The following is a 71,694-nucleotide window of genomic DNA, read 5'->3' on the forward strand; positions in this document are numbered from 1 at the left end:
ACTACTGAAGACAAAGTTAGAACTGAACAGTGTTGCCTGGGTAGAACCTGGGTAGAGCCATATGCTCACATATGTTAAGAGTTTGCTGATCAGAAATCCCCAGTTAGTCTGTCTTCAAAAGTACTTCACAGAAAACACACCTATAGATACCAATCATCGAGGAGCTGCACCATCACTACAAAACTACAGTGATCAGGACAGTGCACGACTGGCATAGACATCAACACAGGGATCAGTGGGACACAACTGAGGTCCAGAAACACTTTCACAAACACAATCAGCTGCTGTGCCACAAAGGTGCCAAGACAATTCAGGAGAAACCACAGGCTTTTCAACAAAAGAAGCAGGGACGACAGGCAGGGCAGCCACGTGTGCAACAGAATGAAGTTGGACCCCTACCTCACACCACATTCAAAAATTAACTCAAAATGGATCAAAAACCTAAACATAAAAGCTAAAACCATAAAACTCTTAGAAAAAACGTAGATGTAAACCTTTGGACCTTTTCTTAGATATGTCACCGAAAGCTACAACAAAAGATGAATTGGACTTCATCAAAATTAAAAGCTTTTGTGTCTCAAAGGACACCACGAGGTGAAAATACAACCCACACAGAATGGGAGATAAAATTCACAAACCATGTATCTTATAAGGGACTTGTATCTAGTATGTAAGGAACTCTTGACAACTCAGTAATAAAGATACACAACCTAATTTAAAAATGAGCAAAGGACCCGGAAGAACACTTCTCCAAAGAAGATATACAAGTGGCCAACACGCAAGTGAAGATGCTCAGCATCGCTGGGCCTCAGGGAAACGCAAATCAAACCCACAGTGAGACCCCAGCTCACGCCCACTAGAATGGCTGTCACCAAACGCAGATAATAAGGGTTAATGAGGATGTGGAGAAACTGGAACTCTGATACATTGCAAAATGGTGCTGCCACTTTGGAAAACAGTTTGCTGGTTCCTCAAAAGGCTAAACACAGTTACCGTATGACCCAGCAATTCAACTGCTAGGTATACATCCAGAAAGAAATTAACGTCCACGCAAAACCTCGTGCACAGAAGTTCAAGAAGCAACATGACTCATAAAATAGCCAATAGTGCAAACAACCCAAATACCAATCAACTGATGAGTGTATAAATAAAAGGTGGTACAGCCATACAATCAAAGGTTACTCAGCAGTGAAAGGGAATGAAGTACTGATACTCGCAACAGGAACGAACCTTGAAAACATGAGGCTAAGTGAAAGACGCCAGCCACCAAAGACCACATGTCGCATGGTTCCATTTCTGGGAATGTCCAGAACAGGCAATTCTAGAGACAGAAGGTACGCTGGCAGTTGTCTACGTGCTGGGGAAGTGGAGGAAGGGTGGTATTAGGAGGAAAGGAACTGTGTGCTAACAGGTACAGGCTTGCTTTCTGGGGTGATGCCCCCTAAAATCCATTGTGGGGCCACCTGCACAACTTTGTCAGTTCACTAAAAACCATTGCATTGTACACTTTAAATAGATGGCTTATATGGTTTACAAACTGCATCTCAATGAACCTGCTGTTAAAAAAAAAAAAAAAAAGAGCTAGGCCAGGACAAATAGCTACCGGATGAATGCTGCTATTGGTATGTACCTTTAAAAGGGTGACATTAAAATTCCAAACCCTTGAACAAGCTTAAAAGTACTGAAATGCTTCTTACACACTATGTATTAGTTTCTTGTCAGCTCCTATTTTAACCCATCATTTTAGAGCAATCAGTACAAATCAAAGAATTTCTGAAAGAATCCATCTTTTATTCAAATAGAATCACATTTGGAAATCAAGATCATATGGTTTAAAACCATCTGACCTGGGTTTTGGATTCAGACCAACGAGAAGGATAGTCTGTTGTCAGCATCCGTTAAAACACTACTCCTGCTCCAGGACCAGATGAAAACAAGGGACACAAACTATTTGTTTTCGCTGACTTTATAAGTACATTAAATTTTATCAAATAATGTATCTTTTACAATTCTGTAAATGAAACAAACTGGATTTTAAAAGGTGGTGAGTCTGAGAGCTGCTCCACAATCCACCCTGTCACTATGCTGAACGTTCCTGTTTTCGTATCATTAAATGAAGCTGAGCTCTGGCCTCACCCGGTGCTGCAATCACTTGATGAGCCCCAAACTCTCCTGGTCCACCTCACCCTGCAAGCAGAGATCCTACTTCTGAAAGTATCACCTTTTCTTTCCATTACTGTGGTTCAAGGATACTACGCCTTCACAAGGTTGTCCAGTATTCATAGATTTTATAGAATCCTTTGACTAAGCCTTTCCTTAAAGAAAGAAAATGAAGACAGCCGGTTCTTTTTCACGCCACTTCAGCCAACCTTGCCTTTCCCCTGCTCCCCTAACCTTTTTAAACCGAGGTACGTGAGTGAAGTCAGGGCAGGGATCTAACGCACTGGGATTAGACGCCCACCACGCAGCCACCCTGGACTTACCTTCCCGTCTTCTCCCCACCACTCAGTCCGCCACCTCACCCTCCAGGGGGAACCGTCTACACACTGCTCTCCAGATGTGGCTCCAGCTTTCCCTCCATCATGTCGTCACTCACATCACAAGCACTGCTTCCCTTTCACCCCCATTAAGTCCTTCCTCGTTTCCGACTTACTTCTCTTTCGAAACTCAGCGGAAAAGCTCGACTCTTCATGGACTCTTTCCTGACGCTCCCCTGCCTTCAGGAAGTCTTGTAAACTCGGTGACACGGCACAGCCAGAGCGGCCTGCTCTCGTTATGGCACTGAGAGCAAACACAGAGGACACAGGGCTTCCCCTGGTGGAATCTGAGATCTGTCTGGGTAAGGCCTGGAAGGTCTTAAGAAGTTACCGTAACCACTTATTAAACATATTCATCTGCTTCTGAGTTAAATAAACCACTTTAATGCAAACACTCAATAGGGCATCTTGCCCATTGCTTGCAAGATTATGTCTCTCTCTGCTGCTGTAGGCATAGACGGCTTCACTCCATCCCGTCTTCTCTGGATCATGATAGAATTCTGTGTGTATGTGCAAAAAAGAAAAACCAAAATCAGTCAAGTACTAAATGCGAATCAGTTACCAGTAATCTGCTATTGTGGTCTTCAGAAAGGAAACGTAAAAAACCGAGTTTAAAAAAAACAACAAAGAATGCATTCTAGGACTCCAGATACTGTTTTCAGACGATTCTCAATTAAACAGAAGTGATTGTTCCCACAGGAATATGTTAACTGTAACTGGGGTGGGGACACACTTTGTAACTTCAGGCCCATCGAGAGGAGCTACGGAGTAACGGCCAAATGAAACCAACAGGTAAGCTAGCAGAGGGACAGGAAGCAGCTGGATCCAGAGCTCAGAGAAACAGAAATTATATGGCAACGTCCGCCAAAAATGGGACCACGGGTGATGGCGGGAGAGGAAGAAGAGAAAAGGAAGCCTGATGCGTGTTGTGACGGGGCGAGCCACCTATTCCGCTCACCTCCAGAAAACTCCAATTGTTAACAAGGCTATCGCTTTAGGGCCGCAGGCACTTATGCACGTAGGAAGACACACCTCTATCAGAGCTGCGTCCTTACACGTGGGCAGAGGGTGAGGCAGCTAACGAGAGCGCCCAAGGATCCTTTAGGGCACACGGAGGATAAAGTCAAAAAGGTAAGTTTCCGACAGCCATCACTAAGGAAGGATTGTGGGTGCTGACAAACTTCAGGCTTCAGTTTCAAGCTGAGCAGATGAGTTTCAACATAAAGGTAACCAAACTAGGCTTACCCAGAACTTCCGGCAGTTTTTGTACTTCAAGAAGTGAGCGGAACACCTTTCTTTGTCATAGTTATATTCATCCATACATCTGGTAGAAGCATCAGATTCCTTAAATATGTAAGATAGGTATCATTTAAGAGGTGGAATGGCATCTAAAAAAAAACAAACTTCTGAAGCTGCTTCCCCCCCAGAGCAGGTAATGTGAAATAGTTCCTTTTTGTTCATTTGAACGAACAGATAATGAACAGGAACAGAATTATCTTTCCAACTATCCCAGCATTCGTTCTGCTCAAAGCAGACATCTTCCTTTTCACAGTGGCGTCAGTTTTCTGAACACCTGATCACAGGAATTTGAGTCGAAGCACTGACTGAGATCACTTAACCCAGTAACCGGTCAATGAACAGGCCGAGGCAAGGTGCAACATGCTCAAGATCACGGTGCAAGGAGTTCCCTGGCGGCTCAGTGGTTAGGCCTCGGTGCTTCCGCTGCCGGGGCCTGGGTTCAATCCCTGGTCTCGAAACTAAGATCCCACAAGCCACACGAGGCGGGCTGGCGCAGGGAGGGAATCACTGCTGTACGTGGAAGCAAAACTCAGTCTCCCGACTCAGAGGGCAGCTCTCCCCCCCTCCAAGTTCTCGCTTGGCCTTGAATGTTTGAGTTAAGGTGGTTTCGAGAACCTAAGTAAGTTGCTAATGACTGGTCTGCAAGGTAACTTAACGACATTCATCTCAACGTGTGTTCGGCTATCATTTGCTCCATTACGCAAGTAAGTACACAATTATGCAAGCAATTTTAATAGGTTATCATTAATATCACTTCAAAACCACAAGGAGCAACACAGGGCTAAGAGTTCAAAGGAGGGTAGCTGCCATTTGGGAGTTAAATTTCAGCTGTCTGAACTGGAAGTAGATTGGAGAACAAACTTCAAAGTGAAAGGCATGATTCCGAGAGTCCAGCTAAAGGGAAGCTTTAAATAAAGGGGAAGGTAACTTCCTTCACAGATCTAAGAAACATGGTCTAGCTAAAGAGACTTAGTAAAGCCGTTAAACAGATGTCATATATGTAGCAAAGCTAATCTTCTAAGCCAAATATTTAATGAATGTGTATATTTGGAAAATGCATATAGGATCGGGAATATAATTTTCATAGCACCAGTCCAACGACTGCATTATTCAAGGGTGACAATGCCACAAGTAAGAACCGCTAAATCTTACCAAATAAATGCCAATAAAGCTTTACCATTACAACGAAATGTTTTGTTTACATGATACCTTTGTGAAAACCTTCAGGCTTTAAATAGCCTAATTCAGTTCTCAACCCTCATCCTCAGCAGGTTGTCTCAGGGACATGATGAAGGCGTTGCTATCAAAACATAAATTTCAGGGACGATTTAAAAATACCTACTTTCCATCTTTGCATGTTTGGACTCAAGAATTTGCTCTGTGTTACACATGCTTGTCTAGTATAACAGTGATGTTACACAAATTAGGGAAACTTAAAAGAGATGAATCCTTGTTAGCTAGATTATGAATATCTAAAAATGCTCTAGTGAAATAAGGATACACAGGCCAGGAATATTTCTCGTACAGAAATAACTTTATTTAAGAACTGCAGAAAACTGACGCCCACAAAATCAGAAGAAGCCTGTTTTTCCAACTCGATACTCACGACAATTAAAAGCGATCTGGCTTACCAACAAGCAAGGATTTATGTCAGGATCTCTCAGCCTTCCAGCTACCACGGGCATCCTACCTGTCTTCTTCCTGCAGGCAGATGTTGGGGAAGAGTTACACAGTGGATGACAATATAAGCTAGTAAATCTCATCAGCTCCACAAGTACTTGAAAAGTTAATTCTGCCATAATGATTATCCAGTGAGGAACTCATATAACCTCTGTATTTTCAGAGTAAAGACTTGGATGTGATTCTCCTTTGCACTGACTTGTGCCTCAGCACAAAGGCCTTATTTAAATTCCTAAAGTGCATCTACTGAAATTTGATTACAATGTCCAGAACAAAAGATAGTTCAGCTAAAATTTGGTTTTCGTTTACTCCTATTTCTAAAGGTTAAGCAATTAAATGTATTAATGAAACCTAAGAATACCGCATGCACTCTATTACTTCCTTATTATATATGGATTAGCACACAAAATAAGGGTGGAATACTTTAGTACAACCCAACTTTAGCAAAAACATTTGTTAACTAAAGTACATGAATGTCTACTCCATGGCCAGCCCTGGGATGGCCGATATACCAAAAACAAAAACAAAACGAAGTTATTACTTAGTTGACATTCTGAAAAGTTAAAAAAAGAAAATCTGAAACTTAACTTCCAGGGGCATCTTCTATTTAGCTGATACTTCCCAGGGTTGAAGGAAGTCAGGGAATGCTACTGTAGAGCATTCATCTTCCAACTAAAGCCGTATACAGAGATACAGCTCTGAAGAAGCCTTTATCCATTAAAGATGACCACAGTTCTCTAAGGGCCAATTAGTGATTCCAAGTCAAGCTGTATACTCATATAACAAGTATGTCGACTCTATCCCAGGACAACTACTCTCTATAATGAAGTTAATTGAAATTGGTATACTATTATCTTCAAAGACATGTCATAGAAATGAACTAAAAGGGAAAACTAAAAAAAAATAATCAACTGACTGTTAATTACTAAAAGGTAATTTTTTGTTTATTTCAACGTATTAGCATACTATCGATTAAGCCACCCACAAATATTTTTAAATGCTCTGCACTAAGTTTAAGGAACTTACTCCTGAATGGTGTTCTAGCTTAACTGTCTTTTACCTAGAGGTCTAAGAAGAAGCCAGCAAATAATGCAGTATGACTTACCAAAAACACCACTGAATAAAAACTGCATCAGTATAACCAGACAGAGCTCAGAATTTTTGTACAAAGTGGTTTCTACTTTCCTTGCCCAAGATGGGACCATCAAAACATATCAGTCATGTTAAAAGAAATAAAGTACATTCAGGAAAAACAATCAAACCCCACCAGCTCCTGAAAAGTGAAGGTATTCTGAATCTTGAGTCAACTAGTTCCGTTTCTCTATTAAGAGAAAGATCACGATGTCCAGGCTAAAGGAGATAACCTCTGCAAAGAAGGATGGAAAAAAGTCTAATCGTTCGGGGGTCTTTTCAGTACCCACTAAGTAATCCTTCTATTTTATCATCTTCACTGACCAATACATGAGTATACCTAGCTAGCAGAAACATCTTAGCAAAAAGGAAATTCAAGATGCTGTTCAACTATATGTAGAAGCTTCTTCCTCTCCTGAATACAATTCCTTTGCAGCCTTCACTTCTTATGAGAGGTGAGGGCACTAAGTAAATTCACAGCCTTCCTTTCTACATCTGTCCTATGCTGTGAGAGCAAAGAACTCTGCTTAGTTGTTCATATGCCTTGGATATAATCTCAACAACGATCAGACGCAGACAGAACTCAGGTTGCCTGCCTCCTGTGAAAGTGTTCTGGTTCGCATTTTATCATTGTCATGGGTCAGGAATTCTTTACAAATAACACCGAGGTAACATCACATATACCGAATCAGGTCTGCTGTAGGAGTTTATCCACCTTTCATTTCCTCTCCCTTCCGGATTCTAAATACAAGTCAATCTAAGTTTGGATTTCCGACTGTCACCTTCTTTGCATGAATCCTCATGTATCAACTGGAAATGAAGAGGAAATGTCAGTTTACAGTGAGGAGCGGGGCTGAAGTCAAGTTCGAGTGTTCCGCCAGCGAGGCCTTATCTACTTAGTTTCTGAAGGTACCAAACAAACGTGACGAAGCTCTACTTGCAGGGGACAGTCAGAAAGAAACCAACGATTTGAGAGAGGGGCCGCAAAAGCACGGCACGTTTGAGGAATAGCCCTAAAATCTTTTCCAAAGGGCAAACTGCTTTAAAAAGTATTTCTTGATTTCCCACCCAGTGGTTCAGGTCGCCACTCCGAGCAGCTCTGCAAAGGAAGGGGGACGCGAACGCTGCTGACCCGTCCAGCCCACCCCTCCCGTGCTGGTCCTTACCCAGGCAGGGGTTGCGGCCCTCCCACACCGCAGGGCAACCGTCGGGAAGCTGAAACACGTCCTGCGAGGCCCTCAAGCCTTCAACCCACGGCTGGGTGCAGGCAGGCAGGGTCAGGAAGTAGCGGTGGCCCTGCGGAGGGGGCGGGGAAGGCGAACGGAGACTCTGGAGCCAGGCGAGCCCCAGGCCCCGCTACCTCCAACGAGCTGCCCGGCCCCCCGACGGCGGCCGCAGGTGAACCCACCTTGCCCCGACCTTCACCTTCGACGGCGCCCAGAAGAGCAGGGGGAGAGGAAAACGCAGGGAACTGGGGGCAGGGCTAGGCATTTACGCTCCAAAGGCTGGGAAAAAGGGTGAAGGAAGGGTGAAGGAAGGGCCGGGGGTGCCCAGGCAGGGGGCAACTTCCTCGTCCCCGGCCCGAGAAGACCCGTGTTGCGGGGAGGATGTGACGGGAAGGGGCCCGCGCCCAGGCGAGGCCTGGTGGAAGCGGCGTCACGCCGGAAAAGCGGATGCGGGCCCCGCGGCGGCCCAGGCGCGCCAGTCTCTTCCCGAAGCCCGGCAGCCGCCGCAGAGGGAAGGGCGGGGAACTACTCACCTCGGGCTGCCGCTTCACCAGCGCCCAGGCCGTCTCCAGCTCCAAACACGTCAATGGCTCACGCAGCGGGACCTTAAGTAGCGCGCATCCCAACGTGCTGCCCCCGCTCCCCGGCGGCCGCCGGCCCAATCGGGGCGCGCCGCCGCCTGACTGACAGCTGAGCGGGGCCTGGCGCGGCGGGGGCGGACGGGCCTCGCCCCGCCCCCGGCCGGCGGGAGGAGGGCCGAGGCGGGAGGAGTGGGCGGGGCGGCGCGCGCGGCCCCGCCCCGCGCGACCCCCCCCGCGCCGCGGCCCGCCTCTTAACACTTCGGCTTGACGGGCGGCGTGGAAGGCCAATCGGCGGGCCCAGCTGCGGCGGCGGCGGCGTCCAGTGGTCGACCCCGGGGCGGAGCTTGCGGGGGGGGCGGGCACAGCGGCGGGCGGGGGCAGGGGGCGGGCCGGCGGGAGGCGGGGGCGGCGGCCGAGCGGGCCGGGGGAGGCAGCGGTGGGCGCGACGTCGGCGGCGGCGGCGGCGGCGGCGGCGGCAGCTGCAAGTTGGGCTGCAGGGGCAGCGCATACACTACAATGGCTGCTGGAAAGAGGCGTAAGGAAACAATTTCCAGGCCCGCCGCGTCCAGCCCGAAATATGAGAAAAAAATTATTAGAAATTCCGCGGGCGGTGTAAAGGCGGCGGACGGGCCGGAGGGAGGATGTTAAAGCCCCGCGGTGAGTTCTCCCGGGGTCCGGGGCGGCGGAGAGGCGTTTAGCGGGAGAAATATCAGGGTTATTTAAATTATGGGACTCGCCGAGGGGGCAGAGGAGCCGCGGCGGCGGCAGGAGGAGGAAAAGTTTGTGCTACTCTCAGCCCCTGCTCAGGACCCCAGAGAGAAAAATAATAATAAAAAATAAAATAAAATCATTCAGCGGGGGTGCGAGGACTCCCGGAGTCGCTGCTGACAGGGCAGGGGGCGATGCGGCTGGAGACCCGAAGGTGAGGTCGGTGGGAAAAAAAAAAAACCCTTTCTTCAGGGTCTGGAAAGTTTGAAAAGTTTTCCTCCTCCTCCTCCGCTCTGGTGCTGTGAATATTGTGACAGCGGCAGCGGCAGCAGCGAGAGCGGAAGACATTAGAGACCCGAAAAATAAGGGAAAAATTAATATAAATTCAGTTTTACGAGTAAACTCTCCGCATTTTCCACCAAAACATCCCGGGGGAAGGTCGCTTCCCAAAGGGCCTGGCGGAAACCCGCAGTCGGCAATATTTGGGGGGCACTTTGAGTGACTTGGGGGAACTTTGCCCCTTTTTCAAAAGAGGTTTTTCTTTTTTGGAGAAACGGATTTGTTTTTGCCCTTTCCTCAGGTGGGCGAGTCGGGGTCGGGGTGCGGGGTCTACGGGGAGGTGTGAGCCCGGGGTGTGTGCCTGCGGGAGGAGGGGTGGTAAATGAAAGCAGGAGATCTGCACAGAGCAGGGACAGCTTGTTGTCAGTATCATAAACAACCAAAATGGAGGGAGAACTCAGGCATATAACCAAATAAAAATTTTTTAAAAATCGCAAAAAAATCCCAAAAAATCCGGGATGCTCCCCCTTTTCTCGCTCAAGGTAGAAGGATGAACCGCCTTTCCCCTGAAGCCCATTTTGACTTTGCAGGGACCAAGGAGTTAATATTTATTTATTTTTTAAAACTTTCGAAGGGCAAAAGCCTTTTATAACTCAACCGACAATGAGAAAACGTGAAAATCCGATGCTCGAGAAGGAGGGGGAGGGAGGGGGGGAGGTGGTAGTGCAGAAACTGCTAAACTTATTGGTAATGTGGACTGATCTGAGATAAGATAAACACTATATTTGCTATTTTATAACTCTCTTTTAATGATCGTTGCGGGGTTTCCCCCCCCCCTCCGTTGGAAAAAAAAGTGATGCCATTTTCTTAATAGAGTTAATATGTGTGATTGGAAGAATAAACCTTTCCGGCTTTAGATGGCATTTTCGTCGCATTTATGCTTCAGGTTTTGTTGGTGGCTCCCTCGTTTCTTCAAACTAGGCTCTACAGAGGAGGGGTAGAGAGGTGATGCTGCACACAGAGGCTGGTGTGCAAGACTGGAGCACCTTTTGGGGTGGGGTGGGCAGTTGCTGGGTTTATCCCTTCCTGACACGTTTGCTTCACGTGCTCATCCTCAGGAAGGAATGTTCAGCTGAGGTTTTCTGGTTTTACGTATAGAAAAGGATGGTGCCTCTTGCATCACATTGAAGTTAATGGGAAAGTGCTGCTGATGTTGGTTCCACGTGGGATATGGGACAGAGCAGGGCATTTTAAAGGGACAGCTTCTCTTTTCTGATGATTTTCATCACCTACACAGAATCCCTGCGTGAGGACCAGAAGCAGAGGTTCTGGGAGGGTGTGGTGATGGAAGAGTCTCCTCTTTCCATTACTCAAATGCACCCACCTTTAGCAGTGATGGAGGGAAAGGAGGGATAAGCAAGCCCAACAGAAGATGGATATTGTGAAGATCAGTTTGTATCCAAGCTGTTCTTTTGTGTAACAAGCCCTCCCAGGAACTTTGCATGTTACATTGCTTTGCTTTGGAAGCTGATTTTGGAAGGAATTGTGGAAAAATGGGAATAGTTTAAGGTGTGTGGTGTAATGGTATAGCATTATTGAACAGCTATGAATTCTGTGCAGTGAGATCAAAGAGCTGTGTATGCCCATAATGTGAATTTTACAGCCATTTTGTAAAAGCTGTAAAATACCTAATATTCAGTTTGGCTTAAGGTACATTGAGGACTTCTGGTTGAAAACTCCAGACAGAGTGGTGGAGATTCTTTTACACTGTAAGCAGGAGACATTTCTTTAAGGGAAAAAAAGCACATACACCAACACCATGGAAAAGTTTATGCATACCCATTTTAAAACCCCATCCTATACATGTGCTGTAACTCTGCGCCTTTGAAATGGAAAGGTTTTAAAGTCCTGTGACCTACCAGTTTGCATCTTTTAGGTTGAATTTATTTGTGTTATTTAACAGGAAATGTTTACTGATCATAAACTACTATTGAGTCTAATGGCTTAGATTTTCACAGTATTTCCAAAATTTAAAATGTGTAGGTTGTTTGCTGTCCTCTATTGGAGATTAAGGTTAATCTCGAATAGAATTTACTTGTGTTCCGTTTTCCACAGGTATATGAAGTTTCTGGAATAGATGCCTATTTTCCCTTGTTTTTATGATTTATAGAAATGGATTAAAATTAGGGCTGGAGTTTTAGACTTCTTATACAGAATATTTTGTCTTGCCATACTGTACAAATTATTATTTTGAAGTCTAGTGTGTGTTAACCTGTGTTCACCTCTGAGCTCTTATCTGCACCTTTCTGTAAACATCTCCATGACAGCATTACATTGGTGTAGTGTGGTTTCTGATTTTGGAAGCAATTGCAACTTTCTAAGAACTCATTAAAAAATTAATCCCATGAACCACTGTTAAATCAAAATTGATTGGAAAGTGATTAAACTGTCAAAGGAGAAGAGAAACTCCCCCCACCCAAATAATCTTTCCAGAGGTTTTGGAATGCCATTAATACTTATAAAACCTTTGAAATTTATCGTACATTTTCATTGTTATTTTGGCTCAAGACAGTTACATTGACTATAAATGGTCAGAATTCGGTTATGTGTTTAAAATAAGTGGGACTTTTAGATCTTGAATAGTTGCCACTTTCACAAATCAGATACTAATATCAATAAATTCAGTTTCTGTAAAAGTGAAGGAAAAGTATTTCTTCCAGTTACATTAGACCATTGAGTTATTGAGGTTGTTTGGACACTTCAAGTTGTGATTAGTTTACTGTCAACCTAAATAAAAGTGCTGGTATTGTGATTTTTTTTTTTTTCTCTCTCACAAAGAATGGTATGAAACTTACTTCATGTTTGGGTTTTACACAACTAGTTACTTTTCTGAATCAGAAAATGCACTCAGAGCGCACAAGTATAAACCTGTAATTCCTCAGAGAGCCTTATTTAGATAGAGCAGAGCATGATTGCTACTTTGAATTGACTGTACTGAGCTTTTTTAATGCCTGAGAAATACTACCTGTTGAACATCTTTTTTCTGAAGCTACCATTAAATTGTACCAATTTACAGAAATAAGCTAAAGTTATTGTATACTCAAAATCTTTATTTCAGTTAAAATTAGAGAAACCTCATAGGCTGAGATTCTTATTTGAAATTTATATGCCTAATTTTGCTATTCGAAATTCTATAAGGTATTTAGCTGCTTTGGAAGATGATTTATAAATGTGGGCTAATTCTGATAAAATTCAATACCTGCATATTTATTATAACCTAAATATTTTAATAAACAGACATCTTACAGCTAAATAAATTAATGAATATGTTTTTATCAACATAGTTTCCCAATTTTAAGGATACTCTCTGTTTTAATATCATACAAAGGTGTTCTTTTTCTTTCCTTTGTTTTTAACATAATCCTGGTTGTCACTGTATACATTTTGGTTTGGTATTCTGGAAATTTTCCTTTGTAAGGATTAAATTGTTATTTGCTGAATGAAATACAATGCTCCTGTCTTTGAGATTTGAAAAGCCTGAGAACTGAAACATGTATCTATAGCGATCTTTGAAGTTTTGTTTTGATAATCATTTGCCCCTTAAGCTGTGTAATCAAAATATTGGTTCCTTCCAGGAATGTTTTAATGTTTTTTATTTAGAATCTTGTTCTTTGGGAAAATAATATATATAAAAAATTACCTGTTACACACACGTGCACACACACACACACACATGCACACACACACCCAAGAAAAAAAGAAAAAAGTTCTACTGAATAACTTTACTTACACAACCTGGAATACTTGTTCTTTTTGATGTGTTTCCAAATGTATAGGAAATAAATAACAAATTGTCCTCTTTATGTTGATAATGTCTTAGATTCTTAAGTTATTTGAGTAGGGAAGAGTTTCAGAAGAAGGAAGGAACAACTGAATCTGTTCAACACAACCCAATATAATGAATATGTTAAAGGTAAAAGGGCTAAAAATTGTCCCTTGAGCCATTTTCTAAATGCTTTAAGAACCTGATAAACACCTTATCTGAAACATCAAATACTTTAAAAATATATCAGACACTGCAAAAGAACAAAAATGGACCTTTGATTTCTTTAATTTTAACAGGAATTAATGTAGGCAGCATATTTAACCAATTAGTAACTGTTTAGGTAGCCTTGGAAAAGTATTTACAAATAAGTTAAATGTGAGGGCAGGGTACACTGGATTGATGAACAGTTAAGTTAACTATGATTTTAGAATCCATGCAGGGGAATTCTTTCCCATTGTACAATAAGACCACTTTAGAGGCAACTAATTTTTACTTTTGTATGTATTTCAGTCCCTAATTTTTTTTGAAAAGCTTGAACCTGACATCTACTGTGTTACTACTTTTCATTTATACAGGGCAATTTTTATATCTCATTAGCAAATTTAATTTTTAAATTTAATTTGAGAAATTAAATGCAAAATTTGAGACCATAACATTTTATGAAAGTATTGGTGTGTACTTCACATTTGAAGCTATGAGAAATATACATGTGTGAAAACCTGGCAGAAATGATTGCAGGGCCATGATTTGATTTTTACTTTTAAATCACTTGGCCTACTGCCCAGTCATTTGCATTCTAGTCTGGGTGCCCACCTGTCTCCACCTTTTCCACCAAGGGTGGTATTGACAAGGGTATGGGTGGTGAGGAACTGCCAAAGGTGCTTTGGTATTTTTGTTTTCTGATTTTGTGTATGTACTGGTATTTGTTGTTGTTAAAGTGTTAAGGTTTTTGCTCTTTTTTTTTTAATGCTTATCAGAAAACAAAGTCACAATTTCAGAAAACAAATAATATCTCATTTTTAAAAAGTGAAGTGATGTGATACTGCATTAAAATTGTTAGTGTTTATAAGTCCCTGGATGTCTTGTAAACAGAGTTACTGCAGGGTCATGGTATTAAAACTAACCACAGTGGTGTGTGTGGGGGGGGATTTGAGATGGCAACCTAAGAAATGGGTATGCCTGCACAGAATGAATGAATTCAGGCAGTTATGTCCTAGCTTAATAGGAGGAGCAACTGGCTTGAAATGTTTCCCTGTATTTTTTTTTAAGTGAAAACTTTTCCTAATCTAAATACATAGAAAACCTAGAAATATGAATGTGTTAGAAAGCAAAAGTGTTCTTTTTTGATGTCTTAAAAAAAATGAGTTTTCAGTAATGAAAGTGTATTACAAGAACATAAGTATGGACTAAAATGTCCAAAATTAATGGGGAAGAACTAGTGGATGAGAATATCAGATTAAATAATAATCATGGTAAATTTAAAATTTGACTTCTGTGAATAAAGAATAACTAAATACAAAGCAAATAATAATAAATTTACCCCCCCAAAATGAGAGTGATAATTGGGGGATCTATAAGAGAGTATTTGTAATACAAATTGCTGGTTTTATAACCTTTTAAAAATAGTTTCCCCAAAAGTTTTCCCTCCATATCTTTAGACTTGTATTAAACTAAATTAAATTTAAGAATAATATGTAGTGGTTATTTGGAATTCTTTATTTTTAAATAAGGAAAAACGATTTTTTGTTTTTTTTTTTAAAGATTAAAGATTATTTTAAATGTGTACCTAAGTGAAGTGTTCTGAAAAATCTTAGAAACTGTTGAAAATTATTTTCTTCATTCTTCATCAGAAAGTTTAAAACTTTCCGTTAAGTTAGTGAAATAAATTTTAAAACCTTAGTATAAGAACAGTGTACTTTGTGGACTTTTTTAGGGCAATTTAAATCATTTCTTACAGACTTCATAACATTTAAAAAGCTTCTCACAAGGTAAAGATAAGAACATTCACAAACTTCTTAATTTCTGGAATGTTTTTAGGTGTAGGCTGACAATTAAAGGAATTTTCCTTCCCATTTACTAATTAGCAATTGATTTTCTGAAGGAGAATCTAGACCTATTACAGTATTATGTTCGGGAGTGGGCTTTTCCTTCAATATCAGAAAATACTTTGAGGGTAGAGGAGGCATCTTTTCTTCATGGGTCTCTACAGATTGTGATGATCTGTCATTGCAGAGTCTTGAGCGCTACCTTTTTTTTGAGAGTGAGAGACTCATTTGAGGCTTTCAGATATTAAATGTTTGAATTATTTTCTCAAACCAGTATTGGAATTGCACATGTGTTTATTGATTATTTATGATATCCTATCTTTTAGTTTCTGAATATGGGAATGTTAATTCTCAGATGAAATGCTACAACTAAAGGGCTGCCACTTGACTTTTAAAAAAATTGTCTTTTTAATCAATAGTTTGACCTTAGAGCCTTTAATTTTGAGATACATTTTTGGAGACTGTTAAACTAGAAATTAGAGAACGAGGAATTTAGTCCCTTTGTCTAATAGGCAAAATTAGAAAAATGTTTTAGTCAGTTTTGTTCATTTGAAGATACTTTAGCAAAAAGTTGATTCACTTGTTCTTGATCAGAAGAATTTTAAGAAATTGAACCTGAAAGCTTGAGGTAGTTCAAATGTGCAGGTTCAAAATAGCACCAGTTGAATTTTAGCCTGCTAGATTTTCTCAATAACTTGATTTTATTTTCTTGTAGTGTCTTAATGCTGGAATTACACAGAGCCCGCATCACTTTTCATTATACTCCAAAAGAGTTATAGTAAAAGGTTTTATTTTTATCAAGTTTAGGCAATGAAATGAAAATACTGTTTTATATAAGAGAGCATTACCTTTTTTAAGCTACTTTGTGCAAATTCCCAAACAGTTTCTATAACTGTTCCATTCCAAAGAAGAGAAATTAGCTCCTTTACCTTAAAACTAAATTTGCTCTAAATTTACAGTTTATGGGAGGGTTGTCACTTTATATATTTGGGTAAGATCTATTATAACCTAAAAAATAAATATTAATATGATCATCATATCTGATTATAAGCTACCTCTCAAACATGAATTTGCTTCCCTTGTACTTCTAAAATTATCTTCTAAATAAAACTGAGAAAATGTTTTTCATGTGTTTTTCTAATTTGTTATTGTCTGAAGTAATTTAATTGGGTAAAATTTCAGTTTCAATTATGTTTCTCTTCTAATATTAATAGAATTTTACTTGAAAATTACTGTTCAAATGCACAGTGTTTCAGCACTAAAATAGCATTAGATATATAATAAAATAGGTATGTTGATTATACCAAGAGTGGTGGAAGCAGCCCTAGTAATTCTTATTTGGAATAGTTTAAAATGTTTCCAGCAAAATGCCTGTGAGTGTAAGGCACACCTCTAACAGCAGTTAGTGATATTTTATGCTTTTCTTTTTCTGCTTCATAAAATTTGAGCATCCTCAGAGCTGCTGCCATGCAAACAAATAACTGATTTAACTATGCCCTGTGTAAAGTACACATATCAGGTTTAGCTTCTCATGTAATTTGCTTTAGCTTTCTTATAAGAAAATTGTATAAGACAGGTATTCCTTAGTAATAATTCGGTATACATCACATCTTAAAATATATTACAGGTAAAATATATCATCATAATCGTTTACCCAAATCAAAATGGAAGTAAACTATCCAGTAATCGTTTTAATTAGACATAGAACGAAGGTTTTAAGTATTTAACAGGATAACTTGATGTACTGCTGAAATACAGGGAATTGTAGTTGAAAGTTGTTTCTGTACCCGAATCGATTTTTGTGTGCCTCAAAGTTTGTAAACAAAAGTGAACACATATAAAATCTGGCAGTTTACAGAAGTTCCTAAACATCTATCCTTTGACAGTTAATGAAAATGTACTTTTCAAATACATGGGCAAAATTACTTCAAAAATCATAACATATTCAATTATTATAGTTAGTTTTCAAAGAAAAATGGAGATGAATGGTTTAGTATTGCTTTTATCTACATCAATTGAATATTCATTGTAGTTGAATTTTTTAATCATTAAAGCATTTAATACTCTTAGGTATATTTTTGGGTTTTGTTTTGTTTTTTTAAGTAGTGTAACTGTTTTCCTTAAAACCCTGTCTTTTTTGGACATTATAACCTAATTAAGATAGTTATTTCAAAACTTTAACTGCTTTTATTTAATAAGAGAATTCCTGTTCCCTAGATCATATTATTCTTAAAAGAAGTTCCTACCTTGAAGCACTCTTAATCTAGCTCAGGTTATCTTTTTAAATCTATACTACATAGAAACTTTTCTTCTTCTAGAGTTAGGCATTTATCGCTATGATCTTACCTCTTAGAACTGCTTTTGCTGCATCACATCAATTTTAGTATGTTACCTTTCCATTTTCATTTGTCTCAAGGTTTTTTTTTTTAATTTCTCTTTTGATTTCTTCCTTGATCCATTGGTTGCTCAGTAGCATTTTGTTTAATCTACATATCTGTGAATTTTCTGGTTTTCTTCATGTAATTATCTTCTAGTTTCATACCATTGTGGTCAGAAAAGATGCTTGATATGATTTCAGTTCTCTTAAATTTATTGGAACTTGTTTTGTGGCCTAACATACGATCTGTCTTGAAAAATGTTTCATATGTGCTTGAGAAGAATGTGTATTCTGTTGCTTTTGGATGGAATGTTCTGCAAATACCTGTTAACTCTATCTGGTCTAATATATCATTTAAGGCCAGTGTTTCCTTATTGATTTTCTGTCTGGGTGATCAGTCCATTGATGTAAGTTGAGTATTAAAGTTCCCTTCTATTATTGTATTGCTGTCTATTTCTCCCTTTAGGGCCATTAATATTTGCTTTATATATTTAGGTGCTCCTATGTTGGGTATGTAAATATTTATAGATGTTATATCTTCTTGTTCAAATAAGCAACCTAACTTTTAGGGATATTTTAGGAACTAGAAAAAGAGCTCAGGGAACTAGAAAAAGAAAGGAAGGAAACATAAAAGATTACAGAAAAAATGAAATAGAGACTACAAAGATAATAGAAAAGATCAATGAAACTAAGAGCTGGTTCTTTGAAAAGATAAATAAAATTGACAACCTTTAGCTAGACTCACCCCGCCCAGAAAAGAGGACTAAGATAAATAAAATAAGAAATGAAAGAGTTGGCACAACTAATACCACAGGAATATGAAGCATCATAAGAGACTACTATGAGAGAATGGACTTGAGGACATGGGGAGGGGGAAGGGTAAGCTGGGACGAAGTGAGAGAGTGGCATGGACATATATACACCACCAAATGTAAAATAGGTAGCTAGTGGGAAGCAGCCACATAGCACAGGGAGATCAGCTCTGTGCTTTGTGACCACCTAGAGGGGCGGGATAGGGAGGGTGGGAGGGAGACGCAAGAGGGAGGGGATGGGGGATACATGTATACGTATAGCTGATCCACTTTGTAATACAGACAGTTATACAGCAACAAATGGACAACCTAGAAATGGATAAATTTCTAGAAACATACAATCTACCAAGACTGAATCATGACAAAATAGAAAATCTGAACAGATGGATTACTGGTAAGGAGATTGAATCAGTAATCAAAACCTCCCAACAATCAGAAGTCCAGGATCAACCAGACACCTTCACTGGTGAATTCTACCGAACATTCAAAGAAGAATTACAGGCATGCCTCTTTTTATTGTGCTTTACAGATATTGTGTTTCTTACAAATTAAAGGTTTGTGGCAACCTGCATCAAGCAAGTCTATTGGTGTCATTTTCCCAACAGTATTCACTTCTGTGTCACATTTTGGTAATTTTCACAATATTTCAAACTTTTTCATTATTATTATATTTGTTATGGTGATCCATCATCAGTGATCTTTGATGTTACTATTGCAAAAAGATTACAACTCATTGAAGGCTCAGATGATGATTAGCATTGTTTAGCAATAAAGTATTCTTTAATCACATTGTTTATTAAGACACGATTCTATTGCACCCTTAATAGACTACAGTATAGTGTAAACATAATTTTTAAATGCACTGGGAAAACAACAAAAAAAATCATGTGACTTGCTTTTTGCAATATTTGCTGTATTGCAGTGGTCTGGAACCAGCCCTGCAATATCTCCGAGGTATGCCTGCAATTCCAGTCCTTCTCAAACTCTTCCAAAAAGTAGAAAAGGAGGGAACTCTTCCAAACTCATTTTACAAGGCCAGCATTACCCTGATACCAAAGCCAGACAAGACTGCCATAAGTAAAGAAAATTATAGGCCAACCAATATCTTTGATGAACATAGACGCACAAATCCTCAAAAAAATATTAGCAGACTGAATTCAATAACACTTTAAAAGGACCACATGCCATGAGTAAGTGGTATTTATCCCAGGGATGCAAGGATGGTTCAACATCCACAAATCAGTATGATACATCACGTTAACAAAGTGAAGGACAGAAATTATTTGATCATCTCGATAGATACAGAAAACGCATTTAACAAAATTCAATATTCATTTATGGTTAAAAAAGAAAAAACTTTTAACAAATCAGGTATAGAGGAACTATACCTGAACATAATAATGACCATATATGACAAGCTCAGCACTAACATCCTACTCAGTGGTGAAAACCTTTTCCTCTATGATCAGGAAAAAACAAGGATACCCACTCTCGCCACTTTTATTCAACATAGTATTGGAAGTCCTGCCAGGTCAGTTAGGCAGGAAAAAGACAATTGGCAAGGAAGAAATAAAATTGTCACTACTTGCAGATGACATGATAACTTTATATAGAAAACCCTAAAGACTCCCCCCAAAAACTATTAGAACTAATAAATGAATTCAGTAAAGTTGCAGGATACAAAATCATTACAAAAAATATCTATACATTGCATTTCTATATACTAATAATGAAGTATCAGAAAGAGAAATTAAGAAAACAATCCCCCTTAAAATTGCATTAAAAAAATACCTAGGAATAAATTTAACTAAGGGGGTGAAAGACCTGTGTGCTGAAAACTATTAAGACACTGATGAAAGAAATTGAAGAAGGCACAAATAAATGGAAAGATATCCCATGCTCATGGATTGGAAGAATTAATATCGTTAAATGTCCATATTTCTTTGTAGATTATAAAGCAACCTACAGATTCACTGCAATCCCTTTCAAAATTCCAAAGGCATTTCTCAGAGAAATAGAACAAATGGTTTGTTTGTTGACGCCATAAAAGACCTGGAATACCCAATGGAATCTTGAGCATGAAGAACAAAGCTGGAGGCCTCACACTTCCTGATTTCAAACTATACAAAAAGCTATAATAAGAGAACAGTATGGTATTGGAATAAAAACAGACACATAGATCCATGAAACAGAACAGAGAGCCCAGAAATAAACCCACGCCTTGATGATCAATTAATACATGACAGAGGAGCCAAGAATACACAGTGGGGAAAGCACAGTCTCTCCAATAACTCGTGTTGAGAAAACTGGATAGCCATTTGCAAAAGAATGAACTGGATGACTGTTTTACACTACACACAAAAATTAACTCAATGGATTAAAGACTTAAACGTAAGGCCTGAAATCATAAAACTCCTAGAAGAAAACCTAGGCAGTAAGCTCCTTGGCATGGGTCTTGGCAATGATTATTTTAATCTGACACCAAAGGCAAAAGCAACAAAAGCAAAAATGAAGCAGTGGCATTACATCAAAATAAAATCTTCTGCATCAAAGGAAATCATCAACAGAATTAATAGACAACCTACTGAATGGGAGAAAATATTTACACATCATATATCTGATAAGGGACTAATATTCAAACTATATAAAGAAGTCATACAACTCAAAAGCAAAGAAAACAGTCCAATTAAAAATGGGCAAAAGACATTTTTCCCAAGAAGACATACAGATGGCCAACAGGCTCACGAAAAGATGCTCAGCATCATTAATTGTCAGGGAAATGCAAATCAAAACTGCAATGAGATATCACCTCACAGCTGTTAGAATGGCTATTCTCAAAAAAATAACTAGAAGTAGCAGGTGCTGGTGAGGATATGGAGAAAGGGAGCCTTTGTGCACCCTTGGTGGCGTGAACTGGTGTAGCCACTGTGGAAAACAGTATGGAGGTTCCTCACAAAATTAAAAATAGAAATGTCATATGATGCAACAATTCTACGTCTGGGTGTTTATCCAAAGAAAACAAAAACACTAACTCAAAAAGATATATGCACCCGCATATTCATTGCAGCATTATTCACGATAGCCAAGATACAGAAACAATTTGTGTCCATCAGTGGATGAATGGATAAAGAAGATGTGGTGGGTGTGTGGGTGTGTGGTGCATATGTATATGAATATTATTCAACCATAAAAAAGAACGAAATCTTGCCATTTGCACCAACATGGATGGACCTCGAGGGTGTTAATGCTAAGGGAAAGAAGTCAGACAGAAGAAGATGTATACCACATGATCTCGCTCATATGTGGAATCTAATAAATAAATTAATTTTTTTAAAACCCCAAGTTTATAGATACATAGAGCAGGTTGGTGGTTGCCAGAGGCAAGGGGTAGGGGGTAGGAGAAATGGATGAACTGTTTTTGGTTTTGTTTTAGTTTCAATGGGAAACAAAAACAAAACAAAAAAACATACTAGAGATCCAGTAGCTCTACTTAAACCTTGGGTCTGCTGTGACGCTTAAATTTCATCATACCCATTTCACCTTTTATCAGCCAGTGAAGGAAGAGGACGAGAAAGCAATTTGTTTTGAGAGAAATGCAATCGATCATATTCAGAGGCTGACTCACAAGAGCTTTTCTAAAATGCATGATACCTCTGCCAGCATTAAAAGGAATTTCTTAATTAAAACCATAATACCCGTGTGTCTCAGAAGTGTTTTCATAATCAGATTGCAGGCACTTGTATGCCTGCGCTGGCCATTCCAAGTGTTCTGCTGTTTGCACGTATTGTGCACTCAGTGCTGCCACCCTGTGTATGGCAGTGCCTCGGTACTGTCTGCACTAATTTTCTGTGGGCTTTTTTTTTTTTTTTTTTTATTAAGCGATAACGTCCAAAACTACTTCTGGAAAATAAGCATGCATATTACAATAAATTTTAAAGATATTTTAGTATACTGTGCTCTGTGTTGAACGCTGTACTAAACCTAGATTTTTAAAGGTTACACAATTCAGAAGTATGGTGTTCAACTGCCAAAAACAAAATTTGGGCATTTTTACAGATAACTACCTTTATCTGTTTCATCTGTCACTTCACTAAAGGCGGAATTGGACTAGTATTCTAAATACAGCTTGAAATTAATCAAATATGAAAGCAGAGGGTTTGATCCTTTAAAGATGAGAAATATTATAAGATCTTTTCTTTTAGCCAAGTTTTAGTTAAAAGTTCTTCCTAGTAAAAGCAAAACCAAAAATGAGCACAAAAGAGACTGTTTCTGTTTAAAAGAAAAAGAAACTAAACTTGATTGGTTAAATTATCCCCCGAATCATTAGCCAACATGACTTTTAAATTATATCACCCCAAATATTTTGAGTATTAATACTGTGCGGCAGCCATAAAATACTTCGGCTGGATAGCAATCTCTGTTTTCACCTATATTATCTCACTTAATTTTTACAGCAATCTTGTGAGATAGGAAGTGCAGGCATAATGTGTATGCAAGGAGCAGTAATGATTTCAGAAACTGGAATTCTGTTGCTTTTTATGAGTAAGTCTTTAGACTGGACAAGCCATAGGAGCTAAATACATTAATTTGCTAGAGTAAACCTAAATTATCTCCATATTGAAGTTTAAATATTTATTTTAAAAATGGATTTGTTGTAAAAATAAAAATTTCAGTCATAAAGTTGACACTGAGTAACTCAAGTTAGAAAGTGCTTGCATGTCCACTTAATTTTTAAAAGTTTTAGATAAGGGGGATAGTTTTTATGAATTTACTAAGTTAAGGAGATTTTTAAAGATATAAACCTAAGCTTCCTTTTTTTTTTAAACATAGTAGACTATCTTTTATTTATTTTATTTTATTTATTTATTTTCTTTCTGGCTGCGCTGCCCGGCACGTGGGATCTTAGTTCCCTGACCAGGGATCGAACTTGCGGCCCCTGCATTGGAAGTGCGGAGTGTTAACCACTGGACCACCAGGGAAGTCCCTAAACTTTTCTTTTTTGACGATCTTAAATAGGTACAGTTTTACTAATTTTTGCTTTCAAACACATTTACAGCAAAGCCTTCTGATTTCAGAATGAGCCTCTCTTTTTGCATTTTTGAATAGTTTCCGTTCAATAAATAATGTAATTCTATATCATGACAACTGAAAATATTGACAGTAAAAATTGCAGGTCTTCAAGGGAGGGGGAGAGGTGGCACTTGAGGTAGGCTTTGAACAAGGCGTGAGTCAGGAATAGGCGGGAAGGAGGGCAGACACGCCAGTGAAGGGAGTGGTCTCAGCAGGGGTTAGGAGGCAGCAGTGTGCTTTTGTCAGCAGTCTCCAAGAAGACCAGTCCGACTGCAGAGGATGGTTTGCTAGGGGGCAGCGCGACGTGGGACTGGAAAGGTGCGCTGCGGCCTGACTGCGAGCCACCTCACCTGCCAGCCTGAGGCATCTGCGCTCTGGGCCTTAGGAGGCGCTGCAGCGTTTGGAGCAGGGGCGGGTGTTCGGAAAACTAAGTCGATTCAGAATCCAGAGTGAATCGAGGCCATGGGTGTGAGACTAGTGTTACAAAAACATTAGTATAATCCAGGCTTGAAGTGGTGGTCCACTGCTGGGAGGGTGACTCAGATCTCTCTCACTAAGCCCATTCTCACTAGCAAGTTCCAGACCTTGATTTTCAGGGGCCTCTTGGACATAACCACCAGGCATGGACGATTGACATCTCAAACTCAGCATCCCTACTACTGGCAACTCAGACTTCAGTCCTTTTGTGAACGGCCCTACCGTTCTTTCAGGCCCCTGGTCAGGAAACCATCCTTTCCACGTTGACTTGGAACTTCCATTGTAGGCTTAGTACTTCTGTCGTAGAGACACAAAACGAAGTGGACACGTAGGGGAAGGAGGAGTTACCGCCAGTGGGAGGATCCAGTTGGCACAGACGTGGTCCTGGCGCAGGGAGTCGGGTTGCCTGTGGTGGGGGACAACCAAGAAGGAGGGGACGATGAGGGTGCCGGCCTGCAGCGCATGCTGGGCGCTCCCCTGTGACGGGGGCCCAGCGTGTCGTGAGTGAAAAGAACGCTGGCAGATGAGGTGGAAAGGGAAGCTGGGGTCAGGGTGGACCAGATCTCCGCTGTTGAGAGATCGACCCCTGAGGCTCAGAGCCGGGTCTGTGGTGATAAGCCATCACGTCACATCTCTTCGCTGGGCCTCCGTTCTTACCCTTCACTCAGCCCTCTCATCCCCGATTCCCGGCACCCAACGTTCTCCTGTGCTCCCCTCATACGTCTCCCCAGGTCGCAGAGGAGCTCCCCGCCCGGGGCCTCATTAACTCCGGCTCTGAACTGGTGGCCTTCGGCCTGGCCTGGGGAGAGTCGGCCTAGCGGGGAGCTGGGCCCCTCACCTCGTTCCTGCCCCCGCCTCTCCCATCCTGGGGTTTCCACCTACACGGTGCGTTCAACCCTTCCTCCCCAGGCAGAAACAGAATATCCTAGAAGCGCTCTGCCGTCTCACACCCCCTCCTGCGTCGTCCTTCCGTCGCTGCCAGGCTCCCTGGAAGCGTGGCCTCCGCTCTCCGTTCCCTTCACCGCTTCCTCCTTGAGCTGCCCTGCCCCGCCCATTGGAGGCTGTGTTTAGAGGGAGCATCCATCAGTAGCCCCCAGGTACCACAGCCAGTGGCACCTTTTCCTTTTTGTTCCCCCTCGGCCCTCCTGCAGCAGGAGACGCGTCGTGCTCCCCTCCCCTCCGCGCTCCTCCGGCAGCTTGCACGGGGCCCCCTCTAACCCGCCCGGCCCAAGTCGCCGGCGTTTCCGCAGGCCCTGGGCTCCCCTGGGCCCCCTCTCCTCCCTCCGTGCCCACTTCTCCGCACCAGCGTCCGCTCCTGGGACATGTCCACGTCCACGCCCGTGTACGAGATGCTTTGCCCCGTCTCCTCCTGAGTCAGCAGATTGGCAGGCCAGGTACCGTGCCAGACTCTGAGCCAGGTGCCCCCCCCCCCGCGCCTGGGCCCTTCCGGCGCGTACACACAGACCCCCTGTCTGCCACCAGCAGGCCAGCTTTGTAGTGGGTCTGCAGAGACAAGTGCACGTACCCCCGAGAAGGACAGACGACAGACTGGGGGGAGGATGCACACACACACCCGGAACTGGGGGAGACCCAGAATCCCAGAGAGAGGCACACACACAGAGCCACAAGGGTCAGGGGGAGACGCGTACACCGGGGCTGCTGTATCTCTCTGTCTATAAATTATTGTTTGTACTTCTGGAGAGACGGAGGGAGGAGAGAGCACACCAGCTCAGGCCCAGGGAGGGGACAGACGCACAGCAGGGAGAGATCCGTGCTCCCACGGGGTGGTCTGGGGGGAGACTGGTGATGCAGTGACACGCATCCAGAAGGTGGAAGGTGGGGGAGAGAGACACCCAGAAAGGGGGGTCAGTAGACAGATCAGGAAGGGGTGGGTCGCTCACCTTGGGGGGATGAAAGGGAGACACACGCACACAGGCAGGAGGTGGCAGAGTTACACTCACACCAGGATGTGAAGGGAGACTCACCCTCGTACACAGGAGGAGCTGGACACCCACAGAGGCACCCGGAGCCTGGGAGAGACACGCGTACACACACCCTGCAGGAGACAGACAGACGCCCAGAGAGGAGAGCGGGACACACACGTACCCAGAGCGGGAGAGACATGTCTACGCCCCCAGTTGGGAAAGCAAGACAGATTCGAAAGGGAGCTGGCACGTGGCGCACGTGCATACACGTGCGTGCACACGTAGAGATGGTGTGCGGAGAGGCGCACAGACACCCGCTGAGGAAGAGCACGTGCGCGCGCACAGAGCCCCCCGAGTCACGGAGACACGCAACTCACCTGCGCCTCCCGTGGCTGCGCTCGCACCCGGGGCCCCGGGTCGGGGGTGACGTGTTCTGACGCCTCCTGGGTTTTCCCGGAGAGAATCTCTGAGCGGACGTTATCACTTGACCTCTGTGCGGAGCTCACACGCCAGGCCGCCCTCAGGTCACAGCTGCACACGGAATGCCAGACTTCAGTGCCCTTAACCTCAGTAAAGGACTGAACGCTGCCGTACGTTCCCATCCAAGTTGCATTTCTCCGAGGGTAACGTGCGTGTCATTGCAACCGTCTCCCGGGTCCGGGAGTAGGATCGCCATGGCTGTGGCCGGGACTCTGCTCGCTACCGGCTTCCGGCCCTGGTGCACAGCTGGCTGGGACTTGCAGTGGTGGGTGGCCTTGTTGCCCATTCGTGGAACTGGGTCTTGCTTGTCATGAAATTGCCCCTCACCTCTGCCCAGCGAGCGCACGGGAAACCTCGGGAGATGCCAGCTCCTGGGCTGAAACAGTCGAAGCGGAGTCTCAGGTCGCGGCTTCCCACCCACCCATCGCTCCTCGGGACCGCCCCTCCCGGCTTGGCTCCTGTCCCCACCGCGAGCCAGGCCTCCCTCACCTCCCCAGCGGGCCTCGCCCGCCACCTGCCTCCCTCGCCACCTGCCTCCCTGTGCTGCTCCCATCTCATCACGGGGTCCAGGGAGCCTGGAAGCTTCTGTGGGAGCCCCGTGGAGAGCCAGGTGGGGAACTCGGAACAGCAGCGATCACCTGGCGTTACCAGGCGCTTCCTCCGCGCTTCCAGACAGCGCGCTCACACCGGGCCACTCCTTCCAGGCTCATCACAAGGCCGTAGATGGGTGCTGAGCTCCTCGAGTTCCAGGAGGGAGAAAAGGAGGCTCAGAGGAGTAGCCAAGTACAAGTAGTAAAAGAGAGGATGCACGGAAAAGACTCAGCATAGGACCTGGTTCAGATACGTGCTCAGACGGTTCTCATTGTCTATCAGCCCTGTCGACTCAGTTCTGCGAAATTCTACCTGACAATGGTAACAGCGATAATAGTTCCTCTAATAGAACTAGGACCTCTAAGAGTCCAATGGTCTAGTAATAGACAAGTATTAATTTATTGCATGATTCATGTTTTCCTTTTATTTATATCCTACTGTAATATTTGATAGAATAGGAATATCTATTATTTTATGTTCTAATTAATACTAACCTATTAATAGCTAATAGTCTAATAGAGAGCTAATTAGAATTTATAATAGACATTAGGTAACTCTGTCCAGGTTCACTGAGAAGATTGAGTCTCTCAGGCTTGCCTGTCAGCAGCCTGTTCCCTGACCACCAACCCCATCTCTGCCCCCTCATCCCCTCTTTTCTTGGCTGCCGAGCAGCTGTGCTCTCCTGCCCAAGGCTCACCATCTCATGTCCCATTGAGCATGGAAATGTGTTCACCCCACTGGCTCTTTTTCTCTGGCCAGTGGAGATGTTCAAGATTCTCCAGACCAAGCAGGTGGCAGCTGGACTCTGCCACCTCCATCCATCCCGCCGTCCTTTCTCCTGCAGACCTTCGTGCCTTCACCTCCTTTCCCAGACCTCGCCACGTGGGGCTTCCACGTGCGTGAGCATGTCTGTGCATACGCACCACACACACACCCCATCGCCAAGCCCGGCAGGTGCTCCCCTGTGCTGTGACTCGGGGCCCTTCCCCTGTGGGGCGCCTGCTGCCTTCGGGCCACTGTGTCCAGCCCCCTCCCAGCCCGACACAGTTCTCAGATCTTGCTAGACTGATTTGTCCTCTACCCTCATTACAGTTAAAAATGACCCAGTCATTGTATGCTAAATGATTGCTTGAAAGCCTGAACGTTGAAAACCCTCTCCCAGAATATTTATTTCTAGAAAATAATTTACATAGTTGAAAGGCCATGACTAATAAAGGTATTTGTTCCTGTTACTTTTACATCCTCTCAGACTCTGAGCAGTAATTGCCTGGCTTCAGTAGAGTGTGTAGAACGGTTGGTTGGCCTGTGACTCTGTGTCAGGATTTCAGAAACGATCTCATGGACTCCGTCCTTCACAGAAATTGTGAGAGTCAGAAACTGCATGTAAATCATTTCTGGCTTCGTCACCATCAGCACCCGCAGAGTTTGTAGGATATCACATATAGGTTTACTGTGGAGGTTAAGTTCAGTGCTGCCTTTAGAGATTTTTTTGTACAAGTTCTTATTATAGAGTATTTCAAAAATACTGAAAAATCAAAAGTGGAGAGAACAGTAGAATGCATCCTCACCTACCCATAATCAGTGTCAGCAGTTATCACCTCAGTGACTAGGTCCTCCTACCCACACCTACCCCTTCTCCTGCCCACTAATTTAATACAAAATTATTTCATGTCACTTGTATATTTTTGGTATGTACAAAATGTACAGACTCTTTTTAAAGATATAATCACAATACAACTGTCACATCCCAAAAGAACAATAATGCCTTCATATCATCAAATATCTACTTAGTGTTCAAATCTCCACAGTTGTCTCTTAGGTTTTTTTTTTTTTTAACAATTTGCATGATTCAAATCCAATAAGCCTGTTTATATAATCAGTTGACACATCTCTCAAGTCTATTTTGACCTCCAGGTTACCTGTTCCCTTCCCCCCACCTCTTAAAATTTCCTTGTTGAAGAAGTGGGTTTTTCAGTTCGGTTTGGTTTTGGTTTTGTCCCATAGAGTTTCCCACAAGTCTGGATTTTGCTAATTGCATCCCTGTCGGGTTACTCGACGTGCTTCTGTGGCCCCTCATTTTGTGTAAGAATCAGGTTCTGCTTTTTGCCTCCAAACACGTTGAAGTCTCCTAGAAAGAAAAGTGGGGAAGCTGGAATGTGGAAGAAGTAAATTTTGAATGAAGTGCTACAAGCAATAAGAATGACATTGATATATGTGTGGTAAATCTAGATATGTGATCCCTTATTTCTGGTGGAATATTGACGTTCACATCGTCAAAAATGTGGTTCAATATTAACAGGTATTTCCTTCTGGTATTTTTTTCTTTCAACCTGTGTAATACTTTTGTAAACTGAATTGGGATCTTGTTTCGTATCCTAACACCGTATAAAGGTTATTTCCCGTGTACTTTTATGTACATATTCCTCAGAAGCTGGACTCCTTTGAATGAGCACCTTTGAATTCAGAGCATCCTTTGAATGAGCACCATATTTTACTTAGTCGTCCCTGTGGTCGGCCAGGTAGTTGATTCCTAGTCTTCACATAATGCAGTGATGGATGGTCTTGTGCATAAATCGTTATGTGCACCTCAGGTTATTTTCTTCAGATAAATTCTTAGGCACGAATGAGTGGAGAAAATGATAAGTGCTGTCTTTTGCTCGGCAGTCGCGTGGCCAGTTTGACTTTTGGAAGTCGCCGTGGGCATGTGCATTTCCTCAGCCCTCCCCAGCGTGGCCGTGACCACCGTCCATGCTTTTTTATTTCTCTCGTGTGTATTTATTTTTCATATCTTTTCCCCACTTAGCTGTCCCCTCTTGCCGCCGTCATTAATTTGCCTTTGACACCTGAGGCTGCTAATCTTCCCTGGGCCAAAAATCTCAGCCACCCAACCTGCTGTGGTTTTGCCTGAGAGACTGGCCCTGAGTGAGGGCAGGCACAGCGCCCACCTCCGTTCTGAAGTGTGTGATGCGCGTGCATCTGGGTGTTCAGAACCTGTGTTCCTTCTCTTTGTCTTGCTCCCCCTCTGTTTTAGGTCATGGATGTTGCAGCTTAAATGAAAGATCCCTGTGTATTAATACTACAAGCTCATGGGAAGCTGAGGGGGGAGAAACTCACCTGCCAAACTCTGAATTAATCGGAATTTGCAAAACACATAAATGAAGGGAGTCATTATTCACGTTACCCGACAATTCCTTTTCTAAAATATAAGGATTCAGATTGGCACCTCTTTCGGTACCTTTCGCCATTTAACTATCTGGGGGGACGTCGGTTAGAAGTCGAAAGTCTTAGAAACATTCAAACGTCCTAATCAAGACGCTCTGAAATTACAGCACCTCCGAAGAATACCTCCCATTTGTATAACGCTCTGCCACGTGTCATTGGCCCTTGAACCGCTGGCCTCTGCGACCAGGTGACTCAACGGCGGCCGCACGTGAGTGCGGAGTCGTCCTGAAGCGGCAGCGGAGCCCCAGGCCTGCCCCTCCGTGACTTGGTGCCGCAGCGCGGCCACGGCCAGCCCTGCCTCGGGACTGTCCCTCCCTCCCCGGGTCCCGCCCCCCAGCACCAAACTGCCGCAGCTCCTCAGGCTCAGCAGCCTGGTTTCCTGTGCCCGTGCTCACGTTGGCGGGTTCCCCTCACTGTTCTAAAGGAATCGGGCAGTTTGGGACTGATGGACGTTGCCTGGGGCTCTTCCGTGGCAAAGGACTTGATACGTCCACACGGAGGCAGAACCACACGGGGGAAACGGAGGACCAGCATAATCTTCAGAAACAACTTCAACACAACCTGCATTTGGGATGTTTTGAAAGGCCGTGTCCTCTGCTGGCTGGTCGTCGGGCACGTTCTCACGTCCTTTGACCACGTGGCCGGCGCCCGTTCCTCCTTGCAGACTGTGCCCCGGGGTCCCCTCTTCATGCAGCAGCCCTAGTTTCTGTCCCCTCTGTCCTCTGCCTGCACCCGGTTGTCCCACTCTGGCGTCTGCACACACCCCGTCCTCCTGTGTATTCTTTTTTTTTTTTTTTTTTTTTTTTGCGATACGCGGGCCTCTCACTGTTGTGGTCTCTCCCGTTGCGGAGCACAGGCTCCGGACGCGCAGGCTCAGCGGCCATGGCTCACGGGCCCAGCCGCTCCGCGGCATGTGGGATCTTCCCGGACCGGGGCACGAACCCGCGTCCCCTGCATCGGCAGGCGGACTCTCAACCACTGCGCCACCAGGGAAGCCCCCTCCTGTGTATTCTTGTGTTCTGGGTGCCATCCCCTCTCATCCGTTGTTCTTTTTCTCTCAGCCTTTCCTTCTCTACCTGGTCCTTCCCGTCAGCCCTTAACGCGTCAAGCCTCTGCTGTTGTAAAAACAAGCAGCACGTGGTGACGGAAGGTTCTCTCTTTTTCTACCCCTCGCCCTCCAGCTGGTGCCGCTTCTCCAAAGAGCAATACGTGCTGGGAGCCTCGGACTTCTCAGGTTCAGCTGATTCCTCAACCTCAGTGATCCATCCCGGTTCCTCCATCCCCTGACATAGTTCTTCCCAAGATTTTACTAAAAGCCTGCGTATCACTCACGCAAAAGGGAGTAGGATGTGGTCCTTACCTTGACCACTGTCTGCATGAATCACTCTCTTCCTGGTTTTTCCTCCTATTCAAGGACGTTCCCTCTGCGGGCCACCCTCTTCCATCCATCCTGTAAAGGAGGAGTCCCTCCTCGAAGCCCTGTGTGTTGTAAGTGGCCTTCCTGCTGGGCCTCCGCTCTGTCCTCACCTGCCCTTCAGAGCCTTTGCTGCTTCTCCCTCGTCTGTCAGATAAGCTGCCGTTCAAGGTCTTCACCCGATCGGCTGTTTCTTAACATGGATAGTGTAGCCCTTACTGAGTGCTGGTCACTGCGGTATGTGCTCTACACACGACATCACTTATTCCCCATAACAACCCTGTAGGGTTTAATTATCTCACTTTTCAGCTGAGGAAACCCAAGCTGGGAAATGGTAAGTCATTCACCCAAGGGCTCACAGCTGGTCCCCTTGACCCCGTAATCGCAAGCCTGCCTTTCCCTCGCCTACTCGGCTTCCAAAAGCACAGGCCCTTCATAACCTCCTGGTCTCCTCCTAGCCTTGCCTTTCCCTAAGGTACCATTGGCTCCAGGCAAAAAGCAGTGACCACGCCTCCCCGTAGCCCCTTCTCCCCAGGCCGGGCGCTGTCCCCTGTCCTGCTCCCCACTCTGGGCCACACTCCAGCCTCTCCAGCCACACTTGACAGGCCCACACCTCACCTCTCTCACCCCCAGTTTTTTTTTTTTAGAGACATTTTTTTTTACATTTTTAAAATAATTTTTATTGGCGTATAGTTGATGTACAACGTTGTGGTAGTTTCTGCTGTACAGCAAAGTGAATCAGTTCTACATATACACATAGCCACTCTCTTTTAGATTCTCTTCCCGTATAGGTCATTACAGAGTGTTGAGTAGAGTTCCCTGTGCTCTGCCGTAGGTCCTTATTAGTTGTCCAGTTTATGTACAGTAGTGCGTATTTATCGGTGAGTGTGTTCGGACATCCCATTCCCCCCTCTGTGCAGGTGGGGGGACTGCCCTCCTCTATGGAGGAAGACGAGATTTCTAGGCATGACCACCAGGTGGCACAGTGACTGCAGCATCCTGGTGTCGGTGAGCTTGGGCCAAGCCAAGACAGACAGCAGGTGCTCTTGGCTGCCGGGCCCCGAGGGAGACCCGAGAGAGTTTTCAGATTTAAAGCATTCAGCCTATTCGTCGCCATTCACAAAGGCAGTCAAGGAGGGTGGACCACTGTGTTCCTTCACAGGTCCATGTGGCCAACAGGAGGGAAGGCTTCCCTCCTTCCCTTCTTCTCTTCCTCCTCCTCTTCGTTCAGCAAATATTTGAGCACCTCCTTTGTGCATCCACTGTTCTAGGTAGGAGGCATATGGAAGCAGATAAGAAAAGGCAAGATCTCAGCTCCGAGGGTGCTTACCCTGCGGCCTTCGCCGGGACCCCGTAGAAGATACTGGAGACAGAACCAGGAGTCTCTTTGCTCTTTTTGTTACTACCCCCAAAGCCCCTTTTTCCCCTTGCCTCCGGCGTGGATTGACCCCTAGTTTTATATTATCCAAATAGGTGTCAGTTTAAAAAGCAAAAGGACCACCAGTCAGTGTACTGTTGTGACTAATTTTGTTTTCTTGATGATTTTCTCTGGCCACTTGTGACCCTACTTCTCAGTTATCCCACTTAATCAAGAATTGACTGTGTTCTCTTTACAGTTAAAGATGTTAAGGTTCAGAAAGGCCACAAGGCATGTTAATGTTGCATAGGTTAATACACAAAGAAATACGTACTCAGGTCTCTGTATCATCACTCCATCATGTTCAGGATCAGTGCCAGTGAAGTTTTTGGCTTTTTTAATTTATTGAAGTCGAGTTGATTTACAGCGTTGTGTACATTTCTGCTGGACGGTAAAGTGATTCAGTTATGCACGTATATATTCTTTTTCATATTCTTTTCCATTACGGTTTATTATAGGATACTGAATAGAGTTCCCTGTGCTATAGAGCAGGACCTTGTTGTTTATCCATTCTGTATATCATAGTTTGCATCTGCTCATCCAAAACTCCCACTTCATCAATGCCAGTAAAGTTTTTAAAAATAAAAAGAAAAACAGGCAAGTCTAGGGTTGTGACAGGTACCTGTAGATAAATTTGGCAAACACTGCATTTTTGCTGGAGGGAGCTTGACAAGGTGGGCCCAGTGTAAATTATTGAGTTAAAATGACATCTAGTGTTTCGAAACATTTCCTCTGCACGGGATGAGCAGGAGTGTGAGAGGAATGCACGTACGATCACTTAGAAACCTCAGAGATCACGAGTTGCTTGTTTGAAGCTAGGGGGAGTTCCTGTCTGCTGGAGCAGCCCTCTTGGTGGGGTCAGCCTTCCCTGAGTACATGTGGACTGCCATCTCCTCCTGTGTCTTCCCTCCCTTTCTAATCCCTCCACCCGCCTGGCTCTGCAGCACGGCATTCAGTTCCCAAACCCTTGCCAACCCTGCTTCGGTTTCAGCAGAATGAGGGGAGGGGACGAATTCGAGATGCCACGTGACAGGGACATTCCCACGCTGCAGTGTGGAATGTTGGTTTACTACGTACTTTGATAAAGTAGCTGTTTTCTCTGATTTTGAGTCATCGTCATGTTTCCACAGGTGCATTAGAATCTTTGACCACGGTTCAGCCACAAGCAGGGGTCAGTCCACCATCCCCGGAAAGTCAGCAGTCACATATTCCCTGAAATGCCATTCAACACAACTCGCAAAGTGACTGCTGGCTCCGTGCAGATCGGTTTTGTTTATCAGTGACATGGGATTATCTGTGCCCATGACCACCATGAGATTTAGGCTACACCCCACCTCTCTCACAGAGACGAGGCGATCAAAAGTACACTGCTACCAAATACCAGTTTTCACATGAATCTCACATCACATGTGACGGGTTAGTGTTCTTCACTTGGAGTCCTGCACTTGTCTGTCCTTCGAAGATTCTGTTGGCTGTGATTCTATGTAGGAGCCTGTGCCAGAAAAGAAAAGAAAAAAAAAAAAAAAGAACCCTTATTTTCAAGTGCACATCTGGTCGTTTGGGGGCAGCACTAACTCCTGAGTCACCCACCGAATAGGAGAGTTTTGCATTTTGAGCCCTGAGAGCCCTGCTAGAGACCTCAGGTACGTCCCCTTGGTGAATTCTCACAGGACCGCACGGTGTTCATCCCCATCCTGCAGAGACACTAAATTGTCCGAAATTACACTTAGGTAAGGGTCCGGCAGGATTCAAACCCAGTTCTGATTCTCAAAAAGCGAGTCCTTTGCCTCTGTGCCACTGTTCCCCATACTCTGGCTCTGAACCGTGTAAGGCCTCACACTGATGGGTTTAAAATCCCTTTTTGTTAATTACCTATCAGCAAACACTGCAAAGGCTAAAGTGAGTTTATAATTGAGGAAGGTCACATTTCTTTTTTTTTTTAACTTTTTATTTTATGTGGGAGTAGAGCCGATTACCAATGTTGTGAGAGTTTCAGGTGCACAGCAAAGCGACCGGCCATACATATACATGTATCCACTCTCCCCCAAACTCCCCTCCCATCCAGGCTGCCACATAACATTGAGCAGAGTTCCCTGTGCTCTACAGTAGGTCCTTGTTGGGTATCCATTTTAAGTATAGCCGTGTGTACATTGCCAATCCCAAACTCCCTAACTATCCCTTCCCCCCATCCTTCTCCCCTGGTAACCAGAAGCTCACTCTCTAAGTCTGTGAGTCTGTTTGTGTTTTATAAATAAGTTCATTCTTTTCAGATTCCGCATATAAGCGATGTCATATGATATTTCTCTTTCCCTGTCTGACTTACTTCACTCAGTATTACAATCTCTAGGTCCATCCATGTTGCTGCAAATGGCATTATTTCGTTCTTTTTTATGGCTGAGTAGTATTCCATTGTATATATGTACCACATCTTCTTTATCCACTCCTCTGTCGATGGACACTTAGGTTGCTTCCATGTCTTGGCTATTGTGAACAGTTCTGCAATGAACATTGGGGTGCATGTATCCTTTTGGATCATGTTTTTCTCTGGATATATGCCCTGGAGTGGGATTGCAGGGTCAAGGTCACACTTCTTTAAAAAAAAAAAAAATGCTAACCTAAAAAAGTTGATAGGAAAATCACCACTTAATTCTGTTTTGGAAGGCAACACGACACAGAAAGGTTGGCTGTTTGCCGCATAATCTAAAAACGTGGCTGGGGATGGGGGTGCGGGGAGCACATTATTCAGGCACCTACATTTAGGAGAATTTGTAAATCATGAGAATAACTTTTTTTTTTTTTTTTTTTTTGCGGTACGCGGGCCTCTCACCGCTGAGGCCTCTCCTGTTGCGGAGCACAGGCTCCGGACGCACAGGCTCAGTGGCCATGGCTCACGGGTCCAGCCACTCCGCGGCATGTGGGATCTTCCCGGACCGGGGCACGAACCCGCGTCCCCTGCAACGGCAGGCGGACTCTCAACCACTGAGCCACCAGGGAAGCCCCATGAGAATAATTTAAAATGTTCAGCCCTCGATAACATGAGTCGTACAGGACTCCTCCACCATCTCCAGCTTCGTTCTGTCTCTGTCACTCTTGGCTCCAAAAATAACCAATTGCCTGAAGTTATCCAGATCCACCAACAGTGTCCAACGCCCCACCTGCCATACCTGCCCAGGCTTGGCTAATTCTTACTCATACTTTTGTCGTCTTGGCTCAACAGTTACTTTAATTTTTTAATGACTCAAAGGCAGGCCTACTAGTCAGCACGACACTTTCTTTTTTAAGGCTACCACTAATTAACATATTTAAAAGACCTGTACCCAGGATGAAGTGAAACTCTCCAGTGAGTACTTCCTTTGGTATTTGATAAATGGAACCTATCCCAGAACTGTTTATTATCTGTACGTCTCAGTTCCAGTTACAGTGTATTCCTGGAGCCTTTAAATCACGGAGCGTGATGTGCCAGTGTGTAAGGGACAGGTGAGCTGCGCTGGCCTCCTCCAAGGGCAGCAGCTGAGAATGTGGCTCTAAGAACTGCCTCGACATCTATCCTCTCTAGTAAGGATTCAGTGTGACCCTTACAGTTAGGCCAGTAGCCCGCTCATCTTTTTTTTTTTCCCCCTCCTCATGGGGAGAAAAGATTTTAGCCATTTTGTGTCATAACCCTCATAAAGGATTTAGTCATGAGTTTATCATCTCACAGAAAAGTGGGGTTTTTTTTTTTTTTTGCGAACTTCAGTAAATTCATAAGAAGATTTTGTGTCTTGGCCTCATTAATTTTAAGTTTCTCTCAGTACGAAAACTTGGCCTTTTTCATAACTTCATTGAAGTATAATTGATATTTAATACACTGCACATATTTAAAGTGTACAGTTTGCCAGGTTGCGACATACATCCCTGATACCATCACCACAACCAACATAGTGAACATAACCGTCATTCCCAAAAGTTTGCTCATGTCCCTTTGTGAGTGATGCCCCCCGATCCCACCCAGTCCCCAATAACTACTGAGCTGTTTCCCGTCACTCCAGGTTAGCTTGTATTTCCTAGAATCATATATAAATGGAGTCACGCGATATGTCCTCTTTGCTTCTGCCTGATTTCTTTCACTCCACGTGATTATTCTGAGGTTCACCCGTGTTACCGTGTGTATCAGTAGTATGTTCCTTTTCATTGCTGGTTATTAGTCTGTTGCATGAACCCGTTACAGCTTGACTATCCATTCACACATTGAGGGACATTTGGATTGTATCTAGTTTTTTACTGTTACAAATAAGGCTGCTGTGAATATGCATGTATAAATCTTTGTATAGACATCTGTTCTCACATCTCCTGGGTAAATACTTAGGTGTGAAATGGCTGTGTCACATACTTAACTTTTCAAGAAACCGCCAAGCTTTTAAAAAGTGATTGTACATTTTTACCTTCTTGCCGGTATGAGTTAGACTTGTCTCACATACTCACCAGCACTTGATACAATCAGACGGTCACTTTTTCTTTGGTTTCTGGCTGCGTTGGGTCTTCGTTGCTGCGTGCGGGCTTTCTCTAGTTGCGGTGAGCGGGGTCTACTCTTGGTTGCGGTGTGCGGGCTTCTCATTGCGGTGGCTTCTCTTGCTGTGGAGCACGGGCTCTAGGCGCGCAAGCTTCAGTAGTTGTGGCACATGGGCTCAGTAGTTGTGGCTTGCGGGCTCTAGAGCGCGGGCTCAGTAGTTGTGGTGCACGGGGTTAGTTGCTCCGTGGCATGTGGGATCTTCCCAGACCAGGGATGGAACCCGTGTCCCCTGCATTGGCAGGCAGATTCCCAACCACTGCGACACCAGGGAAGTCCTTTTTTTTTTTTTAATTGTAGTCATTCTAGTGTGTAGAAAGCAGTATTTCCTTGTGGTATGATTTGCATTTCCCTAGTGACCAGTGATGGTGTGCATCTTTTAATGTGCTTATTTGTCATCCATGTACCTTTATTGGTGAAATGTCGATTCACATAGTTTGCCCATGTTTTAACTGGGTTGTTTTATTATTGTTGAGTTTTGGAAGTTCTCTCTATAGCCTGAATACAACTTCTTTACACAGGCTTAGCAAAGTTGTTCTTCTAGTCTTCTAGTGGCTTGTCTTTTCATTCTCTTAACATTGCCTTTTGAAGAGCAGTTTTAAAGTCTGATGGAATCTAATTTATCAATTTGTTATTTTATGGGTCGTGCTTTTAGTATTGCAACCAAGGAATATTTGACTGACTGAATGTCACAAGATGTTTATCTTTGTTTCCTCTTCGCATTTTTATAGTTTTGGGCTTTAAGTTTGTGTCCATGATCCATTTGTATATGGACTGAGGTATGCATCCAAGTTCTTTTTCTTCCCCCAAAAAAACCTTTTTTTTTTTTGTAAAAAGATTTTTTCTAATTATAAAAGTAAGACATTTGTAAAATACGGAAGAGTATAAAGCCTACATCTTGCTAATTTTTTAATAACTTACCGAGGTACATTTAAAGGTATTGTGGCGGAGTGGGGCGGAGTAGTTCTAAGTGTGACTTTACAAAATTGGAATCAGAGTATATTCCATGTCCTGCTTTTAAAAATTTGAGCATTATATCAGTGTTTAATCATGTGACTTAATGTTTTTTAAATGCATGTTTTTAATGGCTGTGTAGTTATCCTATCATATAGACATATGCTACTTTACCCCTTTTATTAGACATTATCAACTTTTATTCTTAAAATATGCCTGTACTTAAATCTTCGTTTCTCGGCTTTTTTCCTTATACTTTTAGAAATGATTTATCAGGTCACCATACATGTACGCTTAGCTTTTACTACCTATTTCCACAGTGTATTCCAGAAAAGTTTCAATGGTTTACACTCCCAACAGCAATAACTAAGACACTTAATTTTTTCAATTAATTTTAAAATCATTTTTTGAAGTAGAGTTGATTTACAATGTTATATTGGTTTCAGGTATGTAACAGTGATTCGATATTTTTATAGATTTTAATCTATTTCAAGTTATTATGAAATATTGGTTCTATGCCCTGTGCTGCGCATCACGTCCTTGTATCTTAAGAAATTTAATTTTTTATGGCAAGTGTGTTTCTGTGAAAGCCTCAGGGATGCCCCTGGACACCCCTCTCTTGTCCTCCGCAGGGTCCCTCTAACCTCGGCTGCTGTCCCCAGGCCAAGCGCCTTGCTCTCCCTGCCTCCTTACCAGATGCACCCCTCTCACTGGGCTCTGTGGACACGGGCCAAGTTAAGCAAACTCCTTGCATCGCTTACCCCTTTCACCAGAAAAAACTTGCCTGGTGAGTGCGCATCTGTCTTAGGTCTGCAATCATGGACGAGGAAAGCGTGTCCGTTTTCTTGGCCATGGTTTGTCTTGTCTCCGTTTCTCCCCTGCCTCTTTATCCTCAGCCCCGCAGCGTTCTCTGCTCTCTCCCGCCAGGCACCCCGACGCCGCCTCTAACCAGCGCCCTACCGTTTTTCTCCTCCAGCGCCCAGCTGTCTCCTCCTCGCTGCAAGTCCCTTGCTGGCCCTCCGCTGGCACCCACGTGGAGGTGCGTCCCGTCCTCCCGGCCCCGGCCTCTCACCGCCCGCCCCGCCCCACACTCTTCCTTGCTGGAGGCTGGTGTCCTCACGCCTGAGTGGTGACCTCTGTGCAGCAGTGGCAGGGGCGCTCCGGAACCCTTAGCAGCTCTGTCTTTTTGTGGGTTGTGCCACCTTTTCCTTCCTTCTCGATGCTCAGCCTGCCACTCGGCCTCTAAATGGCCTGGTTTGGTCCTACCGTGGTGGTCAGGAGGCTCCACCGGTAACGGGGTTGGCCCTGAGTGACAGGAGGCGACTCAGCCAGCTCTGCCCCCCACCCCCCGCATGTCCTCTGTCAGCACTGTCGGCTCACAGGCGGCCTCTCTCTGGGACAGGCTGCTTCTTGCTGGTTTTCAGCTCTGTGCTGTGTGCTCGTCCAGCACTGTTTCCTGCATCCCATTGAAGTCCCCGCCCCTGCACCTCCCCCGTACTTGTTCTCAGTGCCGTGGACCCCTTCGCTGACTCACACTTGCTTCTCATCGCTAGTACATGAGCGCGACGGTCCCTGCACTTTTCGCATCTGAACCCTTAGGACGGCTGTAACTGTGCAGCACGGGTCACCTTGGACTCTGTAATCCGCAGGGGTGACCTGTGAGTCCTGGCTAACTGGCATGCTCCCCACACCCCGTTTCCCATCTATGTTGTACATCCTTCAGGGCAAAAGTCCACGGTATTCTTCTCCTTTTCTGATCTTCTGTCACTTGTTTATACCATACAATGTTGCTTTTGCTGTCGAGTGGTCACCCTAATACCGCCTTAGGGCAGCTTTGACTTTAACCGTCACGCTGCTTGCCCTGACATAGGCGTCTTTCCTGTAGCTGCAGCTCCTGTGCACCTCGAGAACAGGGGCCCGTGTGTTTGCATCCCCAGTGATTCAGATCTGTGCCACATGGGATAGAGGCTGGTAACAGTTATCACGTCGGTGTCAGCTGTCTATCTTACTGGAGGGGTGGTCACATGTGGCTGCACGCTGACCCCGGGTCCAGGGAAGTGAAGCAGGTGGTTTCTGCACAGAGCTCCTGGGGCTCCTTTCTTTCCTGGTCAGCACCTGCAGGTGTAGGTCTTCATAACCTGCACAACATAAGGAAGCTCAGGACGAGCACACATTGGGTGCTTCAGAATTCATTTGGGGTTTTCTCTGTGTGGAAGACGGACTTGCCTGCCACCTGCGAATTCACTTTAAAACCAGTGGCCTCTTCGTGAAGAGCAGCTCAGCAGCTGGGCGATCGCCCCTCTCCTTGTTCTGCCTCTTCTTCGGGGTGCACCCCTCCCTGTGAACACACAGCCTGAGGGAAACACTCGTCCAGCAGGATTTCTCCCTCACCTGTTATTCAGAACAAAATATACAACCCAAGAGGTTTTTCTCAAAACTGTGTTACAGAGGAAATCATGGATGTGTCTAGAGTATCAATGAAGAAAATAAGCAGCAATTTTGAGAAACAGCAGTAAACTTGGAATAATATTTTACCGAATAAAAATACAAACAACCCAGATAATTTCATTGTGATTCGAGGGGAAGTAACTAAATCTAGGGATATTGATCTGTTTACTTTTCAGTTTTCAACGTACTGTAAATATTTCATGTGATTCACATTTGTTCCTAACAGAATTTGAGATAGATTTTCCAATAAAGTATAAAGATGTGAATAAGTGATAATGAATTAAAAGAACCAATTTGGTTCATATGCCATTAGCCAAGCTGGGTCTGACTTTTGGAATTTCAAACTAACTCTTCTTTTCTTTTTAGGTTGCCTCTTGGTGCTGCCTTGACCGTATTTGGCACCCAGAATGCTTCATTCTGTGATGGTCTATTAATAAGGTTGCCTTGCTAGAGTTTGGAGCAGGGCCCCAGGTAGGTGGCTTTTATCATTATATGGCATGGCTTTCAAAGTGATCACTTATTCCAGCTTCTCAATAATCTAAGATATGACGTGAAAAGCTTTGAAAAGCCTGCCACATAATAAGCATGCCACTTACTATAATTTTAAGGTCCATCAAAATGTATCATGTTTAACAGGACGGCGTTAATACTTACAGAGTCTAATGGAAGGATTGGAATCGTGGCAACGAGCACTTTTTCCTTACCTTGTGCACAAAACGCAGAGCTGCTCTAAAAGCTGTTGGTCCATGTTCCCCAAATCACCCGCAGATAAACTCGTAAGCTCTTCCCTCTCCGAGTCTTGCCCAGCGTGATAGATTATCCCGTGGTGCCACTGTATCTCTTTCTGTCCACTGGGAAGGGTCTGGTTAACTCTGGGCAGGTGGGAGCTCGTTCCGCTGGCTGGGATGCGGCAGATGCTAGAACGAGGACCTCAGTGGGACAGCAGCAGTTTGCTGGCCTTGTCGGAAAGAGGACAACTCAGGCTTCTAGATTTCCCAGCCTGTAAGGTGCAGCTCAGTGGCACAGATCGAGGTGTAGCGATACTTGGAAACCCAGGCACACGTGGATATGGTACCAGGTAAGTTTGTCAGCGGGACCTCAAATGCAGGATGGAGGTTTAGGAACCTGGGCCCGGGCCAGAGGATGGGCTTGAGGCCCTGAACTCCACCGACGGCAGGCGGGCAGCACCCCGGAAAAGGAGGATGCAGCCGAGGCCGAGAGCCAGGCAGGGTCTCACAGTGCAGAGGGACAGAGTTCTGACCGGATAAAAGGCCCGTAAACTGAGCTGGTTGAAATTCTCTAATCTCAGCACACTGTGAAGAGTAAGCATGAAAATCAAGTCAGAATAAACTGTTAGTTGTTCGTATGTTGTAAGTATTCTTTAATTATATATGAAGATGTTAATGGTTTTTCAGTGTTACGGGTTATGGAGTTGTTTCTTTTTCTATTTCCTTGTAGTTTTTACACTCTCTTGTAATGAAGCTGTTTTTGAGCAGTTAGAGAAAGAAAAAATGTTTTCATTACTTTTACTTAGCCAACTCTGTTTATGCAGATTCTCTCCTTTTTCATTTCTCTTGTATCTGTAACCAGTCAAACATTTTCTCTGCCATCTTCAGTTTTCATCCCCCCATTTAATATCACAGGAAGAACATCCTCTTTAAAGATTTTGAACTTTACTTTGTTCCTTTTTCTTTCCCATAAAACCATTCATTTCCCGACAATAAGTCATAACGAGTACAGGTTCCATGTGCTCGCCGAGCTATGGAGCAGAACATTTGACAGCAGAAACGTTCTGAAAATCCAGGCCAACTGAGTGCCGCCCGGGGGGTGCCTCCCCGCCCGTCGGGTGCCCCGCGGGCCTGTGAGTGGACGTGCCCACGCCTCCTTAGCTTTAAGCACCCACGGCCTCCCAGGGGCTGCAGTGCCCCCCTAGGTTTCCACCCCTGTGCCAGAACTAACAGCTTCATCCTATGGGGTTTGTCTTCTCAGCTTGCTTTTAAACTCATTTGAGGTTTCCAGAACCCTAAACCATGTTGACGTGCTTGCTTTGATTCCTGAAATTCCTTAAAGGGATTATAGTGTGTTCCACAAATACTCATCCAGTGTCACCACAGGCCAGGGCACCATGCCAGGGATGTGGGGTGACTGACGGTCTCCCTGCAGATGAATTTACAGTCCCGGGGGAGAGACAGGTAATTGAAACATGAGTTTTACAATCCATGTTAGAGGTAAAAAGCTCAGAGAGGTAGAGTTCTGAAAAACTTCATTCTGGAAAAAGTTTATCCTCACTCAGGTAAAATCGGTCAAGGGATCTAATTCTCGGTTCTCTTCTGATTGTGACACAGCTGGAGGGAGGGCACAGGTCCCCTGACCTGACAGTCTTGCCCAGAGCGGATCCCATTCACCTTCAACTCTGTGGGAATCAGTAGAAGGGGTCTTGCCCTGGACAGTCACACGGGTGCAGCTCGGGGAGGACAGGGTGATGGCACACGTAGAGCCTCCCCCGGGTGTGGGTTCCTCTGTCCTTACGTCGTCTGGTGCTCCCGAAGATTTTACACACACATACACACACACACACCTCACAACAGTTATGCCTTGTCTCGTGTACCACCGCACGGGCCTACGTTTAAAGTGCGCTTGACTTTGAGATGGCTTGACACTAGTTCTTTGCATGAGCTTTTGTAACTAGGTGAAACTTTCTTTCCTCGCCCCTCTTGTTTTATGGTGCGCTATCTCTGCCTCCTGTTAAATGTATAGGTAGAGACAGACTGAGTGTGTGTGCTTGGGAAGGTCAAACTTGAAGCCTGGGAGATGCTATATCTGCGATTTTAATAGCATTAGGCAGTTAGCCATTTATGAACAGAGGCACGCCCTCCAAATGTTTGGGGTCCTTCAGTGTGAACATTTTTATAGTCGGTGTCAAGCGTTTTTCTTAAAGCCCCGGTAATTTAAGGGGTCAGTGGTAAGAAAAACATAAAAACAACTCATCATAATTTGGGACACATGCAGTTTTCAGATTAGCTGAACTGCGAGCTGCCTACCTTATAATGCTAGCCTGAGCACCAGTATTTTGGAAGTGCTTTATACAAAAAGAAAAAAAAGGAAAACCTCTAAAAATAGTTAACGTGTGATTAAGCAATCTTACTCTGTATTCAGATGTAACTGCGATGCTTTGTGCTCTCTCTGTCTCTCTCTCTCTGTCCCTCTCTGGCATCATTTCTTTTGCACCATTCTGCTCTCATTTCCTGTTTGCAAGTACTAATTGCCCATGTGAAGAGAATGAAAATACCCTGGTATACCGCCCATCTGTAGTTTTCAGGTTTTTTTATTTTGAAATGAATATACAACCATAGGAGGAAAAATCTCCCACATAGGAGTTAAAAGGAAATGCCTAACTTCTAAGTTATGGATCCTTAAAAGAGCTTTTAAAAGAGAAGAAAAATTTATAACCTAACGTGACATTTTTGCTCCGTAAAAGAATTAACCAAGGAAAACATTTCCGAATTGAAAGATAAAATGTGTTTGAATAATCCATCTTCATCAGATGGTCTCTTCATTTTTCTGGGGATGCTAGAAAATGAAATAAACAACCACACCCAGGCTCCAGGTGGCCCCCAAAGGAACCTCCTTGTCGTGCACATAAGAGAACTAATGTTGGAATTTGTTGGTTCCACTTTGGAATTCATTGACTTTTTCCTCTTGGTTCCTAAAAGCAAATAGGTCTGCTACTCCTTTCACATCTCTGTTGGCTTTCAGTATTTGTATATTAACTATAAGCCTTTCTAAATATTGTAAGGCTAAATTGCATGGTAAGTTTCAAAAGTGTTGTCCTAGAACTGCCCTTTAATGAATTGCTCAAAAGTTGAAAATATCACATACAGTAATTCTAAAAAGGCATCCTTATAGTTGATTGGTATCAGTTAACGACATCTACCATAGGAAGATAAGCTCTGTAATTTTGGGTATTCCGGGTATGAGTCATTTGGGTACCTGCTTACAACTTGGATGGGTCGGGTCAGGTCAGGTGCAGCCCCGCTCTTTGCCACGTCTCCTGCTTCTGGGCGGGCGCCCTTCTCCTTGCTGTCCTCTTGCGGCATCAGTAGCCTCTCTAACTACCTAACCATCTAGCCATCCTTCCTGCTCTATGCAGTCATGGACGCAGGCTCCAGGCATGTTTGCACTTTAGAAATTTTTATTAGGAATGAATGTGGACCAAATGGATATTATACACTTGTACTAGTTGATTCCTCAGCAGTGAGGTCAATCAGAGGATGCTTGTTTTCTGAAACAAAACGAGTATTTTAGACAGCTTTTCCTGCAGTTCCTATTGTTTTAATCTAAGGCCTTAGAAATAGCTGTTAGGTTTAGGGAGTCCCTTTCTAGTGACTTAATTTAGTGTGTTGGACCAAATTGTATCCACACTGTATTATTTTTTATTGAACTTAGGTATATGTGTTCTGTCCTGTGTCTACTGTGGGGATTGAGCCTAGAGTTCACTTCCTCGCTGGAAAGCACTTGTCCTGCTTTAATTATTTTCATTCACTCAACAAAAATTCTACTTCCTTTTACGGGAAGCAACAGCGAATGAAACTAACACAGGTCCTGCCCCAACGCTGCCTACCGTCTACTTTTAATGCTGTCTTAGAGTTGTATACTTGCAAGATATGTTTTTTCCTTTAATTAATAAGTGATTTTACAGACCTACAAAAATTGAATGCTGTCAAAATGTCCACATTATCGTACAGGATCATAGAAGCGTTCTAAGTGTGTTGTTGCCCTTCAGAATTGACTGCAGTTATGTTATGGTATTAATAATTTCTTTCGCATTATCCAAAGCTTTATTGTATTTTATACATGTAAAGTGAAGTATTAACTACTGGTAAATTTCCTTTTGCAACCCACCTATTTACTCTATATGAAAAGCACGTTTTAATCAAATGTTGACATTTTCTGAATTGTTTACTAATGGTGTTTTATGATTAGCATGAAGGAGAATAAAGCTTTGAGTATGATAGCACTTGCCCTTAATTTGCAAAGTATATGCTTGAATTTTAACTTAAATATGAAAGAATTATTGATGCAGGTAAGTGTTGTAAAACTTCACAGCTCTTAGAGAAGTGACTTTTAGAACTGTGAAATTTTAAGTACAGAAACAGTTTTAATTCAGGCCTGTTCTGTTGCCAGCATCCTCATAGGAATTCATTTTAGTAGACCCTCTGATGTATGATTCATTTTCCTTGTTATTTTTTTGTGTGTGAGTCACCGTTTTAGAATGTAAAACACAGAGATAATAAACCTGTGTGCGCGTACACACACTGTATCCCCTTTAATTATTGTTTTTGTGTATGCAAAGTTGCCCTAGGAAAAAAACATCTGTTCTGGTACCAGCAAAAACTGGGCAGGTATTCTGAAGTGTTACTTCATCTTAGAGCAGTTTGAAATGGGTAGATGTATATTTTCTATGTTGCTTCATGATTCTTTAGATCAAGACAAAGAACTTTAATTATTTGAAAAAGCATAGTAACCAATCTTCGATATGTAAAAAAGAAAAACTGGAGTACAAATTTTGTTGCAGACTTTTCAGAATAGTAGTCACAATGCTTTTTAAAAGTTTTTCTTAAAAATCTACAAACAATAAACGCTGGAGAAGGTGTGGAGAAAAGGGAACCCTCTTGTACTGTTGGTGGGAATGTAAATTGATACAGCCACTGTGGAGAACGGTATGGAGGTTCCTTAAAAAACTAAAAATAGAATTACCATATGATGCAGCAGTCCCACTACTGGGCATGTACCCTGAGAAAACCCTAATTCAAAAAGAGTCATGTACCACAATGTTCATTGCAGCACTACTTACAGTAGCCAGGACATGGAACCAACCTAAATGTCCATCAACAGATGAATGGATAAAGAAGATGTGGCACATATATACAATGGAATATCACTCAACCATAAAAAGAAACGAAATTGAGTTATTTGTAGTGAGGTGGATGGACCTAAGGTGTGTCATACAGAGTGAAGTAAGTCAGAAAGAGAAAAACAAATACTGTATGCTAACACATGTATATGGAATCTACAAAAAAAAAAAAAATGGTTCTGAAGAACCTAGGGGCAGGACAGGAATAAAGACGCAGACATAGAGAATGGACTTGAGGACACGGGGAGGGGGAAGGGTAAGCTGGGACGAAGTGAGAGAGTGGCATGGACATATATACACTACCAAATGTAAAACAGATAGCTAGTGGGAAGCAGCCGCATAGCACGGGGAGATCAGCTCGGTGCTTTGTGACCATCTAGAGGGGTGGGATAGGGAGGGTGGGAGGGAGACTCAAGAGGGAGGGGATATGGGGATATACGTATACATATAACTGATTCACTTTGTTATACTGCAAAAACTAACACAACAGTATAAAGCAATCATACTCCAATAAAAATGTTAAAAATAAATTAAAGAAAAGTTTTTCTTAACAGTATAAAAGAGAATACACAGGTAATTTTAGTTGACATTTTAGTTAGGATTCCATGAATGGAAACTGTATTTATGTTTATTATACCAAGCCAAATAATAATGAACTCTAAACAGCTTCTGGTTTCCTTTGTTTGGGAAAATAATTAGCCACTCATAAGAACTCAGAATAATTAGGCTGAATTTAGGGAACTTAACCATGACTTTGGAATTATGTTTTGTGATAAAATGAATGAAAATGATATCTATTATTTTATTTCAAGCTATAAAATACGCAACTGGGGTAATTTGTAGACTATTGTAACATTTCAAATCGAGAGACATACAATTTTAAACTGTACTGAAACATTTTGACTCTAAAGGATTTTTATTACAAACGCCATTGAACAGTAAGCGTAAATAAAACTTTTATGGATGTATTTGAGATGCAATAAAATTTATATTGGTCAGGGGAAAAAATATGTAATTTTATTGTTCACTAGTCAACTTTGGTTTTAGATTTTTTTCTACCCAAATCACTGTCCACTAAGACAGATATACTAGTTGTTCTTTTAACTGCTATTTAGATTACTTAAAGATTACTTTACCAACTGTCTTTATTTAAAGGAAACTTTATAAATCTTAAATGTGTTTCTGTTTGGGGATCGTATTGGCAGCTCTGATAGAGAAATAGGTACTGTCACCTGTTCTCGCCTTTTAAGTGCAATGACAGGATTTATCCACTCTCAAATTGGTTTGCCAATCAGCCCTTCTCCTAGAATGCAGTAGAATAAGAGTGACGTAGGGCACTAGCCCCTTCCTGACCACATATATGCTGTCGAGATGGTCAGCTTCTCTGGGCCTCTCACCTTAAAATGGATATGGTGATAAAAGCATCCACCTCTCAGGTCCATTGAATTCCAGGGAGGTAATAGAGACGAAAACACCCTCCAGTTGTAAGGTATTTACATTATCAAAATAACAATGCACAAAATAGGCTTTCGTATTCTTAATTAGCCTACCCAAAACTTAGTATGTGCCCTGGGCAAGTAAGTATTTACAAAGTTAATTTTATTATTTTGCAATTTTGATGTGCAGAATTCAGTTCTTCCATTTATGCATGTCCTGTGCTTTACAAAAAAAATTGAGCTTTTGCTTTAACTTTTTAAACATCCTTTATTAGTCTAAATTTTTATTTTTCTTGTCTTTTAAACTATGAGAATAATGCTGCTTTCAAATATACCCTTAGTATTTTTGTAATGATGCTTGAATGCCCTCTATTAAATATTTTATTTACACATCATCAAATTCTTAAAGTATGTGAAAATTTGATTTCAGGGGAAATTAATTAGATTCGTGTTTAGAATGTTAAGTAAAATGGTTTTCATTTAACCTGTCATTGGTGAATCTTATTCTAACTATTTGATTTGTATTATCCCTCTCAAGTTGTCATAATCATGATTTCTGAATGGTCATCTTCAAACTATTCAGGGTTTACTACCCTGTACTCTCTATAACAGATAATTCTGATTTTTTTCTGCTTTTTGACCATTATTCTTTTTCACATTTACGTGTACAGTCAGAATTATTAGATTTTTTTTTCTATGCGCGTTCTTAGTCTACTGAGGATCATGCTCCTAATAGCATTTTTTAAGATATTTTAAGATTTCTCAACAATGATCTCTTAAAACCAAATGATGCTTTCTTCCTGACACCGCTTCTCCTGTAGCAAACCTATATTTAACTTCCCTTGCATGCTTTTGAAATCTAAGGAGCACAGAGTTATTGCTACATTTCAGCAGCACTTGCAGCGTTCTGAGAAATAAATTGGCAGGTATCGCAGGTAACACAGATGTAGCCCAGAGAAGCCCACGTTGCACCGTCGCGTGCCGTGTGAGCCTGGGAGGTGCTGTCCTCTGGAGCCTGCTGGCTGCTGTCAGGCTACAGGTGTGCTCTCCCCGGGAGAGAACTGCGCTTGTCTCTTCCCGAATATTATTTAGCTTAATGAAAACTTGATCCGTTTGGTTTACAAATAGTAACCCTAATATCCATTTCTCTCAGTAGGCGAGTTAGGTTTAAAAAATTAAATTGAATTTGGGAAAGAAGTGGGGAGTCATTCAGCATCACCAAATGCCATTTATCTAGGTAACACTGTTTTACTTTTTGTTTCTGCCTTAATTTGGTCATGTAAATGTGCTTTGAACTAATAAAGATTTGCAATTGGTGAAAATTAATGCATGACTCTTCAGCAGAGTACGGAATGAAAGCATGTGTCATGAAATTGCCATTCTTTGATCCTGTATTTTCCATCACTTGCGGACTGGTTCCGTTTAGAGTGTAGTCCATTCTTATTTTTTGTTTCATAGATTGGCCAAAATGGGAAGGACTGGATTCCGCTCTCTTCCACGAAGAGTCAATGGAACTGGCTAAGATCAAGGTCTGACGCTTTTTCCATCTGTCATCAGGTATGCATTGAACAGAAATCACTATAGTTTTATGCACGTATCTTTAAAGTATTTGATTGCTATGAATATTATGAATTTGGATTTTTATTCAATGTTGAGCTCGCAACTTTATGTTTATCCTGTAGTTCTTAAATGCACCTATAAGTAATTTGAGTTTTGTAATATATTGAGATAAAAGATATTGTTAGCCATGAAAAAATTTCAGCTGGTCTTAGAAAAGTGTAATATTTGAAATCTGCAATTCTTCATTGCTCAGTCTGTACATCCAAAGATAACAGAATTCATTTGTTACTCCATATTGAGTATCACCAATTTTCATATGATCAAATGTTTGTTGTTTCATGGTGCAATTTTAGTACATTCTTTTCAGTAACTTAGAAGTTGTTATTTTTCTCAACTGGAATTCTCTGCCCAATTATGGTTGGGTCTCATAACACAATAATGGCAAAATACGACCAGTCTTTGAAATATTTTCAGATATTAGCTGTATACAGGGATTTAGATACTTCGCATTCCATGTTGATTTTACAGTTGAAAAGTTTATCAGCTTGTTTCCCACAATGTTCTAAATAGGTGCACAAAAGCATCATGTTAGGAAATAAGAGAGTCAAAATTATTCTTTTTTCCTGCTCTGGCAGAATGCTTTATACCAATTTACAGTGTCATTACTGGTTACAGCAGAATAGCTGTTTAGATATTTCTGAGAGAGGCAGAGAAGCTGTCTCTTGAATGAAAATATAACAGGAAAAGAACAAGTCCTTGAGATGCAGAAAAATCTAAAACCAGAGGGAACATACTGTGTTAGCAGTAGTAATGTCAGTTGCATTCATTGTGTTAATGTCAGTTTTAAACTGCAAAGGAGACGTAGGCAATTTGAACAGCGTGTAGCAAGGCCTTGCCTGTATCTACCTACTGAAGAAGAAAGGCTGTGTGAACCAGACACCAATTAATTTACCCATATGCTGTACACTTTAATCAAATGAGTGGATAATTGCTATATTTTGCCTGTTTAATGATAGCCTCTACATTAAAATGCAATAGGATCTGTTGTAATGTACACTTAATTTTACAAAAATGTAGGTTAAATTTGGAGCTCCTGCAAAAGGATAACTGGAATCTGCAAAAGTCAGATCATCCTTCTAGCTCGCGAGGGCAAGTGTCAGTCTGATGCCAAAACACAAGCGAAACAAAGAAATTGGTTTTCATTGTTTTCTGAATATATGATAGGATGAGAAATCCAATTGATTAGTAGTTGATGACAGTCATTTAGCCACATGCCAATTTTCAATTTAAAATCAGATCTTTTTCAAAGAGGTTGCTGGTATTATTTCTGTGTCTCTTAAAAATAAATACCTTGCTAAAAACTAGCATTCATGAACCTTGAGGAACCATTTAACTCGTTTATATCAATTGGATCTTTGGGGAGTTGGTTTCTTCCTCTGAGAAATACAGTTGATAATATTTCCTATCTCTTGTCCACAAATTTTCAAAGGTTTCAGTCAATTTGAGTTTTTGTCTAGGTAGACATACTCTTTGCCATACAATATACACATTTCCTTCCTTCTCACAGCACCGATAATGAATTGAAACTCTGACACACCTTTTACAACCTGCCACACCTCTACACTGATGCATCCCTGCACAGGTATTGTGCTCTAAGCCACAAGGCCCACTGGTGTGCTCACACCCACACGGGTCACAGGTGTGTCAGAGACTCTGGTCCCCCAGCTCTGGCTCTTCCACTCACCTCGGGCGCCCAAAGAACAGCATCATTTCCTGTGATGTGAACAACGGTGGGGAAATTACTCCAGCCAGATCATTGCTTCCACCCAAGAGACAGGGAACCCTGATCCTCATCTAATGTAACACCAAAAGGTTTTACCATTTCAAGAATGCATGTTTGTTATGAAGACAAGTCATTTCTGCTCTTGACTCAGAAATCCCTCTGTGTGTGATGACACTGGTATAAAGAATCAATTTTCAATTTGGGCGATGCGTTCAACTCTTTCAGGCGTCTGGTGTCTGTGCCTTGAGCACTCCTTCCCTGGAGTAAACGGTTCACAAGGCGCCTGAAAGAGTTTTCGGCTGCTAATCTATATTTTCCTATAACACGGAGCGTGACTAGACCTGGCTTGCACAAATTATTGCACAAATGAGTTTTAGACATTAAAACATTTGCGGAAACATTTTTATGTGCTTAGCGAGACTTATGTTCTCTAGTCCCTTGTAAGAAGTGAGGCTTTAATAATCCACTTCTGGTGTCATGACTTGATGCTTCCCGAGAGCTCCCGACCGCTTTCCCTGAGTACGACGTTTGTCAGGTGGGGTTTCAGGGGATCTGTGAACTGTTCATTCTGAGCAATGCGTTAATATGTGTTTTGACAAATATAAAGAAGCCTACAGATATTACATTAGACCAGCTGAATCCATTTTATGGTTTCTTTTTCTTTTTTAATTCAAAAGCATCACATAGCAAATAAAACTCTTAAAAATTAAATCTAGTTACAAACTAGTTGTTTCTTATTTTTTTTTTCCAGTCCCTTTTTGCTTTCTTTTACGACCACATGAGACTTGAGAAGCCACCTAAAGCTAAGTCATTTAGTGGAGTTGGGCAGTTCCCAAGTGTCCAACAAGAAGGCCTGGTTTAGGCTGCGATGGCCACTGTCATTCCTGGTGATTTGTCAGAAGTAAGAGATACCCAGAAAGTCCCTTCAGGGAAACGTAAGCGTGGTGAAACCAAAACAAGAAAAAACTTTCCTTGCCAACTGTGTGACAAGGCCTTTAACAGTGTTGAGAAATTAAAGGTCCACTCCTACTCTCACACAGGAGAGAGGCCCTACAAGTGCATACAACAAGACTGCACGAAAGCCTTTGTTTCTAAGTACAAATTACAAAGGTATTAAACTCTATTTGTCTTTCAGATTCTATTTTCTATTATGTTGGCCATGTGAGGCCATTGTAAACGTATATATTTGTATCCACATCTTTCCGCTGATTTGCAGAGAGAAATGTTAAGTAGATTAGACGTTGGCTAGTTTTAGCATTCTGAGTCACAGACTTTTATGGGTTAGTGTTTTTGGATTTTTTTTTTTTTTAATGCAATGCTTAATGAGAGTAGAATTTCCGTTTGTACAAAAAAAGAAATTGCAAGAAAAGGGTGTGGACATTAACGTGAGTATATTCAGCCTTGCTCGTTAACGTTTGTAATCGCTAAAAACCAGTGAAAACTAAAGTGGCAACTTAGATGGCTCCAGCTCTGCAGTGTTTAGGTGTGGTAACTACCCTCGTAGCAGATGCATATTAAGTTAAAAGAGTGTCCGAGCCGAGGGAAGTTCTGGGTTAGCCTAGCAGCTTAGCTTCCGTTTGAACAGTGAGGTCGGGCGGTTTTTGTCGTGATGCTGACAGAATATGTCTGTGTTCAAGGCACATGGCCACGCACTCTCCCGAGAAAACCCACAAGTGTAATTACTGTGAGAAAATGTTTCACCGGAAGGACCACCTGAAGAATCACCTGCACACACACGACCCCAACAAAGAGACGTTCACGTGCGAAGAGTGCGGCAAGAACTACAACACCAAGCTCGGGTTCAAGCGGCACCTGGCCTTGCACGCGGCCACGAGCGGCGACCTCACCTGCAAGGTCTGCCTGCAGACGTTCGAGAGCACGGGCGTGCTGCTGGAGCACCTGAAGTCCCACGCGGGCAAGTCGTCGGGGGGCGTGAAGGAGAAGAAACACCAGTGCGAGCACTGCGACCGCCGCTTCTACACGCGCAAAGACGTGCGCAGACACATGGTGGTGCACACGGGAAGGAAGGACTTCCTCTGCCAGTACTGTGCACAGAGGTTCGGGCGCAAGGACCACCTGACGCGGCACATGAAGAAGAGTCACAACCAGGAACTCCGGAAGGTCAAGACGGAGCCCGTGGACTTCCTGGATCCCTTTACCTGCAACGTCTCCGTGCCCATCAAGGACGAGCTCCTCCCGGTGATGTCCTTGCCTTCCAGCGAACTGTTGTCGAAGCCGTTCACAAACACGCTGCAGCTGAACCTCTACAACACTCCGTTCCAGTCCATGCAGAGCTCGGGATCTGCCCACCAGATGATCACAACCCTGCCTTTGGGCATGACGTGCCCAATAGACATGGATGCTGTCCACCCCTCTCACCACCTTTCTTTCAAATACCCGTTCAGTTCTACCTCATACGCCATTTCCATCCCCGAAAAGGAGCAGCCGCTGAAGGGGGAGATCGAGAGCTACCTGATGGAACTGCAAGGCAGCGTGCCCCCCTCTTCCCAGGACTCTCAAGCATCGTCGTCTAAGCTAGCGTTGGAGCCGCAGATCGGGTCGCTGGATGACGGCACGGGGGACCTCTCCCTGTCAAAAAGCTCGATTTCTATCAGCGAGCCCCTGAACACAGCAGCGTTGGACTTTTCTCAGCTGTTTAATTTCATACCATTAAGCGGTCCCCCCTATAACCCCATATCGGTGGGGAGCCTTGGGGTGAGCTCTCCGCAGGAGGAGGCACATTCTTCTGTGGCTCAGCTCCCGCCACAAACCCAGGAACTTCCGGATCCTGCCGGCACCATAGGTCTGGGCTCTCTGCACTCACTATCAGCGGCTTTCACCAGTAGTTTAAGCACAAGCACAACGCTGCCACGTTTCCACCAAGCTTTTCAGTAGGTTCCACGATGCGGATCCGTTACAGAAGTGTGTGTGTAGCCCTGCCTTAGGTGACCATTTTTATTTTAGTGCCTACTTGCAGACAGTATACAAATTTCTGCTTCTGTATAGTACCAGTTTTCATTAAGCCAGTATAAAATAGAAACTAGCTTTTTAAATGAGCTTGGGAACCATTTGTGTTCAGTTATGTTTACCTGGGTATTTTGTCCTGACTCACTGCCAACTGTCACAATTTAAGATGATTTCTCATACAGGAAAGCCATTATTAGTAGTAAAGTCTTACCAACCCCGTGTTCCAATTACTGTTAGATCTTAAATTTTTCATTTTTTTGTCCAATAACAATGGCTCTACCTTTTGACATTTGGCTCATTAAAAAATTTTGCAAGAGAGTTAAATTTTCTAAAATGTATATGAATGACCTGAGAGTTGTAAAATTTCTACTAGCCTCTAAATGGATTAATAATCAAAAGCTTCAAATGAATTAAGAATCCAGTCTGGGGACATGACATATGTTTCTTAGATAGACCATAATTTCAGGTCAGTATATTTTGAAGACTTGCTATCGTCTGGCTCAAATGTTTGCCGTCTTTATCATGCACATGTAAGGAAAACAAAACCGAAACACAAAGCACCAGTATCTGTAGCAAAAAGAGACCCCTAGTAAGGTGACACGGCATTCCACGTTACTTAAGAGTTGGCCTTAATTTAGTACACAGGATGTTTGCCACGTTTTATACTTCTTGCTCTCTTTTCGTTCGATTCACACTAATAGTGTATGGCGTCAGAGTCTTCAGTCAGTCTCTGGGTGGATCTCTTTCGTCGTTTCCACCTTCCATGGCCAGAGGGTAGGTCAAGCACAGCCAGCAGTTCTCCTTGGATTGTCAGTGTACAGTCGGTCCAGAGTCCAGAGCCGCTGGGGAACACAGGTGTGTTTATCCCGGCAGGGGATGGGGGGGAGGGGGGCGGAGGGGAGGTGTCTCCGCTTCTAGGGTGAGAGACCCTAGGCGGGGAGACAGATGTGAGACCTGCAGCTCTGCCTGGGAACTTGTCTGGGGATCGCGTCCCCTGTCGCCTGGGTGGAAACGAGATCCCTTAGGAGTCAAGTCAAAGCACATCGCTTATGTCACTTCTTGCTGAATTTGAGGCAGTTCGTGGTCCCTAAGCACCAAAAACAGAAAACAAAACAACAGCCCTGCTCCCATGGCATCTTTCTTATTCAGTGTTAATTCATCTTTCCTTGCTATTTTTGGACGGAGACTTTAAAGTTAAATGCATTCGAAAACTATTTGAGGAATGACCACAAAGTCTTAAGCGACTAAAAATATATACAGTAAAACCCCACTTTTACACGTCCCTGGGAAATAGGAGGAACGTTGCAAATAAGTTGAATTTGTAGAGGGAGGGAGAAAAGTAAGGCAAAACAAGCACTATCTTAGTGATTGTGAAAAGAACAATCGAGAACATTGTGTTCAATGAATACAACAGTTACTATGGGCTTTCTTCATGTTAGGCAACCAGCATATGTTCTCAAAGGTCGAATTATTATTCTGTTTTGCTAATAATCAGTTGGGGCATCAACCTAAGAAACATATCTAGTAAGCACTTGTTAACACCTTATTTGGGGACCCTGTCTGTTGGGGTGGGTATGAGGAGGGAGGGTTTATAGAAGAGTATATATCTCTTTAAAAAAAGAGAGAGAAAAATATTTCTGAGCACTCATCTGCCCTACGTGGAAGCTTCTTTTCCCTTTTATAGGGCCAATTATCACTGCAGATTTCGATGTTTACCAAGAATTCCTAAAAATGAGTGCGGATTACTGAATAGAATACACTATTTAAAATATTGGGGAGTAGTATAATTTGTGGAGAAATGTAAATTGTAATAATGTAAATGGGGGTTTCACTATATATATTATATGTATGTACACACACGTCGCACTTCATAGAATCAGAGTGGCTCTTAAGGAGCTTGGGCTCCTGTTATTTTATCATGCTCCTATGTTTGTTTGTTTTTTTTTAATCCTAGGAGCAGTAGTTTTTATACGTATGTATTTAAATTTTATTATTAAAAGTTACATTTTATTAAAAAAAGTGTGTTCCAAAGGCATTAAAATTATATATGTTAATAAGGAAATACATTTTAAAATTTTTCAAACTGCTCCTAAGCTTTTGATTAGGAGAATATTTGCTCTGAAAGTAGGCGTTTAGCTCTGCTTTATTTCCGCCTCCTTTAGTTTCTATGAAACAGATTGCTTACTTAAATCACTAGTTGAATGATTAGTGTTCAATATTGCTTTAATCACCATTGAAAAAAAAAAAAGGAGAAAGAAATCTGGTGACAGAGCACAAATAAATAGAAAACCTATTTTTAAATAGAAATCACAAATACAAGTGTGGAAGCACTACTTTATTTTGTCTAAAATTTGCTTAAAGAGAAATCAGAATAACGAACTGAGACGTTGGCCTTAGTAGGCTGTATTTCACTGCTAATTAAAAAAAAATTAAAAAGGGAGTACCAGGATTTATTAAATAAAGCATTTTGGAAATGGGGAATGGTGCCATGTAGGTATATATATTTTTAGCCTAATTCTCGCCCTGCGTGGAATTCAAATACGTGGAGGCATATCTTCCAGGGCACCAGTGCTAAAACTGTGGACTCATATTTTCATATGTACACCCTTTGCCTGTTGCTGCCCCACAGACTTGAAATAACATTTCCAAGTAAGAGGGAATTCAGCTAATTTGTTTTTTAAATTGACTGTAGCGGTCACTAAACCCCTTTTGAGAGAATCTATATTAAACATGAGGCTGACTCATTTATTTTAATTGCACAATGGTCTGACAAGGCTGTAACACCGAACTGGCTCTTTTTTTTTTTTCCTAAAAAAAAAAAAAAAAAAATTGACACATTTTTATGTCAACTGGATGTGATTAAAAATAATTGTTGCCAATGCTGTTTTCATTCTCCGGTGGCCAGAATCATCATCCCTGGAATTTCTAGTAGTGCCTTTGCTTGGTTTAAAAAAAAAAAAAAAAAAAAAAAAGGGATTATCATTAAGTAAAAATATTTCAGTTTAGGATTTGGACCTCAGACAAGATATTGAACCTCATTCAGTTTGACCTTCCATGTGTTTGTACAAATTAGATCACCAGACACAGAAAGCATGAGTGTGGAAGGATCTTGACACCGTAAGCAATATTCTCCACCGATGGATGCAAATACCACCTTTATAGCTGTTGGTCACTGTTACAACGTGCATCTTAAAATCCTCTTAGCAGGTTCCATTTTCCAGAACGTTGTCCTGGCTGATGATGCACTACTCCTTGTGCAGCTTTTTCATTTCGTTTCGTGTTTCTTCCAAGCTGTGTATTTTTGCCTATTTGTTGCTTGTGCTTTTACTATTCTTAGTCACTTGTGGAATATAGTGACGTATTGTGTTAATTTGGACAGTAGCGGTTTTTAAAAACCATATACTGACTGAAACATGAGCCAGAGCTGATTGCTTTATGAAGCTAATAATGAATGTTAAAGAGTACATATTTTCAGGATCATTCATCTAGAAAGCAATACACATATATAGGCCAATATTTTTTTACAAAATAGAGCTTGGTCAACCTCTATACTACACATATTACAAGATATAGCACTTTCAAAACGAATCTAAACCTTTACAGAAACTTTCTTATAGGTTATGCCTTTTATTTTAAGACTTATTATAATTTGTTTCAAGTGCCGTTAGATGATATATATGTAGGCCTTTGATATATAATGCTTTGTGTTCAAAAATGGTAGATGGTATTTTAAACAGGTACATTTTTACAGTGTTTTCTTATCAATTTGCTATATTGCACAGAATCAGTGTGTGTCTTTTCATAAGGTTTTACAATGGTTTATTTTTTTACAAGGTTTACGTGTCTCAAAACACACTGTCTTCCCAGTATGTAAATTAAAAAAAAAAAAATACCAGTTCACCCAAGTTGCTTCTAGCCTACTGAGATCCATGTGGCGTTGGAGGAGATCTTTCAGATACTGAGTATTCTTCATTAGCAGTGGCAGACTGTTATCTCTGAGAAATGAGTGCCTACGTTGACCTTGTCTTATTTTTCTCATACTGCGTCAGCAGCTGTCTACCACACAGATAGTCTGTTGTGATCCCATAGAGCCACATAAGTTGTGTTGTGTAGTTCTGTGCTAAAAACCCATACAGAGCTCCTTTCTGATCATCTAAATCGAGATGATCCCACCCACAATGGTAAAGGCACGCTCAGCTCACCCCCCAGGCCCTTCTCCAACGTTGTCAGCCCTCTGAGGATGGAAGGCAGTGTCTTTTGATAAGTTATCTAGCTTAGAAATAACAGAACTATTGCTAATGTATAAAACACTTCATTGTATAAGCTTCAGTGGTACAGATGAACCAGAATGAATGTGTATCTCCTCAGAAGCACTCCTTCAATATTCTGTTGGATCATATGCTGCTAATGTAACTTGGGATACAACTCTTCATGGTGCTACAAACTTCTCTGTCTCATTCAGTCGTGTTTTTTTTATCCATAGGAAAAAAAGGACTACATTAGGCGTAAAGGTGTACAATATATTTTTATACTGTGACTTCATTTGTCTTTAACAAGACTTTTACACCACCCACAACAATGTATTCATGTGCACTTGCAAAAGGAAATCTCGGACGTGCAGATGTTACCAGAACAAAACCCAGCTTTGTCCACAAGGTGACTATAACTCAGAACGAAACGTGGGCTTTATGATATGGTGTGGCGTGAAGAACATGCTGTATGTTACTAACAGCCCTTTGAATTTAACAAAAACTGGGAATCCATTCGGAAATGGATTGCATCATGCCTGAACATAAGCTGGACTGCTGAGATTGTATTTTTAGCTGATGGAAAAAGTGTTTGGACTAGTACTCTAAAAATGTTCTAATGATAAAGTTTTGAGTCAAAATAGAAAAGAAAAACTCTGCATTCCAGGCTGAATTTTGTATATTTTTATTGCATTTAAAATCGCTATTCTGTGATATGGGAAATCAAATGGCTTATCATGTATATCATGTACTTAAAATGTATTCACAAACTACTGTTGTATTTGTATAAAATATAGACAAAGATCGTATTTTTTGTGTGTGTATAAGCTCTGTAAATTAGCAATCACATTATGAAGCTGCAGTGATAACTACATTTTAAACATCCACACCCAAAGAAGCAGCTATTTATTGTCCAGTTACCCAGATATAAAATATTAATTTGCTGCTAATTAAACAAGAGTGCTGCAGCTTCTTGTGGCCTACAGTGTTATGTTTGCTGTAAGAAAAAGATATGTGAACTCCACAAAATATATGAATAAAAATTATAGAATGGCTTTAGATAATGTAGATCTTCCTGAAATTTTAATAGATGATAAATTTCTATTTGATATAACATTTTTTCCCTTTGAATTTTAAATATTTTCTCATTCGATAAATGTAAGATTCTAATAGCTGCCTCTAGGACAATACTCGGTTGCTGAAATGAAACGTAAAGTTCTAGGGTTTCTTTTGTTTTATAACTTTTGTACCTTTAAAGGAAGGACAGAAACTGTAAATAAAAAAGTCAGAACATCATGCATCAAAACTTTAATCCAGGTGAGAATTCAAACAACCCCCCGAAGGCTGTAGGAATGTATAAATTGATCATGTTTCTTGTTCACCTGAGATAAAACTGGCACTCAGCATTCCTTTAGCCCTTATTGTCTGTCCGTCCTGCCTGTAAATCATCTTTGTAGAAGTTCCCTTTGGGCTACTTGTCTAAAATTTTGCTGAAAAGCCTCCCTTGACAGTTCATCTGGACCAAAATGATGAGCAACAATTTCATCTAAAATTCATCAAACAGTCACGCAGCTTCGAAAGAGAGACATTAATTCTGAAAATTCAGTTAATAATCTGGCCAGGAACCAACTGTAGAATTTTTTTGTTTGTTTTTTTGGTATCTCATAGCGCCTTTTTTAGTATGATAGGAAAAAATTCTTTCTTTACCTTTGGCTTTCCTGTCTTAAGGCTGTCTACCTTCAGAGAGGTAAAGGAAATGCACAGTGACCCCAAATTTTGCAGTTCCTCTTTTTACATACTTAATTCCAGCAAATCTAAAAGCATTACTTTGTTAATTCTTAGCATTAACACTAAATACATTTTCATTTAAATTCACACATATGAAATATTTCAAGGACTATTTATAGAAAGAAAAATGCTATCGCTTTTTATAGTTAGAATACTCTGAAAAAGGATGTTTGGGATTAATTCACTTAAGGAATATTCTCACTTATGGAAAAGTAATTAGAAATGCAGTTTGCTTACTGCACCATAGACCCAGTGGGGCTAAAAGACTTTTTCATTCATGTTTTTGTTAACTGAAAAGTTCCTACGGATGGTTCACCATTAAGGGGAGGAAAAGGTTCAGTCTGGCTATAGACGGCTTGAGTTTGCTGCCACTTTTCCTGAATTAAGCATTTCTTAAGCAAAAGGCACTGCGTGCTGAGCCCTAGGGCTATTCCAAAGAAGTCAGCTTTACAGAAAGAAGGCTGTTTCCTGATCAAACATCAGAGTGAAGAGGACAGCATCACTGCAGCCGTGGGAACGTGTAAATATTGTATTGAGTTGTACCCAGTTACCCATTTCTGTAGATCAAAAATGGTCAAATATTGGCGATTCAGCCTAAAACTAAAACAAAACAAAAGAAGACCCAGAAGGTCTTGACTGCATTCTATTCAACACAAGGTCAATAGTAAATCTGTCCATCCTGCGGAGGTTTGACTCTTGGCTAACGTGATGGTTAATGTGTCCACTCGGCTAGGCCACGGTACCCAGACTGGATGCCCGGTCTAGTCAAACACTGGTCTAGATGCGGCTGTGGAGGTACTTTTTTAGGTGTGACTTATAATCAGCTGACTTCAAATAAGACAGACTGCCCTCCATAATGTGGGTGGACCTCATCCTATCAGTTGGAGGCCTTAAGAGAAAAAAGTGAGCTCTCCAAAGCAAAAGGGAGTTCTGTCTCCAAACGGCCTTTGGGGACTCGAGCTGCAAGATCCAGCTCTCCCCTGGTCCCCAGCCTGCTGGCCTGCCCTGCAGGTGTCGGACTTGTCAGCCTCGACAGTCATGTGAGCCAATTTCTTAAAATAAATCTCTATCTCTGTGGTATACATACCCCGTTGCTTCAGTTTCTCTGAAAACACTACCACAGCTAGTTCCAATTGCCGTTCTTTAGAGGTGCCGGTTTTACCTTGGAAGAAGTGGGAACATCTTTCGCTCTGATGTGCTGTTATAGCAGAGAACATAAATTCCCAGATTCCGACTGCTTTAGAAAAGAAAGAGAAAACGAGCACAGCGCTTAATGGAGATGGTACCTATAAAGGATTTCTCAGACTCTCCTTTTCCATATGTTATTTTGGCTGCAATTATTTTTTAAATTTATTTATTGGAGTGTAGTTGATTTATGATGTTGTGTTCATTTCTGCTGTACAGCAAAGTCATTCAGTTATACATGTATATATTGGGTTAGCCAAAAAGTTCGTTCGGGTTTTTCTGTAACATCTTTCGTAAAACCCAAGCGAACTTTTTGGCCAACCCAATACGTTCTTCATATTCTTTTCCATTATGGTTTATCACAGGATACTGAATATAGTTCCCTGTGCTGTACTGTAGGACCTTGTTGTCGGTTGCCATCATTGCAGATGAAAATGGTTTTCTCCTACTGAGCAAGTTTTCTTTAAAAAAAAAAAAAATGTAAACAGGCTAATCTTGTTCTGCCCAAGAGAGGCATACTTGGCATGTAAACCAACGTTTATTCTAAATGCACAAGTGGAAACATTTGTAGATTGAATCTTTTTTTGAAAACATGGTCCATTTATAGTAATACCTTAGTCAAGGTCTTGAGATCCTGAGGGAGATGAGAGTTGGAAGTGCAATGGCTCCTCACATCAGCTGTGGAAGTTTCCTGTTTTATGGTAGTAGAATTTTTGCAAAGGTTTAACTTTTGGTTTATTCTAGCTGTAATTAGAGAACTTTAATCTTTTTCTTGGGGCCCCTTTCAAAGTGTCGTTCTTGCAAAACTGCTCTGTTTCTACAAACACATAATTGATCTGTTATTAGTATCCACACACACCTGGTGACATTTCTAAGATGGCTCCTGTAACCAGACTTTCATGCCCTAGGAATGTTCATCGTGGAAGTAGGTTAATAGCCTAAGCTATGCCCTATTTAAGATTTTAAGCTATGTCAGCTTTTCCCACCCAGAATTAGTGGTGACCATCGGCTGTAATATACACCCTTATAAGCATCTCGAAGACCATTTTGTTTACAGACTACAGGCAGCTGAGTTCACCTCATCCCTAGTTTTCTAAGTTACATTATCTCTCACAGGAGTAAAGTGCACTTACTGTTGTATTTTCTATGATAAATTCTTTCATATGCTATTTCCATAGTTATTCCTAAATTGGATGTTTACTAAAAGAGCTTCAGGTTAGTACTAGTCAGTGATTTGAAGGACCCTGAAAATTCTCTTCCATTCTTGACAGCGTCCGCTCGTTTGGTCCTCTTCCTCTTTCTGTCATTTTCATGTTAAGTCACTCGCTGTTCCTTGTGCTGACGCATCCCTCTGTCGTGTTCTCCATCCCTGGAATGCCTGCTTTCTCTGTTCCTGCCTGTGAATGCCACATGCCAAGAGCTTAGCATCCTCTAGCCCTTTCTTGATGATAGCTCTTCCATTCACAATACCTTCTTTGCTCTCACCCACTGAAAAGTATCTTATTTTCCCTATGAACGTTTATTAGATCTTCTCAGGGATGTGTCTGTCCTTTTTAATTCTTTTAAGCCCTGGAGGTGAAAGCCCTGTCCACGTGGTTCCCTGCACACGGCAGAAAATCAACACATATTTGTTGCCTGAGGGGCAATGATGGCTCTTACCTTTCTCAACCGTCTTAACAATTAGGGCACATAGTTTAAAAGAAATACTCTTTTAAAAGTTGAACCTAGAAAAAATTTTACAGGATAATTTTAATGCTTGGGTTATCTTTGTCCTATAGAAAGTCTTATTTGATATACTAAAGATTGCGTGGGGACTTCCCTGGCGGTCCAGTGGTTAAGGCTCCGCGCTTCCAATGCAGGGACCGCGGGTTCCATCCCTGGTTGGGGAACTAAAATCCCAAATGCCGCAGGGCGCGGCCAAAAAGATTGTGTGATCATACTTAAACCTTACATTTTGTTCTGCCCTCCTGCATCAAAATGAGCAAATTCTACAATACAGTACCATTTCTTCAGAAATAAACCACTCTAAATGCTTTCACTGCAATGGACCAAAATTAGAGAGCTTTTTTTTTTTTTTTTTTTTTTTTTTGTGGTACGCAGGCCTCTCACTGCCGTGGCCTCTCCCGTTGTGGAGCACAGGCTCTGGACGCGCAGGATCAGCGGCCATGGCTCACGGGCCCAGCCACTCTGCGACACGTGGGATCTTCCCGGACCGGGGCACGAACCCGTGTCCCCTGCATCGGCAGGCGGCCTCTCAACCACTGCGCCACCAGGGAAGCCCTAGAGAGCTTTTGAGGATCCCAATTCTTGTAACTTTGTACTTCAACACTTCTAACTATGGAGTCTTTAGCTCTGTTTAAACTTCCTGGAACTTGAGTGACTAGAGATAAGCATCTCTAGGTAGGGTTCTTTTTTTTTTCCCCTTAAAAATTTATTTACTTATTTATTTTTGGCTGCCTTGGGTCTTTGTTGCTGCCTGTGGGCTTTCTCTAGTTGTGGCGAGTGGGGGCTACTCTTCCTCGTGGTGTGCAGGCTTCTCATTGCGGTGGCTTCTCTTGTTGCGGAGCACGGGCTCTAGGCACACAGGCTTCAGTAGTTGTGGCACACGGGCTTAAGTAGTTGTGGCACGCGGGCTTAAGTAGTTGTGGCTCACGGGCTCTAGAGCACAGGCTCAGTAGTTGTGGCGCACGGGCGTAGTTGCTCCACAGCCTGTGGGATCTTCCCGGACCAGGGCTCGAACTGGTGTCCCCTGCATTGGCAGGCGGATTCTTAACCACTATGCCACCACGGAAGCCTGGTAGGGTTCTTAAGATTTTATTTCATCAAGTACTAGGGTAAGTTCTCATTAACAGAAATTATCATTTTGAAATCTCCTTAGATCTTATTTAAATTTTAATTTGCCTTTTCTCCTTAGCAGTTAGGCCAATGAGTAAAAAACCACTGAAGGGGAAACTTTTGGTTTGCTTATTCTACATACACAGTGAAAATCAATTTGTTTTTTTAAAAAAAAAAATCAAAACCAAAATAGACCTCTGAGGTTTTCCCCCCATTTTTACAGATGGGACCAGGTGGTTACAGCTGCTATACAGAGCCACACAACTAAGACCAGGGCCCAGACCTCCTGACACAATCCCGGGCTCCTTCTGCTTTCAGGTGTCTGAAGTTTTCCCACCGGAGCCAGCTCTGTTGGAAGGAAGAGGCATAATTTAACGTGCAAGGCTACAAGCAGAAATGTCTTTAAAGTTTCATGTGTTACCTCAAAATTTCAAATTCTGGGAAGATAATGAAAATCATGTGTCTTTGCCTCCCTTGTCAGTACTATTACTGTCCTCATTTTACAGATGAAGAAACTAAGGCTCAGTGAGATTGACTTGCTAGGAAGTGATAGGATTTAAACCAGGTTATTTGACTCCAGGGCCTGTGCCCTTTATCACTGTAGTTTCAGGAGAGCCAGTATCCGGGCATCCACAGGAGAGAAGAAAGCAGAAATTGAGAGTTCGGGAGACTATACTCCAAAAATAACATGAGAAGTTCTCCCCGGACAGGATTACCAAAATGTCTGTTCCACCAAGACAAGGAAAACACAACAAACTCTGTAGAGTGTATGTGTGTGTGGTATACAGGTAGATGTATGTATATGTAAATACACACACACTCACGCATATGTTTCCTAACTTGCCTCCTGAGAGGGCTTAGAAGTAGTGATACTTATAGCAATGAGCACAGTAACACCCAGATCTTGGTTTCTAAGTACCATTCTCCACCAAAACGTTTGGAGCTCCTTGGAAAAATGGCTGCTTCTACGACCTGGGGCTAGGAAAATACAAGATGATCCTGGAACATCTTTTACCAGAAAATAAGGAAATGTTCAAAGAATGATAAAGAACATGTAAAAAATGACACAGGAGCCAACGTGAATGGGTACCCAGTGGCCTAATTTGGGAAACTTGGGCATTAATAAATAGTTACAGTAATAAATTATAATCCATGGACTGACAAGAATATACTGACAAGAATATACTGACAAGAATATATGGTGATAAAAATAAAATGATTAAATATAAATAACTAGAGAAGTAGGATTACAAGTAATAACTGCAGAGAAAGAATAATGAAATTAGAAAACTATGAATTGGCAACTATCAGAGTAATAATTACTTCAGATGAGAATCATCCATGGGTGTGAAGTAGTGGGCTCAGCTACGATGAAAAACAGGATATTTACATAGGATTAAAGTATCTTCCCACAAAATACTTATTAATTACAAAAAGAGTAACTCTGCATTAGAAAAACCAGTGGACACCTATTTAAACAATTCATCAAAGTGAACCTCGTCGGTAATCGGACAAGTCAATAGACCTCCTAATATGCTACACTGAGAAGAACACAACAGCATTCACTTCACTGGTATTCCTGCCAACATTTCATAACCTGAATTTAGTCATGAGGAAATATCAAACAAACCTAAATTGAGGAATATTCTATAAAATATTCTTCAAAAGTGTCCAAGTCATGAAAGACAAAGAAAGACTGAGGAACTGTTTCATATTAAAGAAAACTAAAGAGCCTTGGTAACTGGATGAGTTTTCTGTTGCTGCTATAACGAACTACCACAAAATAAGAGAAAAGAGAGATAAGCTCAGGAAAGATCTACAAGATCCAGGACTTGCTGGCTTCAAAATAAAACTATTATTATTTTCATTCGTTCCAAGATATTCAATTTGACAAAGGGCTCAGAGAGAAGATCAAATTCAAAGTAGGACTATAATTCCATTGTTAATATCTCAGAAAGATCTAAGACGGTACCTCAGAGAACCATTCAGCCAGACAAAATGCCCTTGACGGCTCTCAAGGGCATGCCTAAAAGATCCTTTGCACTAAACAACAGGGCTTCTAAGAATCTTAAGTTTGTTGTCTCTAAGCAGCCTGACTGGAACTCAGTGACTCTTGTGGATGGAGTGTTTTTTTCATGGAATGGATTTGTAAATTGACTTATAGAAAACCCACAACGTTTTTAAAGGAATTGTATCAGCATGACATGAAAGGGACAGAGACAATACAAAATGGAGAAGTGCGTGTCTCACGGACCTTCTCCATTAAACAGAAGGGCTTCTAAGAATCTTAAGTTTGTTGTCTCTCAGCAGCCTCACTTGCAGCCCAGCCAACAAGGTGTCAGGGTGTGAATTTTTTAATGAATTGATTCATAGGAAACCCACAAAGGTTTAAAAGAAATAGTATCAACGTGACTGAAAGGGACAGGGGCAGTAGAAATGAAAAGGGGTTTTTACCCTCAAATCAATTTGGGCAAGAAGCAGGCTACAAAATTTCCTCAGCTGCCAACATAGCTACGTTTTATGAAAAAGGAAGACTAACTCAGAAGGCAGGACCAAGAACCTAGAGCCATGCTGAATCACCCCAGATGGTGGGCTGAGCCGTAATGAAAGCAACATGTGCCTAGCTGGATTTCAGAACTGTACAGACCAGTGATTCCTTGTGTGCCTCCTATTTTTCCCTTTATGAATGAGAGTTGTTCTCCCATATAGCAGTTATTATGCCTGTCCCTCCATTGTACGTTGGAGGTTTGGGGTGCAGATCATTCGTCTTTTTAGTTCTCAGATCTCAGATTGAGAGGAGCTGTACGTGGAGATCTGTATCAAGGAGCTGCATTTGAGACACCGTCCCCAAGGAGCCGCATCCATATCTGGACCAGATTTAGATAACAGGATTCTTTTTTTTTTTTTTAAATAAATTTATTTATTTATTTATCTTTGGCTGTGTTGGTCTTTTTGTTGCTGTGCGTGGGCTTTCTCTAGTTGCGGTGAGCGGGGGCTACTCTTCATTGCGGTGCGCAGGCTTCTCATTGCGGTGGCTTCTCTTGTTGCGAAGCACAGGCTCTAGGAGCATAGGCTTCAGTAGTTCTGGTGCACGGGCTTAGTTGCTCCATGGCATGTGGGATCTTCCCAGACCGGGGAAGGAACCTGTGTCCCTTGCATTGGCAGGCAGATTCTTTCTTAACCGCTGTGCCACCAGGGAAGTTCCGATAACAAGATTCTTGACCTCAAACCTGAGTCTGTCCTGTAATTTTTAGGGATATTGGGAAGGTTATATGTAATCTGCATATGGGGAAAAAGTAAATAATTTGAGACCAGAGAGCAGATTACAGCAAATTTAAAACATGTCCACAAAATCTTTGATATTCCTCCCATCCAAGGATGCTGTCTAATTCCCCTTCCCTAGAATATGGACTGACCTCAATGACCCACGTCTAAGAAAAAGAATGCAGCATAAATGCTGCTGTGAGACCTGTAAGGCTAGGTTGTGAAAATGATAAGCCTTCCCTTGGCTCAGTCCCTCCCTTTGGACACACAACTTTGAGTGCCCTGGGCTGGCTTGTAGACGTCTGGCTGCCTAGAAGTTGCCATATAGAAAAATAGTATTAGTATAAATATTCTTCCTTGTGTCGGCAATGAAAATTGGCAAGTGCCTGGTACAGTTATCTATATATGTTGGAATAGCAGAGACAGTCCACTAGTTAATGATTAAATTGGTTAGAATGATAACCAGGATGGAAAGATAGAAAGATGAAAAACATAGACAGATAGGTAAATAGATAGATAGATAGAGTGGATCTGACTCTCCCAGTAACATAGGCAGATTATCAGGCCCAGTAGCAGAAAGAATACTACTCATATGTATAGTTCTTTACAGTTTACAAACACTCACACAGCCATTATCTTCTTTTATCCTCACAAAAGTCAGGGCATTTTTTTTTTTTAATCTTCATTTTACAGAGTAGAGAAGTAACTCTTAGGAAAAAAATAGATGAGAAATAGATACTAAATAAATACAAAAAAAGAAGTAACTCTTAGGAAAAAAATAGATGAGAAATAGGTACTAAATAAATACAAGCAAAAAAGACATCACAAGTAGCATTATTAATATCAGAACACATAGACTTAAGATTAAAACATTCAAAAAGGAAAAAGAAGAGAAAGTAGTATGAAATGCACAATTTTAAAAGGAAGATGTAATAGCTATAAATTTGTTGCACCAAAAATCATGGCAGCTAAATATATAAATGGAAACTATTCAAAATGCAGGAACTTAATTCCAAAAATTCTGTTACAATGAGAGAGATTAGTAATTCTTTCAGAATGAAATACAAAAGAAAAAAAAACATAAAATAATATAATCAAACTTGATGTATATATTAAAAAAAACTTTGTCATTGGCAAAAGGAATACATACACCCTCATATGTATGTCCAGGTATTACAAAATCTCTCATGCAAGTGATCATAAATAAAATGTAAATGCATTTTCAAAAGGATAAATATTAGGGCCACATTCTGTCAATAAACTTAGAAATAAATAACAAAAATATGACTTGAAAAAATATGTAACTACCTGAAAACTAAGAAACGTCATCCTAAATATCCTTTGGACTTAACAAAGAAATCCAAACTGAAATTACGAACTACCCAAAAAAGGCCAGTGAAAAGAAGAATGTGTCATATCCAAAGCCCCGAGTCAAAGTTGAAGTTGTGCAGGGGAAAAATTATGACTTGAAAATTCTTCATTATTGAAAGAGAAAGACAGAAAATAAAGGAACTCGGTGTTTATCTATGGGGAAACTGGTAGCTAGCCTCCAAAATCCATTCTCTCCTTTTACCACAGTAAAAGAACAGTAGCCAGGAACATGGCGTGTCTAGTTGGTGCCCAACTACTCTACCCCCCCCAAGGCTCCCTTGCAGCTAGATGTGGCCATGTAACCAAGTTCTCCCAGTAAAATATGAGTGACAGTGTTAAGTGCCACGTGTAGCTACGGGGGGGGGGGCTTGACTTCTCCATTTCCTTTCCCCTCCCCACCAGCTGGAATGAGGGCAGGGTGGTGACCCAGTTTTGATTATGCACACAGGATACTGCTTTAGAGCTGTGTCAACAAACTTTCTGAAAAAGGTCAAAGAGAAAATAATTTATGTTTTGTGGGTCATCTGATCTCTGTCATAACTACTCACGGTGGCCACTGTAACTCAAAAGCAGCCGTAGACAAAATGTAAAGCAATCAGCATTTTTGTGTTGCTGTTAAACTTCATTTACAGAAACAAGCAACAGGCAGAATTGTCCCTCTGTTGTAGTATGCTGACCCCTGCCCTAGAGAATGGCAGGGTTTTCCCACTTGCTTGTGTCCTGAGTGACTTTATGGAACAGACCACTTACCTACCCAGGACTGTTCCATGAAAGAAAAATAAGAAGTTTTGGGATCCCCTTGCTACAGCAATTTAGCCTTCATCCTAACTAATATATCAACTGAAGAGATTTGGGGGAAAAGGACGATAAAGTAAGTCAGAAGAGAGTAAATAGATAAAATAAGTTAAAGGTGAATTCAATGAGGTAAAAATTAGCAAAACATACGTGCAAAATTAATGCTTTGCAACACAAAAAAAATCAATAAGGTAGATAAACCCTTGGTGATCCTTGCTAAAGAGAAAAAGAGATAAGAGAATAAAAGGATTGTAAGAGACCAATACATCTAAATCTAATGAAGTTATTTTGAAGGTTTAGAGGAAATGGATGATTTTCTAACAAAAAATTTAGAGGAAATGGATGATTTTCTAACAAAATATTAATTACTAAGACTCAGGAAGGAACAGAAAATTGGCCTCAATCAAATACCATATACAAGAATGGAAAAGTGATTAAAACTACTGTTTGAAAAGACCAGCATCCCATGGATAAAACTCACAGCTTAGTTCCATCTAAACTTGCAAAAGCATGTATTCATTCATTCTATAAATATCTACTGAGTGCTTACCACCTGCCAGACACAATTCTGGCCAGTGAAAAGCAGTGAACAAAACATAGTCCCCACTCACACAGAGATGACATTTTACTGGAGGAAGACAGACAATAAATACACACACAAATAAATACATGTTGCATATTGTGATGGTAAATGCTGTGGGGAAAAGCAAAGCAGGGTGTGGGAGATATAGTGAGCACTTGTACTGATACTGAGTTTCCCTAATGGCATGTTTTTGAATGTGATTGTCTGTTATCTGCATATCCTCTTAGGTGAAATGTCTCTTCTTGTCTTCTCCCCATTTTTAAAGTAGATCGTTTGGTTCTTTAACTGCTGGGTTTTGAGGAGTTTTTGATGTATTCCAGATTCAAATTATGTACTTCATATTGAGTGAATTATGGTCGTTTGTATTTTTTTGAGGAATTGGTTTATTTCATCTAATTTGCCAAATTTACATAGAGTTGTTTGCAGTAGCTCTTATTTTTTAATGCTTGCAGAGTCTATAGTAATACTCCCTGTTTCAATCTTAACATTGGTAATCTGTGTCTTCTCTCTTATATGACAGTCTTGCTAGAGGTTTGTCAATTTTGTTGATCTTTTCAAAGAGCTAGATTTTGTTCCATTGACGTTCTCCATTGCTTTTCTGCTCACAATTTCATTGCTTTTTTCTCCTATTATTTCCTTCCTTAAGATTCTTTTGAATTTATTTTGCCCTTCTTTTTCTAAGTTCCTGAGGTGAGGATGTAGACTACTGATCTGAGACTTTTCTTTTCTCCTAATGTGAGCGTTTGTTGTTAAAAATTTCCTTCTGGAAATTCCCTGGTGGTCCAGCGGTTAGGACTCGGTGCTTTCACTGCCGGAGCCTCGGTTCGATCCCTGGTTGGGGAATTAAGATTCCCACAAGCTGCGTGGCATTACCAGAAAAAAAAAAATTCCTTCTTAGCACTGCTTTAGTTGTGTCCCACA

General features: G+C 42.1%; 2 protein-coding genes across 7 annotated transcripts; one reads left to right on the forward strand and one right to left on the reverse strand.

The window, feature by feature from the left end:
- Nucleotides 1-2,898: 2,898 nt before the first annotated feature.
- Nucleotides 2,899-8,515, reverse strand: CHCHD7 (coiled-coil-helix-coiled-coil-helix domain containing 7). 4 transcript variants are annotated; one of them, XM_027128068.1, is made up of 5 exons: nt 8,407-8,421; nt 7,332-7,457; nt 5,468-5,537; nt 3,783-3,881; nt 2,899-3,037 (listed from the first exon to the last, which is right to left on the reverse strand). In XM_027128068.1, exons 3-5 carry the CDS (start codon nt 5,519-5,521, stop codon nt 2,933-2,935), a joined length of 258 nt encoding a protein of 85 aa, XP_026983869.1. In that variant the 5' UTR covers nt 5,522-5,537; nt 7,332-7,457; nt 8,407-8,421; the 3' UTR covers nt 2,899-2,932. The 4 variants fall into 4 exon arrangements, with proteins under 4 accessions (XP_026983869.1, XP_026983868.1, XP_026983866.1 ...); XM_027128067.1 differs by lacking the exon at nt 7,332-7,457 and having other exon boundaries at nt 8,407-8,515; XM_027128065.1 differs by lacking the exons at nt 7,332-7,457; nt 8,407-8,421 and adding an exon at nt 8,056-8,362.
- Nucleotides 8,516-8,885: 370 nt separating this feature from the next.
- PLAG1 (PLAG1 zinc finger) lies at nt 8,886-59,761 on the forward strand. Of its 3 annotated transcripts, none has more exons than XM_027128058.1 (4): nt 8,886-9,111; nt 49,854-49,952; nt 52,490-52,848; nt 53,376-59,761. In XM_027128058.1, exons 3-4 carry the CDS (start codon nt 52,607-52,609, stop codon nt 54,631-54,633), a joined length of 1,500 nt encoding a protein of 499 aa, XP_026983859.1. In that variant the 5' UTR covers nt 8,886-9,111; nt 49,854-49,952; nt 52,490-52,606; the 3' UTR covers nt 54,634-59,761. The 3 variants fall into 3 exon arrangements, with proteins under 3 accessions (XP_026983859.1, XP_026983861.1, XP_026983860.1); XM_027128059.1 differs by lacking the exon at nt 8,886-9,111 and adding an exon at nt 37,856-41,516; XM_027128060.1 differs by lacking the exon at nt 52,490-52,848 and having other exon boundaries at nt 8,887-9,111.
- The last annotated feature ends 11,933 nt before the right edge of the window (nt 59,762-71,694 follow it).

The sequence above is a fragment of the Aethalodelphis obliquidens genome, unplaced genomic scaffold (assembly GCF_003676395.1).
Source record: "Aethalodelphis obliquidens isolate GAN/ISIS:26980383/991018 unplaced genomic scaffold, ASM367639v1 scaffold33, whole genome shotgun sequence".
Lineage (NCBI taxonomy): Eukaryota > Metazoa > Chordata > Mammalia > Artiodactyla > Delphinidae > Aethalodelphis > Aethalodelphis obliquidens.

Bases quoted from the DNA above. Each gene is read 5' to 3' on its own strand.
- CHCHD7 (XM_027128064.1), bottom strand. From the start codon at position 5,635: ATGGCAGAATTAACTTTTCAAGTACTTGTGGAGCTGATGAGATTTACT. The intron at 3,882-5,467 runs GTAAGCCAGATC...TACATATTTAAG, and splicing joins ACATAAATCCTTGCTTGTTG to GAATCTGATGCTTCTACCAG. The intron at 3,038-3,782 runs GTAAGCCTAGTT...ACATACACACAG, and splicing joins AAAACTGCCGGAAGTTCTGG to AATTCTATCATGATCCAGAG.
- PLAG1 (XM_027128058.1), top strand. From the start codon at position 52,607: ATGGCCACTGTCATTCCTGGTGATTTGTCAGAAGTAAGAGATACCCAG. The intron at 52,849-53,375 runs GTATTAAACTCT...TCTGTGTTCAAG, and splicing joins TCTAAGTACAAATTACAAAG to GCACATGGCCACGCACTCTC.